This window comes from Pangasianodon hypophthalmus, chromosome 6, assembly GCF_027358585.1.
Source record: "Pangasianodon hypophthalmus isolate fPanHyp1 chromosome 6, fPanHyp1.pri, whole genome shotgun sequence".
Taxonomy (NCBI): domain Eukaryota; kingdom Metazoa; phylum Chordata; class Actinopteri; order Siluriformes; family Pangasiidae; genus Pangasianodon; species Pangasianodon hypophthalmus.
In genome coordinates, this window is record NC_069715.1 from 11,523,329 (window position 1) to 11,594,359 (window position 71,031).

General features: G+C 39.2%; 5 protein-coding genes across 10 annotated transcripts in view; 1 reads left to right on the top strand and 4 right to left on the bottom strand.

Annotated features, from left to right (window-relative positions):
• Window positions 1-6,030: 6,030 nt before the first annotated feature.
• Window positions 6,031-11,318, bottom strand: tmem263 (transmembrane protein 263). The gene is made up of 3 exons (XM_026927786.3): window positions 11,115-11,318; window positions 9,313-9,383; window positions 6,031-7,582 (listed from the first exon to the last, which is right to left on the bottom strand). Exons 2-3 carry the CDS (start codon window positions 9,374-9,376, stop codon window positions 7,284-7,286), a joined length of 363 nt encoding a protein of 120 aa, XP_026783587.1. The 5' UTR covers window positions 9,377-9,383; window positions 11,115-11,318; the 3' UTR covers window positions 6,031-7,283.
• A 4,188-nt stretch (window positions 11,319-15,506) lies between these two features.
• si:dkey-103i16.6 (SIRT1 domain-containing protein) lies at window positions 15,507-27,164 on the top strand. Of its 4 annotated transcripts, XM_053234945.1 has the most exons (9): window positions 16,178-16,660; window positions 16,765-16,799; window positions 23,058-23,253; window positions 23,334-23,507; window positions 24,143-24,375; window positions 24,464-24,564; window positions 24,660-24,821; window positions 24,955-25,167; window positions 26,065-27,164. In XM_053234945.1, exons 1-9 carry the CDS (start codon window positions 16,614-16,616, stop codon window positions 26,188-26,190), a joined length of 1,287 nt encoding a protein of 428 aa, XP_053090920.1. In that variant the 5' UTR covers window positions 16,178-16,613; the 3' UTR covers window positions 26,191-27,164. The 4 variants fall into 4 exon arrangements, with proteins under 4 accessions (XP_026783605.3, XP_026783602.3, XP_053090920.1 ...); XM_026927804.3 differs by lacking the exons at window positions 16,178-16,660; window positions 16,765-16,799 and adding an exon at window positions 15,507-15,530; XM_026927801.3 differs by lacking the exons at window positions 16,178-16,660; window positions 16,765-16,799 and adding an exon at window positions 15,900-16,162 and having other exon boundaries at window positions 26,065-27,163.
• Window positions 27,165-27,594: 430 nt separating this feature from the next.
• Window positions 27,595-42,011, bottom strand: ric8b (RIC8 guanine nucleotide exchange factor B). The gene is made up of 10 exons (XM_026927467.3): window positions 41,797-42,011; window positions 40,110-40,157; window positions 38,894-39,511; window positions 37,382-37,476; window positions 35,803-35,953; window positions 35,596-35,691; window positions 35,316-35,460; window positions 34,770-34,914; window positions 33,729-33,848; window positions 27,595-29,744 (listed from the first exon to the last, which is right to left on the bottom strand). The coding sequence occupies exons 1-10, from the start codon at window positions 41,878-41,880 to the stop codon at window positions 29,633-29,635; spliced, it is 1,614 nt and encodes a 537-aa protein (XP_026783268.1). The 5' UTR covers window positions 41,881-42,011; the 3' UTR covers window positions 27,595-29,632.
• A 5,135-nt stretch (window positions 42,012-47,146) lies between these two features.
• On the bottom strand, window positions 47,147-64,188 carry rfx4 (regulatory factor X, 4). 3 transcript variants are annotated; one of them, XM_034305557.2, is made up of 18 exons: window positions 63,826-64,188; window positions 61,008-61,094; window positions 60,702-60,762; window positions 59,103-59,226; window positions 58,037-58,098; window positions 57,622-57,835; window positions 57,017-57,094; window positions 56,650-56,813; window positions 55,745-55,845; window positions 55,608-55,666; window positions 54,967-55,111; window positions 53,961-54,055; window positions 53,234-53,351; window positions 52,037-52,156; window positions 51,428-51,580; window positions 51,131-51,296; window positions 50,906-51,044; window positions 47,147-48,404 (listed from the first exon to the last, which is right to left on the bottom strand). In XM_034305557.2, exons 1-18 carry the CDS (start codon window positions 63,866-63,868, stop codon window positions 48,135-48,137), a joined length of 2,199 nt encoding a protein of 732 aa, XP_034161448.2. In that variant the 5' UTR covers window positions 63,869-64,188; the 3' UTR covers window positions 47,147-48,134. The 3 variants fall into 3 exon arrangements, with proteins under 3 accessions (XP_034161448.2, XP_026782756.3, XP_034161449.2); XM_026926955.3 differs by having other exon boundaries at window positions 51,428-51,583; window positions 63,826-64,186; XM_034305558.2 differs by having other exon boundaries at window positions 51,131-51,257; window positions 51,428-51,583; window positions 63,826-64,185.
• A 2,077-nt stretch (window positions 64,189-66,265) lies between these two features.
• Window positions 66,266-71,031, bottom strand: part of polr3b (polymerase (RNA) III (DNA directed) polypeptide B) — a 27,144-nt gene continuing 22,378 nt past the window's right edge. Inside the window, exons 24-28 of the mRNA XM_026927504.3 lie at window positions 69,929-70,032; window positions 68,799-68,965; window positions 68,460-68,573; window positions 66,908-67,081; window positions 66,266-66,807 (exon numbers count right to left, since the gene is read on the bottom strand). Of these exons, the coding sequence (XP_026783305.1) occupies window positions 66,678-66,807; window positions 66,908-67,081; window positions 68,460-68,573; window positions 68,799-68,965; window positions 69,929-70,032 (689 nt within the window). The 3' untranslated portion in view covers window positions 66,266-66,677. The remainder of the gene's footprint in view (window positions 66,808-66,907; window positions 67,082-68,459; window positions 68,574-68,798; window positions 68,966-69,928; window positions 70,033-71,031) is intronic.

Below are 71,031 nucleotides of genomic sequence, written 5' to 3' on the forward strand. Positions count from 1 at the left end.
TGTAGACTAACAGGGGTGTGTAGACTAATAGGGGTGTGTAGAGTAACAGAGGTGTGTATACTATCAGGGGTTTGTAGAGTAACAGGGGTTTGTAGAGTAACAGGGGTGTGTATACTAACAGGGGTTTGTAGAGTAACAGGGGTGTGTATACTAACAGGGGTTTGTAGAATAATAGGGGTGTGTATACTAACAGGGGTTTGTAGACTAATAGGGGTGTGTAGAGTAATAGGGGTGTGTATACAATCAGGGGTTTGTAGAGTAATAGAGGTGTGTATAGTAACAGAGGTGTGTATAGTAACAGGGGTGTGAGACTAACAGGGGTGTGTAGAGTAATAGAGGTGTGTATACTAACACGGGTCTGTAGAGTAACAGAGATGTGTAGACTAACGGGTTTGTAGAGTAACAGGGGTGTGTATACTAACAGGGGTTTGTAGAGTAACAGGGGTGTGTATACTAACAGGGGTTTGTAGAGTAATAGGGGTGTGTATACTAACAGGGGTTTGTAGAGTAATAGGGGTGTGTAGAGTAACAGAGGTGTGTATAGTAACAGGGGTGTGAGACTAACAGGGGTGTGTAGAGTAATAGGAGTGTGTATACTAACACGGGTCTGTAGAGTAACAGGGGTGTGTAGATTAACAGGGGTGTGTATGATATGATACACTTTTCTGAGATATCAATGGTTATTGCCTGGGTGCTTTTATATACCAATCATTACAATTTATCTCCTTGATAGTCCTTTATTCTACTTGAATTTTTGCAATTGCTGAATATCAAAACAAATCTCTGACCATCTACTTTTTGATATAATTGCTTCCCTTGTACAATTAATATAAAAAATATTGTTTATACTGAAAATGTCTTCAGGTAGAGTCTATATATCACTCCAGGAGGCAGGTCGTTTCTCCACTAGATGGAGACCTTGATCAGGGTACGGCATTGATCATTTACAAGACCTCAGCACTTCTAGCTTAATATTTAGTGGATGAATGATGCCTGATGATAGTAAAAATAAAAATTACACATAAGCACTAGATACATAGGTGTAATACTAATTAATTTAATAAAATAAAAACTCAGTTGTCAGTAATCTGATAAAACTTTGATTTTCATATATTCTATATTGTTACATTAGATCTAATATTGTATTTTATCATTTTTGATGTCCCACCTGTAAAAATACAGCCTTTCCTGAAAGAGCTTTTAGATGAATAGCATATGAGAAAATGGAAGCACTAAGCGCTGGTCCCACAGCTGTCATCATTTATGCCTGAACTGCGTGACCCCACGCATGGAATATTTACCTCCTTAATAATATTCTACCATTCTGTGGCCAGGGCAGGAAATGAGAGAGTTTAATTGCATGTGTCATCTGTGTTCATATTTTCCTCGAGTTATGTCCCATAAAGCCAAAGTGTAACACTTGTTAATAATATCCAGTGTCATGTTTTTAATGAAAAGAACTATTTATACTCCCTCTTATTAACCTCATGTGCTTTTGGGTATAATGCTCTATCATTAGCTCGGGAGGGCCGAAGACATTCAGCCAGCATGAGAACAATATTCTAATACAAGAATGGACGGAGAAATGAGTTCAGTTTTCTTGAAACTGCCAATTTTGATTTTAAAAATTATCATCATTAAGCACATCAATTATTTAGAAATCAATCAATCAAGCAAATCAATTATTTAGAATTTTTTCACTAATAATATTAAATCAAAATCTGAAATAATTTTATTCTGGTGCTTTGTGCAGATATGTGTCAACAAAGTGCCCTAAGTCAGGCTGAAAGAACAATGACGGATATAACAGACACTGTATTGAATGGGATGCCGTGAACCTGCCGTGGCCCAGGTTCAATTTCTGGCCAAGGAACCAACCCCAGCCACTGGGGTTGCACAAGACAGTGTATTTCCAGTGCCCGTCCCAAGCCAGGATAAGATTGGGTAAGGTTGTGTCAGGAAGGGCATCCAGCAAAAAAACCTCTGAACTCCCAGCATTTCCTGCAAGTAACTCAAAGTAAGACCTATTGATTCTGGGTGAAGCTCTGTGACAAACCCTGTAAGTCTGGAGAGAAGCTGAAGCTCTGTTTATGCAGAAAGCTTAGGTTTTTCCTCATGGCTTCTGGATGCTTCATGAGCATGTATGGGTTCTGAATGAGCAGCTTCTGCAGCATTTCCTCCTAGTTCCAAGTAGATCTTCTGAACGGCCTGGACTATCTCCTTGTTCTGCTCAACAGGTCTTCTGAAGTTTTGCGGAGCGCTCGCCGTCAGCTTAGCAATGGCACATTTAAGGCCCAGGATCTGGAAGAACATGATGTTGACCCCGTGGTGGTCAATATGGCATGATGAGGTGAAAAAAAACCTAAAAAAAAAAAACAAACCATCACTCACTACCTATCCCCTGCTTTATTGCATCCACTTCAGCTCAGGTTAAAAGTCTTGGGGTCATGTTAGATTTGACATTGTCATTTGAATCTTATAAGAGCAAATCTCCTGCTGAGATGCTTGTTCATGCATTTGTCACACCCAGGCTTAACTAACAGTGACAAAGTAAATAACACTTGTATTAACTGATGTTTTTTAAAATAATAAAACAAATAATCGATGCTGACATTAACCACCAGTGAGTGAAATTACTCACTGACTAAAATGACACACAATAAGTAAAATTATTTAAACAATGATTACTCACAATTAGTTAAATTATTTAATCAGCAAGTACAGTTACCCATAATAGCTAACATAAACCAATACCCTAAATAAAACATTTGTGATTGTTAACTGGCAAAATTCAGAACAGAGGCTAAAGCAAGTTCCAGTTTTTACACCTGGAGACCAGAGTTCAGTAAGTTAACAACATTTGTACCAGTGAAATTTTATTTTTCTAATTTATGTGGATTCATTTTAGCCATGCACTGAATAAACATTACTCAATGCAAGTGAATTTCATTAATATTTCAACAAATGTCAATTAATACATGTATTAACTTACTTTGTTACTTTTTTAAATTAGCTTATTAATACTGAAGTCCACTAATGTAGTCAATTAATGTGAGTTATAGTAAACTCGATGTAAACTGCTATCATTACTCTATTTACTGATCATCGTGGATCTTTTCGACAAGGTGAGTGTATAGCCATGGTTCCCTGAGTGGGTGTGGCTTTTGATTAATTCTAGTCCTGACACCCATTATATACATGCTGAAAGAAGAAGCAAAGCAAAAGATTCCAGATGCAATAATAACAATATAATAGGAGGAGAACCCTGAGTGACTGAACCAGCAGGCAAAGAAATCTGCGGAGAAGTATGTGCAAAACAGGGCAACAACTTCTATATTGTTTAAATTGTATAAAATTGTTTTAAAGAGGAGAAATTTAAAATAACCTTAATATCAGTTAATATACAAATGATTTGAATATTATGGTTGTTTTTTAAAAATATAGCTTATCTCTTCTCTCAATATATCACTGAAAAACCAAGTGCAAATAGTGAGTATATAACATACTTTGGAATACATGTGCTAACTCTAAATTCAAAGGACTCATGCTAGTTTTCTGTTGACTTTTGGTAGTAAAAAGGTGTAATAAGTGTTTATATACAGTACATAGAAAATGTATAGATGTAGGCTCATAAACCAGTGAAGGAAGCATGCTCTCTAGTGTCTAAAAGTTAACCTAAGAATTTGCTGTAATTTTGTGATACACGATTGAATCCCTTCAGGGTAGATCATTTGAATGCAAAAACTCTTGCTGTCATTTTAAAGAAACAATGAGTTGCTCTCATAAAAGGTAGACTGGAGCAAATCCAGTTAGCATTTATTAAAGAGCTGGCAAACAAATCCAGATCGTGAAGCAAGAAATGTAAACAATCAACAGGCAGTATTCAGGCAATCAGCAAACCACAATGTCAGGGCAAATCCAGAATCCAAAAACCAGATATCCATCACATCAAAAACCAGAATATCAATATACAGAAAATGAACAGCTTGGTAAGGTCAGATGAATAAACAGTCTGACAGTCAGTCTGTCTGTCTGTCTGTCTGTCTGTCTGTGTGTGTGTGTGTGTGTGTGTGTGTGTGTGTGTGTGTGTGTGTGTGTGTGTGTGTGTGTGTGTGTGTGTGTGTCCTATTTATGTGTTGGGTACAATTGGCAACAGGTGTGTTTGATCAAAAGTCCGGTTACTGTGAACATGACAGAGTTCGTACATTCTTGGAAGTGTAGTCCAGGGCAGTCATGTTCATAGGCTGCAGTGCATTCTGGGAAACTGAGTTTGATAGATTGTTAGGCGTCCACATATTTTTGGCTATATAGTATATATCAGTGACTGTGTACAGTACTGTATATGTGTGGACATTGTAACAGTGAGTCAAAAGTGAAGTCAAAATGTCTGTGAAGCCATCTAGTGGCTGACTGCAGTACCATTTTTAAGCCCACCTATTCCCATGTTAGTCAGTGGGAAAGGTAGCAGACTGCAATTTTAAGTTACATCTCCAGAAGTTATTTCTGAGAATAACTATCCCCAATATTTTTCCTTACAATAAATACATTTTATAGGAGTTATTTGGTGATAAATAAGAGGATGTGGTTTATAAGGTGACAATTTTGAATCTGATAGTCAAGCCTCATAAACGTGCATGCTCTTTCCAACACACACCTGAAGCTCTTAACAGTTCTATAGCAAGGCCATGTCTTGTTCTGCTGTTCTAATAGACCCTCAGTTATGAGTGGAGCATAAAAGAGTGCACTTCTCCATTCAGATGCGCAACTTGAAAATCATGGGATCTTTTTTTCCCCTCAAAAAAATAGGTTGTGTTGAGTGCAAATTTTGACTGTTGTTTACCGGGATATTTTCATTTTGTACATTACATTAGCTACTTATTCAACTACATGCCAAAATTTACAAGCAATTCATTGTGATCAATTATACACCCATGGCAAAGATGCCTAATTAAAGGACAATCTGTACTACATGCACAGAGTATCCATCATACGCATACTCTTGTTACAGTACGGGGTTCACTGTAATGGTATTTTTGTGAGTAATTAAATCAAAGTACTTTTACTTGAGATTTTTTTTTAAATAAATATTCACATTTGCTATATTTACATTAAAACTTTGCTGTATTTACATTTATAAAAAATAATACATTTAACCTCAGAAGACTATAAGCTAATTTTAAATAATTTAGTTTCAAGACCTAATCAAAAGAAATCAGTTTCCTCTGGGTTCTCCAGTTTCCTCTCTCCTCCCAAAACCATTGTGCACCACCTTCATAAGGACAATACTTACATTCCGCAACCTCTGCACTGTTGTAAATCAAAGAAATATATCTTAGGAAAGCCACTTTAACTTGACAGAGCACTGTGTATTTCCCAAAAAAAACGTCTCAACACTTCACCTGAAGAAAAACTGTATTTTTTTAAAACTCTATCATAACTATGATTAAGCGTGCACATACAGTCTATATTCCCAGTGTCCCAGAATCTGCATAGCCATGAGTGAGGTTCTCATTAACTCACTAAAGTATCAGGGTTGTGATGAATGAGTTCTTGCCAGAGGTGACACTGTGGAAGATCCCTGTTGCTATATCCGGAACACATCTCACACAATCCGCTGAGGAGCTAAAACACTCATTCTGTAAGGTATATATGACTCAGTACCACTGCACACCACCATTTACAAAGCTGCCTCAGACACACTATATTATGGAACTCGTTTTTGCTGCTACACTTGTACTGCTACTTCACACAATAGTTTACATCCCATGTTCTATGTATCTATTGTTCTGTGTATTTATTTTCCTGTGTATTTATTGTCTTGCACTCATCTGACACTGTTGTGTATTTGGACTTTATGTAGTCTTGCGTACTGTTCTGTGCTGCACCATGGTCCTGAAGAAACAACATTTCGTTCCAATGTATACAAACTATATAGAGGAATGACAATAAAAGCTCACTTGACTTGACTTATATCGAAGTGATGCTAACACAATTACCCATCATTTATAATGAGGCAAAAGCAATGCAATGCAATGTTGAATCCTATTTCTTTATTTAATTCACATTATATATTCAAGCACAGACTTACATATTTGTGTGTAAAATGAATACACTTACATTGATAAAATCTAAAAAAAAAAAAAAAAACACAGAAAGGAAAGAAAACATATTGCGTATTACAGAGAAGACCTATACTGAATGAAAATTTTGCATTCTTTGGTTGTAGGAAAATAAAGATTTTGAACACATCATAGAGAAAATACTGTCTCTGTTCATTTATACTTTATCAGAATATAAAAATGTAATGCAGTATTGGCCTGGGAAAATGCTTCTGTTTATGAAATGGAGACAAAATTTGAATGACACTGGAAAAAAATTCCGTAGGATAAATAAAACATGTATAGTCAAACAAATTGGTCTTTATAGACAATCTTCACTGCAAGGCTAGAGTAGAAAAATGGCCCACTATTTAATGGACATTATAATCTAACCTAAACAGCTATTTCACGGAATAATATTACAAACTGTTTTGCTTAGGAATGTTTGCTACAGCATTCAGATTTTCACATGAATAACTCCTTAGCTGTTGTTGTGGTGCGCAGTAAACACATTAGTTTGTGGCTGGAGGTTCAGGGCTTCTCTGTATTGCAGGTTGAAAAGAGAGAGACTGATGAGCAAAGCTGTCTGAGAGAGCGGCATGGCTCAGCCTAGACCCCAGAGGCCGTATCTCACAAACAGAATTAATCAGAGGCATGAAGCATTACCATCAACCCACCACAGTCTCAAATTTTCTCCTGCAGTACACTGAGGGATACCCAAGTGATTTCTGTCTTAATTCAACTTATGGTTCATGGTACTAATTTTCCCTAAGGCTCTGGTACAAAGATATGTGTGTGTTCCCTAGTTTATGGTCAAAGACACAAAACCCGGTACAATGTGGCTTAGTGAAACATGAAAATGTTACAGTGATCCCTCACTAAACACCCAAGTCTCCACAACTAATACTTGAAAAATTAAAACAGTTTGCCCTTACTGGGATCACAACATTCATACCTTGTCATGTTCCAAAACATACAACTTAGGACACAAAAACACCCTCTTTTGAGAAGCATGGAAGATGGAAGCTCCTAGTACACTGAAGTCGCTCATTCATAGAACAGATCTAGCAGATAGATCTGATTCCAACAAATCATTTTGCAGAATATCAAACCAACCATCATCCCACTGAGCAGTCATATAATAAAGTCACTGATGACAGCATCTCCCCCAACAATTCAGACATTTCAATCAGACTTGTCCTTCTTCTTGGCCCCTCCGATGGGAACTTTATTAGCAACTGCTGAGCCAACTGCAGTTACTCCACCGGCCACTGCGGACACGCCCCCTTTCACCAATCCTATTCCCATGCCAGGAACAGCAGCAACAGAGGTGACAGCGGTCTTAGTGAGGTCCAAGCTCTTCCCTCCAATCCAGGCCACCCCACCAACAGTGGCCCCAACAGCCCCCTTGGTGACACTGAAGAGACCTCCTGTCACCCTGGAAAACATGCCTGGCTGAGCCTGTGGGTGGTCTTTATTCGTATCTGTAGGATGGAAAATATAACATACTTATGATCAGCAATAATTACCTATAAATTATAACAATAATAATTATCAATATTATAGCAATAACAATCAAATTGACAGCACAGTAATATAATCTATTAAGGGAGGGGTGTGTAATATCTTGTCACTTGTCTAACGTACCTCAGAAAATGGCTCCACATTGCTAAAAATTTAAAACAAAAATCTGCTGCTTCTTAAACCCTGTCAATCCTTCTGTTTGAGTCAGATTTTTAAGTTAGGTGATGCTTTTGACCATTACAATTCAATAATTTCCCATCCCTAATAAATATAGGCAACTGATGTTAACTATATACTTGTCTAATGTTAGCCAAGTCAAACACACATTGAGTGATTTTATTTGACATTCATGAACTCTCCATTTAGGTTGACAGAAAGCAAAGTCAAGCACATTAGGCAAATCTTTCAAGGGATTGCAAATGTGAGATGAGAAAAAGAGGCGGGACTAGCAGAGAGTGGCAGTTCATACTGGAGAGTTAAAACCACCTATAGAGTTGTAAATCATTCCAATGAATGTGTTCATTAGTAGGTCTGCACTCACAGAACTTCACCATGAATTTTTCTACTGAAATATACTTGGCCAACCATGCCACTGAAGATAAGATGTAATGGCTTCTTCAACTAAACGAGAGTTAGCTAATTAGGTAGATACTGTTTTTTTCCCAAATACATCTAACTAATTAAATCACAAGCTTATTTATATTTTAACTAGTTGACTGCCTCCTGTCATGGTATGCTTGTTTATATACTTATTGGTTTGTTACAGTCTAATTTTGTTCAGATTTAAAGGTACAGTCTGCAATTTTTACAACCTATGCTACCTGTGAGGCGAATGGCAATTGCAATAAAGACACAGATAAGCCTTTGCCTCCCCCCAGGCCAAATTACCCCATCCCCTCTGTGGAAGCTATACAGTCAGAGCATAGCTACTTTCCAGGGCAGAAGAGTAAACAGAAGCCTGAGACAAGGAAATGTGTGATATTTCATCACATGGCATTACTGTAAATATGATTATTATGGGTCTAGAAACACTTAAAAAAGACAAGCTGCATCTTTAGAAGATTAGAAGATCCTCTCAATTAATGTGACCAAGGAGACATCTTATTTTCAAGGATTTGAAGTGTTCAAAAGTATAGGCTTTTGAAATGCAACTGCAAATGAGTGTTTGAATGAACATTTTCTAATTAGCATTTGAATTAAGTCTGGAAAATGCTGACATAGCCTTGGATAGTCCTGAAACTAAGTGCAAATAAACAGGGGCTGGTGAATAGCGGTTGAGATATTGGACTACCATTCAGAAAGTCGTGAATTCAAATCCAAGCACCACCAGACTGCCACTGCTGGGCCCTAGAGCAAGGTCCTTAATCCTCAACTGCTCGGTTGTATAAAATGAGATAAATGTAAGTCGCTCTGGACAGCTCTGGGCAAGGGCATCTGCCAAATGCCATAAATGGAAATATAAATAGGTTTGTAACACCTATAGCAATTACCTAAGAATGTATAGCATAAGAATTTGATGCTCCATGCCTCAAGTGTACATGCAGAAGAGAAAGAGGGATTTATAGGGATCCTTTGGAAGATGGAGGACTAGATGGCACAAGAGCACCACCGTGTGAATTCACAGTGGTACTGCCTTCACATATGCCAGGTTTGATTGGCTTATTCCAAAGAAATTCAAAGAACAAATTACCTGCTGGAGGTTCATCCTTTAAGTATGCAGGCTCATCATGCTGTGGCTCATCTACTTTGCTCATTGTGGCTCTGTGGAAGGAAAATCAGAAGGTGTACATGGTTTTTAATAAACCTTTGTGAAAGGGCCCAAAGAACTAACTAAGAGATAGGGTGTGCTGCCTACATCAACACAGAACAAGGCCAACCAGTTCACAGCCAGCCAGGATTGTGTTTACTCTACACATCCAAACACTACTGTATACACATTTGTAACTACTCTGTCTTCTTTAAAGACAACGCAGATGGCACATGATTGCAACTGGTGGAGTTTCATGAAAAAGCAAGGAGAACCAGAAAAATATGCTGCTCTTTGGCACACAAGCCTGTAACAATGAAGAATTTAAAGGAAAGGTCAACCCTGAAATGTGTTTATATTGAAATATTTGTGGTATGCTTAGTGAGTTTGGTGTTTATTTGCTGTTGCGTTTGAGGTTATCGATTATGTTACGTGCTGATATCAAAGAGGGACTCTGTTAGTGCAGTTACCATGTGCAGTTTAATAGGAGAAACAAATCTAATTCATAAGGTACAGGCCTAACATTCGCTGTGAACTCCTAAAAAGAAAAGCGCACGAACTGCTTTTCTCACTCACCATGTTAGTGACGTTCAGTGTCATATTAATGAGAAATCCAATGTAAAAGTAGTGGAGACAGTAAATGTTAGAGAGAAATTACCAGAATGGCATGCAGATATAGGACACAGTTGCTCTGAGCTAAAGCAGAGGCCTGGTTAGATAGTGAGCTACGAGATGAAGAGCATGCTGCCAATCATGGCAAGATTAGCACGAAAACCCTGATCTGTTTGAGCAGAGTGTCCAGATGAGAAGGTGAAAAAGCTGGACAGACTAAAGGGCTAAAGCGCTGCTGCATCTCTCGGTTTAGATAGAGGTGAGAAGCGAGACTAATTCCCACTAGGAACACTATCAGCGTGTAGTGAAAACAGACCAACATGTAGATGAAAGAAAAAAAAAAAAAAAAAAAAGGCAACTCAGAATTTCATTCCAAAAATAAATCTTGGATGCCATTGAAGGTCACATCATAGATCATATTCAGGGTGGCTTTTTCCCTTTACTTCTCTTTAAACTGTTGTAATAATCAGGTTAAAGGCCTTCAGTGTTTCCTGTGTGTGCTGAACATGAGCCTAAAGCCCAGTGAAAAAACAAGTCAGCCACTGAGTGCAGTTACACGTAGGCATGAATGATATAGCAGTGTGCCTCTCTTCAGAGCTTTACTCCATCAATCAGGCTAAAAGTGACTGCACACTGCAAACATTACTCTTCAGTAAGGACTACTTCACTTACAATGCTCTTATTTAAGAATAAAATGGAAGAGGCTGACTTCATAAGTTTCTTACATAAAGCAGAAATCATAGCATGTTCCATGAACAAAAGCTAAAATGCTAATGAGACAGTAAAGTCTTTTATAAAGGGCTACAAACACACTGCTACTGAATGTAAATTCAAATTAGGAAAAATTGTAAAGAAAGGCCATTTTTAGGGACAGCACTTTTGTGAAAAGCCCCCAGGTAAGTTGTTATTCTGCAGCCCAAAAAATGGGCCAACATAACAACAACAACCAGTAAATAAATATATGTAAATATATAAAAATAACGAAATATTAAGCAAAACAATGCTGTTATGACACTTATGACTCTTATACAGTTATTCTAGCTAGTTAACTCCACAGCTTGGTCTAAATGTTGCCTTCCACAAAGAAAACTTTTCTGCACTGCTAGCTAACGTTAGCGACATGGTGTACTTACTTTTGGAGCTTTAGCAGGAGCTGCTTTTCCTCTCCTCTGAACTTGCACTTCTCCTTCGCTTCTCCTTATCGCCTTACAAGAACTTTTTAAACTTCACAATTTCAGAAATAATCTGCTCACAGACTCTGGGTCTGTCTGTCTCATGTACAGCACACTCAGACTCTGCGTGACGTGGACGTGGCGCTCTACTTTGCTCTTTTTTTTTTTTTTTTTTTTTTTTTTTTTTTTTACCAGTGTGGACACATTAGACAGGAAGTGACGTTTTACAGTCTCGAACTTCAGAACGTGGAGTTCCACGCGATGAGTCTCACCCTCATCAGCACTTATCATGAGCAGTGGCACAAACACAGCAGAAATTCATCTTTAAGCCACAAAACGTTCTCTGTAAGACAAACAGGTTGGATTTTTTAAACAACAGATATCACAATCTGTCTTTTCCATCTGATTGCTGATATTCTTAGTAGTTTTTTTGTACTGGATCTTTTCCACATTGTACATTTATTTATGCAAATTAAGCTTCATGTAAATAAATAGTATGTATACATTTGCATACTTAATAAAACCAAAAATTAGCTTTTGATGTTCTTTTTGATGTTCTGAAATATTTCACTTTCTACAGAAAGACTTGTACAGAATATCATTTCTTTATTGTTTAATCATGAAAATAACATGTGCTGTTATAAATATATAAATATAAAATCTTCTGTAATATCTTTTTAATTAGGGGTTAGGTTATGGTCTGTATGGATTTTGTGAGTCTGTGTCCACGTGGGTTTCCTCTGGGTTCTGCGGTTTCCTCCCATCTCGCAAAACCATGGAGGTACATTTACATCTACATTTATTCATTTAGCATTTAGCTTTTATCCAAAGTGACTTACAAATGATGAAATACAAGCAAAGCGCTATATCAGTATGAGAACAATACAAGCAATGCTACCATACAAGATTTTTAAGTGCTAGAGGAGCAAAGTGCACAGAGTAGAGGTGTAAGAGCCAGTGTATGTGCAGATTTCTTTTTTATGGATTGGTTTGGTTAAATTGGTTTGATTAAATAGGTTAAATTGCCACTAGGTGTAAAAGAGTGTGTGAATGTGTGTGTGCATGGTGTCCTGAGATGGACTGGAATCCCATCCATGGTGTATTTCCACCTTGTGCACAGTGCTCCTGGGATAGGCTCTGGATCCACGGTGACCCTGACCAGAATAAAGTGGTTACTGAATATGCATGAATGAATGAATGAATGAATGAATGTTTTTGATAAATGTTTTTAAAAATACATAAATCTTTTAAACATCTAATGTGTTTCCACTCTACTCAGTGTGGTTTATAAGATATATAAAGGAAACTGACATGTACCGAAACTGGATAGATGAAGATTGGAAAAAGACCAGGTGATTTTTTTTTTTTTCGAACCTCTCCAGTTCCTGTGAGCATGATACCCATGATACCCTCAGATTCTTGTTCTTGGCTGACAGAAGTGGAACCTGAAGTGGTCTTCTGCTGTTGTAGCTCATCCACCTCAATGTTCGATGTTTTGTGCATGCTGAGATGCTTTTCTGCTCACCACGGTTGTAAAGAGTGATTATATGAGTCACCACATCCTTCCAGGCAGTTCGAACCAGTCTAGCCATTTTCTTCTGACCTCTCTTATCAACAAGCCGTTTCCACCCACAGTATTGTTGCTCACTCAGCTATTTTTGTTTTTCACACCATTCTGTGTAAAATCTAGAGACTGTTGTGTGTGAAAAATCCCAGGAGATCAGCAGTTTATGAAATACTCAAACCAGCTCTTCTGGTACATACATTTTTTCTTCATTCTGATGTGAACATTAACTGAAGCTCTTGACCTGTATCTGCATGATTTTTTGTATTGCACTGCTGCCACATGAATGGCAGCTGTTCAGGGATGGCATGATGTGATTGTGCTTGAGTACATAAAGCCTTCAATGTTACTAAGTTTCAGATAATGCCAGAGTGGGCAAAAACAGTAAAACAGACATTTTTTTGTTGGGTTTTGATTTTTCTATACTGCGTACATAGGCTACAGACTAAAAGCATCTCAACTTTTGTCAGCTTTCATCACCACTTATACCAAACTTTAAATGATTGTTAGCATCATCCCTACTGATTTCTCCTACTTGAGAATATACTGTTATACTTTTACTATCAGCTATATGCAAATGTGTGAAATGTGGTTAAATGAGCACTTGTGAGTAGAACCATCTCTGATTTATTAGATAGGCCAAAATATTAACCACATGAAAATAGTTTAACTGCCCACTAGCCTCTGTAAGTTAATAGGATTGGGTGTACTGGGAGCATGGAAAGTGTGAATCTGTGCAAGGACCAGTATCCCAGAACCATTTTTAAGTTAAGACTGATAATGACTTTTGTGCTGTGATGTGGTAGGGCAGTAGTAGAGTTGAGAACTCCTCCTATGGAGCCAGTGAAAACAAGATTACATTACATATATGTAGCAGAGGTTTCAAGCAGGCCTGCCAGGTGTTATGCCCATGTCCAGAATAAAACAGAACCACATTCCAAATGCTGTTAAACACTTTAAATATGGCTGCTTACCACTGGGCCACTTCTGGCCCACAATACACTTGATATTGCTATTACTGGCCTAAACCAATCATATTTGGCCTGTATTTCTCTGCTTTCTGAGCAATTTGACTCTCCAGACCCCCCACTCTCCCCGCGCTGCACAGATTTTACAGTTGTTCCCTCAGTTTGGGCTGGTTTCAAATGTTTGTGCTCTTTTTCACAGCTCACTTGAGTCAGCTAATAGTACAATTTTTGTTTTGGACAGGAGCAAAGCTGAAATAGAGGTGGCTAGGGTTCCTAAGGAAGGATTGGATGACACTGTAAGAGTATTAAATGCATGTCTACATCTTAAAATTATTATCTATCTTGTTTCCTTTTTCCTAGTCACTTTGCAGTCTCAGTCAAAGGGCAGCAGATGGAACCAAGAGAGACTGGTCTTGTAATATAAAACACCCAGTTTCATCAGATATCCCTGTTTCCTCATTTGAAGGTGACCTGGAAATATTTATTGATTCATATTAAGCATTGTCCTAATATTCCCAAGGAAATTAGTGGTTGTGTTTTCAACAGATAAGTGACCCTGCTTATATTCTTTTTACTCCGATCCCTGTTAAAAGCCAGAGCAGCATTTGCAGACTGTATATTGGCCTATAAGGCATTAGAATGGGCTGGATTAGTTTCTGTATCTAACAAGGCCTGATTTGTGAATGAAAGCCATGAAAGAACTAGTCTAACAAGATATCATTTGTAAATGAAAGACGGTTGGTTTTTCTGTTGTTTTTTTTTTTTTTTTTTGGATCACATTTTGTGTCTATGTATCTCTTTTGCAAATTGTAAAGCAACCTTGGGTGAAATGCACTATATAAATTAAACTTCTTGTTGTTGTCGTTGTTGTTGTTGTTAGGTGGAGTAGGGGAAAGGAAGAGAAGGAGGAGAAAAAAGTTTTAAGGCAAATGAATGTATGGAAAAAATATCTTCTTTAAGGAAGGGCAGTCTTGGTATTTCACACTGATGCTGTGAACATGTAGGCCAATTCTTTGCCACAGAGAATGCAATAGTACTGTTTTAATAAGTCACTGCAACAGACTGCAAAGCTATTGGACATTTCTGTCCTTTCTGCCCTTCTGAGGTATCTACTAAGATAAATCATTTGGACACAAGCCTTCTGCAGTGCACTGAGGATTTTACGCTATATATCAGACTTCAACAAAATTCCCAAAACAGCTCATTATGTATTGTAGTGCACAGTATTGAATGAGTCGACACTGTGATCCAGCTCTTTTAGGTTGAGAACCGACTCACATATACAAGCCGTTTTGTAGATGTAGGAAGTGTGCTTTCTCTTAGAGTGTGATTTAATCAATATTTTATTCAGTTAAACGAAGAAGAACGATCAAATAATATAGCAAACAATGTCCGCTTTAGATTAAAAAATGGCTCGAGGCAGCCAGAAGAGTCGGCTCTTTTCTGTGAACTGAGTCAAATGATCTGACTCACTGAACAGAGCAGGAATCCCATCAGCAGTGGACAGGGCGCGGTTTCGCGAGGGAAGCATTACACAGGAAGATGGGGAACATACTGAGCTTCTGAACCTGCTGCACTCTTAAAATGACTCAGTCTAGCACACTGGGTTCTCCTTTTCTCCGGTTTCCATTTTAGACAGGGTTTAAAGTAGAATATTTTTAGAAAGTTATACCATTAACCATCATACAGAGCCTTGATGAACTTGTTTAAAGCACCATAATACTTTTCGACTTCTTAGTTTGTAGTGATGGATCACGTGGTCATCGACACATGACTTCCTGATTTACAGTTTTTTCCATACCCCATGTTTTTTATTTTTTGAAAATCTTCATTAAACATCTTCAGGTAACATACAGACATTATCATTGTTGACAACACCGATGAATAAACAAATAGTATAACAAGAAATCTGTAATACAAAAATAAATTGAGCTTAAGGGAGTAATTAAGGTCTATAAGTAATTCAGAGAGGCCTCCTCTTTTTCAGCTGTTTTAAGGATTGAAAAACTTTGAAAACTTTAACAAATCTATATTTGTTTATGTAAAATTCACGCATATTACACAAAAATTCAGCCTCTTTGTTTTGCATAACACTTCCTGATTTACGGCTTTGACCTTTTTTCTCTCAGTTATATAGTAACCAATGGGAATCTTCAAGAGTCTGCTGTTCCTCATTTCCGCTCCTCTTTGTTTGAATGCACCCGCCCTGTTTTCCCGCGCTTATTCAGAGTGACGTATTTCCTGTCCGTTTGTTGTTGTCCGGCTGCACACTGAAGCGCTGATGAACTTTGCCTTGTCGCCGTGGTGTAACGCGGTGTAATGCTGTGTGTAGCTGTCAGTGCGGTGCTTTAGGAGAGGACAGGAGAAGAGAGGAAGTACACAGAGCTGCTGCTGCTGTTGCTGTTGTTGTTTGGGCTTTAGCTGAGCTGTCCTTCTCAACCCTGCACATTTACCTCACTGCTAACCACCACCTGGAGGCAGGTTTGACCACAGAATGAATAGTTTTTATTTTTACTGCATGTATGAACGTGTATGAAGCAAACAAACCGGAAATTAACACGGTAGCATTTAGTGTACACGGCTAATTCATGGGGTGAGCTAGCTAACTGAAGCACTAGCTAACAGAAATCACAGCTGTTGAGTCACACTGAGGGAGTGGTACATGATGAGGATTCAGATTCAGAGTAGTTCAGAGCTGAAGTTTAGCTTAGGGATTTTATAGTATGAATAATGTAAGATATCTGCATGCATATATACATTAAAACTCCTCTGGAAAAGTAAAACAGGTTGCAGATCTGCAGGTTCATGCAATTCAAGTTTTAAATCATTATTTGATTTATCATATCATTAATGACACTCTGAATGTTCAGGAGGTTTTAATGCCTCTGTCATGTGTAAAATATTTGTGTAATATAGTTTAAAAGATGCATGGATAGTCTCCAGAACTCTACAGGATGCGGCAAAACAGTTTTAAGGTAGAACACTGTTCTTTCTTTCTTTCTTTTTTTTCATTTCCATGTGTATTTTTTTCTTGTGACTCAGGAGTGACATTTTAAAAGTTTTTTTTTTTTTTTTGAAGAGCACTACCTGATTTAAGCCAGCAGAGGACAGAGGGTAATGTTTTTTCATGATACTTTCCTGATCCAAATTTTGGAGGTAAAGATAACGTTGAATTACTTTTGCACATTTCCTGTGAACATACACTCACCAGTCACTTTATCAGGAACTCTACCCTAATACTAATACCCAAAAAAAAACATTCCCCACACCATTATACCATCACCATCAGCCTGAACTGTTGACACAAGGCAGGTAGGGTCCATGGATTCATGCTGTTGATGCTAAATTCGGATCTTACCATCTGCGTGCTCCCGCAGAAATCAAGATTAATCAGTCCAGACAACGTATTTTTCATTGTTCAACCATCTAGTTTCTGTGATCCTGTGCCCACTGTAGCCTCAGATTCCTGTTGTTGGCTGACAAGAGTGCAACTTGAAAATCAAGGTTCAGTGTGTTGTACATTCTGAGTTGCTTTTCTGCTAACCACAGTTGTGAAGAGTGGTTATTTAAGTTACCGTAGCCTTCCAGTCAGTTCAAACCAGTCTGCCCATTCTTCTCTGACCTCTCTCAACAAAGTGTTTCCACCCACAGAACTGCCACTGACTGCATGTTTTTGTTTTTCACACCATTCTGTGTAGACTTTACAGGCCAGCCCATCCAGCACTAACAGCCATGCTATGGTTCATACTGATCACTCCCTACCCACCCAAAAGGCCATTACAATTTCCCCACGTTGCTGTGTGTTTATGTGCACCACTAGATGTCAGTCTTCACCACATTTTCCACAATAGGACATTGACCTGTTGGATATTAATTTGATCAAGTCTTTGCTGTTATCAGTTTGAAATTAGCAATGGAGGAAAAATCATTGCACTAAGATGTCCATACAAAAACATGTTCTTATTCACTCCTCAGTAGTCTGAACATTGAACAGCGTCTTGTAAGTAGTGGATTCTGAGATTCTGCACTCCAGAGTCAAATTCACTACCAGGTCATTTTCATACTGTAACATCACATATTTCAGCACTCACTGTACAGTATGTGCTTTTCTCAGTAACTTAATTTAATCCAATTTACAGAATGCCTTAGTCGGTTCCTTGCTCTTTCTTATGTACACACTTGCACACACCCTGAACAAATAGTACATTGAGCCCAAATTAGTTGCATTGTGTCATATGAGGATTGAACAAAGAGCCAAACCAAAGTGACATGTCATTAGCGCAATGGAGAATAAAGAGGAGAGGAGACCTTTTGGTGTTGAAGTGATCACCGTGGTGACCGGCGCTGTGAGGCCAGAACTTGAATTGGGGCGGCAGATTTCGTAGAGAAGCTGCTTACAGGCGTAGCACTTCTGAGATGGAGCAGATATCAGACTAAATTAGAATGAAGTTTTCAAGTGATTTTCCAAATGGGGCTTTAGGTGCATTGGAAAGCACGAGCTCTAACGTGATACAGGGTATCATGGCAACATATGATTTCGATTACAATAATCAACCAGTGTGGAGAGATCCCACTTTATGATGAAGGTGCAGGTGATTCAGATCGTGGCCATGCATAAGTTTTGATCTTCTAAGGACAGAAAGAGAGAGAAATCAGCTGTGTTGATATAGCAGAGACACCGTAATAAGGATTGCATGAATTTCTCAGAACTGAGATTGAGAACTGCTGCCCTTGTCTCATCTATCAATGTTTTGTTATTCGTTTGTTGAATAAAAATATAGCTGGCGTACTGTTTTCTCAAACATTGTTTTGGAGTTATGTTTCTTATAGTGATTATACACTGAGTTGTCAGTTTATTAGATACAGTGCTTTGCACAAGTATTCACCCATTTGAAATTAATTGGCATTTTTACCATTTGAGTTACAACTTGATTCAAGATTGATTGATTTGTGTGGTTGTGGTCTGTCTGTTTTTGGGCATAATTCTCATCGTTCTCCTTTGGCTTCTGTGATTCACTGGTGGTTTATATAGAATGTGATTATGTATGTATTTTTGTGACTTATTGATTTTTTTTTATGCTTTCCAAGCCATTCTAGGTAAACACATGAAATGGTTGTGCCTGAAAAGCCCACGACAACAGCCGTTTGGAGGCAGATTAAACCGAAACACCTAATCGTGCTATGCTGAATCACTCGGGTGACTTGTTTTGCCAATTTCAGTGATAATTGATGGCATAAACGCTTGCCTGTCTAACTGATAACACACACTGTTGTCACGTGATGTACAGTTGTGAGTGGACAGTTGTGTGAAGCTAGGTGTGGTTTAAAATAGAATGCCCTTGTCAATCATAAAGTTAAAGACACACTTCAGTGCTTCCTCATAATGATTGTCTTAGTCATAGTGACCTCGTTATCTTAGTAAATCGTGGTGGACCATACTAAAGTGAGTATAACTAAAAAGTAACATTTTTTTGCTGCTGCTTATTACTAGTGCAGGAACATCTGCATTTTATCCTCATCTGTTTCTTTGCTTGTAAGCCCTGCTGTCAGAGATATTTGCTGCCTCCGTGCTTTCTGTCTAACTGTGTGTGTAACAGGGAGCTCGTTCCTTCCATACGTAAGCTTTGCTACTCTCTGCACAGTGCTAGCGTTATTGCTTTCACCTCTCCTCATGTGTCCATGTTTAGTAAAGTCTCCCTGAAGTAGACAGCTATGTGTGTGCCCCCTTTCTACTGCTGGCTCCATGCTGGCTAGCTAAAGAGCAGGCATAAATCTGCCATTACTTGTTAAATGCTTCGTTTATTCTACTACAATAAGCTCGAAACCTTTTGCCTGTTTCCACATAATCTTGCTAATAATTATTTGCCACATAATCTTGCTGATTTCCCATCAGTCTTTTGCTTTGAGATCTGATTGCAGTTAACCAACACCTCAGTTTATAATTCTCTTTTGAGTAACATTTGTGAAGTGCAAAAAGTGTACGAGTGAAGAGTTTCCCTGCCGCAGCATCTCATTAGATTTCATCTGTATCTTACTTCATGTCAGTGTTTTCATTCTTGGTGGTTTTCTTTTTGGGGGAGATGTACGCTCTGTGTGGTGTCGTATTAAGATCTGCTGTGATATATAGGCCCTGCTCAGCAGTGTCTCTATGGGTGGACAGGACACAATAGCAGTGATCTCTTGCCACCTGTAGTTTTTAATAGCTCCCCAGAAATGGGTATTAAAGTAATGAAGATAGGGAAGTTTTAATCTCATAAGGAGTAAGCCTGGATGCTTTTAAAAAGACTGAAGAGTAAATAAAAAAGAGGTCTAATCTGCTTTTAATTCCAGGAGCATCTGGTGTGTCACAGTAGTCAAAATCAGCATGTCAGTGGTGTGCTGTGGGTTTTTTGTTTATTGTTTTTTTTTTTTTTTTAAACTTGATAAGACTGCCAACTTTAGACACAGTTTTGTCAGATGCTCTCCCACAGCCTGTCGTAGATGGGTTTATCAGTCCAGTGGAACAGGGCTTATTGTCCCTCTGAATGTGATTATGGTGCCTCTCCAGCCTGTGATAAGTTTAACGTTCTTCAGTAAAAGGACTGACTTATCTCATTTGTTTGCCATGACGCAGGCTACATTTTATTGGATTCATTTCTTTGTCTTAAAATCGTGGTTTAAAAGAGTTCCAGATCACTGTAAACCAGTCCCCAAAATACCAGCACAAGGTCACAACATTTTTACCCTTTTTGTGGTAGGGTAATTAAACCTGGCAAAGCAGTAGCGTTGCCACCTAACATCTCCAGGGTCCCCAGTTTGATCCTGAGCTCAGGTTACTGTCTGTGTGGGATTTCATATGTTATCTCTCTGTCCTCCGCATTATCCGATATCCTCCCACACCTCAAAAAAATGTCAGTTGGTGGATTGGCTGTACACCAAGTGTGTGTGCAAGCTTACGTTGCCCTGCAATGGATCAGTGTCCCATGCAGGGTGTGTCCCTGACCTCTCACCCAGTGTTCCTTTGATAGACTCCGGATCCACCGCAGCCCTGACCAGGATAAAGTGCTTACTGAAGAGCCAGCTGCTTAAATTATTGACACTTTTTGTAGGCATCTGTGTTACAAGGTGCTGCATTGTTTTAATCACTATTTGTAAGTAAAAATACAATTTAAGTAATTATTAAAATTAAGCAATTAAAATTAAAACATTTTAGAGTTTGGTACAATGTTATATCTTCAAGTGCAAACATCTTTATTTGTTCCCGTGATGCGGCATCTTGTGAAATGTGTTTTGTTTCTTCCTTTTCATACAGGTAAAAGATTCAAAGCTTTGTCGCTTTTAAAATGGAGAGCACAGTGCCATCTGATTTTTGCTGAAATTATAGCAGCCATAAACTCAAGGCTGGAAAGGAATAACGTACAATAACGAGCTGATTTCATAAGTTGAATCGTGTGCATTAAAATCCAGGAGTGGAAAAATCCTGGCAAATCAGGATCCTGGCAAATCAGAAAAATCCTGGCAAATCTGATTTTTCTGCTCCATATCAAATAGACGACTTGTGTCTTCACTGGTTAGCCCCAAATCTTTCAAAGCAGTTAAACACCTTTCTGTGTTTGAGTGTTGTTTAAAGCTTCAAGTGTCATCACTTGTGGTAATGTGATACGAGCCTTCAGCAGACTGTCGACACTTGTACTCATTTGGCTGAATATTTTGCTTGTTTTGGCAACACACTCCCACATCTCTGTAGCCTCCTCTGTACTCTCTTTATTGAAATTTACCCCTGAATCATCTATCTCCGTTCACTCTCCCTCCTATTGCGGTATTCAAGGGGCCTTCTAAAGGGCTTCCTCCTTTCTGTTCCAGCTGGGTTTGTTGACACACGGTCAGTCCTGGACCCCCAAGGGCCCCCCCCCCCCCCCCTTTTTTTTTAACACCCCTCCTTCCACCTTCTCTGGGCAGTAAAGCTGCCACAGCTGTGAGCTGTATTAGCATAGCTGCCCAACAGAGGGGGAACACTAAATATATTACAGCCATTAGCTTTTGTTTGTGAGGTGACAGTTTTAAAACATTGAAGCTTTTCACTATCCAAAGGGGGAGAAGACAAAAGAGCCGCACTGTGATTTGGGTTTAACTGCTGTTTAAATATAACCTCAGAAGCTTCTGGATCCGAGATAGTACAGAGACAGACTGAAGGACCTGTTGCTCAAATCAAGAAAAGGAATAAATAGCCGAAAACCACCTTGATAAGCTTTTTAAGCATAAAAACATACATTAAATGGAGTTAAGATGCCACTTGGTAATCTGTGGCCTTTTTAGTTGGTTGGGAAAAAGATCTTTCAGTCTTTCTCTGGCATCTTGCAGCTGATTTAATTCTACATGTAAAATCTGTTTTTGAAGCAGCTTATGGTCACTTGAGGGATGAAAAGAAGCAGATTAGGTGCAAATCTTTTCATCAGTGAGATTTAATTCATTTGGTTTTGACCATTTAATTTTATCTTGTAATGTCAATTTACATGCATGTGGAACACTGTTTCCACACAAAAGCAGTATTTGGGCCCATCACGTTGGTCAGTTAGTCATTCTTGTATTTAATAGGTTAAGTGCTCGGTGCACTTGTTTTAATTGAATATAAATTTAAATTTGTTTGCCCTCAGTTGGTTTAGCACCCAAACTGTTATCTTCTACTATAGCAATTTGTTAATGATTACCGATTTTTTATTTTTTAAGAGCTTCACATTATATGTTTTTTAATTATTTATAGTTCCATTTAATTTTTAATTTAACTTAATGTTGTGGAACCTCTGTGAAACTAGTTAGTTCATTTTATAACTTACATTATAACAGCTAAAAACAGTCATCCCCTCACTAGCACTTTTTTTTTTTTTTTTTTTTTTTTCTCTCTCACAGTTAATAGGACAAAAAAAATTGCAGGTAACTGTTACTTAGAAACCGTAACTCCTTTGTACTAAAAACTCGGAGAAACAGCTTCACCTCTGCTTTACCTCTGACTGTTACAAAGCACTGACACTGGAAACTCCTTCCGTAAATGTTACATAAATGTCCCCTTACAGAAAGTTTGACAGTATCAACAATTACATGTTTTTTTTTTTTTTAATCTGTTTTAATCTTGGATTATATGAAGCGTCTGCCTTACAAGTCCCCGTGAATGAGCTGTTACTATAGAAAAGGAACTGTATTAGAATGAGCGTATTAATATAAGCCTGTGATGTGCTTTACAGTCTGCACTATTGTCAGAGCTGCTGTTCTAAAAAAAATAAAATAAAATAAAATAAAATAAATAAATAATAAACATTTTTTGGCCAATCAGATGTGAGAATTCAACAGTCCTGTGGTATAATGCAATGTAACAATGTACCACGTACGCTTCTGCAGGTGCAGGCATGAGCAAAGCGAAGATGAGCAGGGACAGACGGAGCAACCAGCCTGGATTCGGTAGAGTGACACGCAGCTCCATCACCTCTCAGGAATCCGCTTCATCCTCCTCCCAGCAGAGCAAACCCTCAGACTCTGTCCTACTTGATGACCTGAGCCTCATGAGAGTGAGCGAACTGCAGGCCTCATTAGCACGGTGAGATACTGTGGTGGCTTTCTTAATTGCCCTAATTACTGTGAATTGTGCAGTGACTTCAGTTCTACTTATCATTTCAGGAAAGGGAAGCCATCAAAAACAGGCACTGACGTCAGTAAGAGCACATCAGGTCGCTCAGTCCCACGGGGAGCTCTTGAGACTGTGGGCCGACTGATGAAGCTGGGTCGCTTGCGTAATGTGGTAGTGGTGGCTGGAGCTGGAATCAGCACAGCCAGTGGCATACCAGACTTTAGGTGAGTTCCTCTTTGTCCTTAGCACTGCACTTTTTTTCTACACTTCCATTTTTAAGGTCATTTTTGGTTCTTCTTTTCACTATTTGTTAATGCTTTACTTTAGACAACAGTTCTGCTGAATTCTCTAATCTGATTGGTCAGAAAGTATTGACTGATTTTGTAGAACAGCCCGACTTTGGCGTAGTGTTAGCTGCAAGACTGGCCTCGTGTCAGCTAGAACAGGGACTTGTATGGTAGACATTCACATAATTTAAGCCTAACAATAAGTGTATTTTATAAATATTTAATAGTGAATAACATATATATGTTCTGTGGTCAGGCTTTGTGTAAGGAGATGTTTATGAAAGAAGAAACATTTTTGAACAACATTAAAGAAGCGTTTATAATTACATTTAATTTTGACACAGTTGTAATTGTTGGCAAATTACCTGGGTATCAGAGATATAAACCACTTTTGGGACATGATGTTAAATAATAAAATCAAATTCAGTGTGGCATCATGCCCACCCATCGTGTTTTATTCCTTAATTAAATACAACTTTATTCTCATTTACTGTTCCAAATTGTTTTCCTCTTATTTATTCTGACCAGTATTTTCTGCCACTGCCATTCCTTCGTGTTCTTTTTTCCATTAGAACGCCAGGCACAGGCTTATACGCCAACCTGGAAAAGTACAACGTTCCCTACCCTGAAGCCGTCTTCAATATCGACTACTTCTCTGATGACCCTCGTCCTTTCTTCTCACTGGCTAAAGAGCTGTACCCTGGCAGACATCGACCCAATTACATCCATTACTTTATCCGCATGCTGCACCAGAAAGGTCTGCTGCTCCGCATGTACACCCAGAACATCGACGGCTTGGAGAAAAGTATGCTGAATGAAATTTTAATATTTACAGTCATATTTTCTTTTTAAAAAAACAGCAATGAAAATTTTGTCTTCTGTGGTGTTCTTAGTGTGTGGTATTCCTGATGATAAACTGGTGGAAGCTCACGGAAGTTTTGCAACCGCCTCCTGTCACTTGTGCTATACACCGTTTCCTGCTGACGAAGCCAAGGTGAAGAGCAACAGTGTCAAATTACAACTGCTCTATAAGGACTTTTATCATAGTGATCAACTATATTTTATATCCTTTTTCATTTTTCATTTCAGAAAGCCATCATGAGTGACAGCGTCCCCACATGCACGTTCTGTTCCGCCACAGTCAAACCGAATGTTGTGTTTTTCGGTGAGGACCTACCTGAAAAATATTTCCAACATGAAACAGACTTCCCCAAAGCGGACCTGCTCATCATCATGGGCACTTCTCTAAAGGTCAGAGTCATACATCATCATCATCATCATCACCATCATCACAAACCTGCAGGAAGAATCTGAATTGATGTCTCAGCCTTTTCACTTTACACACAAGGCTAATTTAAAGTTGAGCTCTTTTTTTTTGTGGTAGATTGAGCCCTTTGCCAGCCTGGTGAACACGGTTAAGCCCAGAGTTCCACGTCTGCTGCTGAACCGACACGCAGTGGGGCCGTTTGAGCGTAAACCCCTGAGAAGAGGAGACTATGTGGAGCTGGGAGACCTGGTGGACTTGGTCAGAAGACTCGCTGAGATTCTGGGCTGGCACGCAGAGATTCAACACCTGATGAACAGCAGTGAGAATGGGGTATGTAGTGGTGTTTAGCTAGTATAATTTCATTTATAGTTTCAGGTCCATGTGATATGTTAAATAAAGTTTTATATAACAGCCATAGAAAATGCTAATTTTTGATTGGTTTAATTCCTTATAACTGGGCACCTATAACTGGCCAAAAATGTAATTACAGTTTTAAATCAGTACTACTCATACTAAAGCAGTATTTAAATTTAAGCATAAATAGCCAAGTATATGCTCTGCTCATTTTATTACAGATCAGTCCTGATCTCAGGTTACTGTCTGTGTTGGTTTCCTCATTTTCACATAGGAGATGTGATGACCTTTAGAGGGCTACAAACTTAGCTAAATAAAACATGTTCACTATTTTTCACATTAAAGGCAAAACTTAAATTTTGGTTTTCAAAGCTGGAAAGTAGCCATGGTCCTGCTATCGGAAAATAACTAAACTTGCATCAGTAAATGTGGCGATTCACTTCTTTAACAGTACCACTTTAACAGTAAGGTGTGATTTAAATGATATTGTAGTCAATCAATCACAGATTTTTCCCAGAGCCTGCTGCAGACCTGTGAGCATATCCACTAATTTCCACAAAAACTCAAACTTTAAAGGTGCACTGACACCCGTGACTATATCTTGCTCTGAAAAGCTCATTGTGTCTGTGTTTTTTTTTTCCCCAAAGATTTTTTTTTCTCCCTCTGACACAGAAGTGCGGAGGGATTGCAACCTTCAATATTCGGACTCTTGTGGCCAAAATAATGTACAATAAGTGAGCTGTAGATGGCGCTTCTGAGGCTAAGATTAGAAAATATCAAATTTGGAGGAGGACACACCTCTCCCGTGTGTTGCATTGTTCTGTGCTCTGACTCTGGAGTTAAGTTTTACATATTCAGTTTAATTTCCTTTAGGATTTGCAAACCATCCCCATGGTGATATCTGGTCCTCACTCAGACAGCGGACAGCAGCACAGAGCCTGCTCCTGCAGCAACAGTGAAGAGAGTGACTCGTCAGAGACGGACAGCAAGAGCACTTGAGTTATTGAGTAACTACAGTCACGTGCTGTCCCAGACCTCTAATATCCACGTGAGGAAATACACTTACTATTCTGATCCTGACCACGTTATCCTTCTTTTTTTTTTTTTTTTTTTTTTTTTTTTTTTTTTTTTTTTTATTTTATTTTAGGTAATATCATTATGTGTGTCTTTCTTGACATGTCAAAGGCACTTTCTTACCTCTGTGAACATTTTAATAGGATATTAAAAGACTAATTATTAATATAAAATATTTAATTATCTACATATGAGGAACTTTTCTGCCCTCCATCTGTTTTAGGGTTTTAAACTTGATGCAATTACAAGACAGAAAGTAGGATTTGGATGGACATAACCAATGGCTTAGGCATGTACGTGTATGTGCGTTGGGTCAAAGTGTACTCTGTGGAACTTGGAGCAGGTCCAGCTCCGAGAGGACAGTGCTAAATTAGCATGGGAGGCGTGACCTCCTGAGTGTGTAGTGTCCCGCTGTGTGTGTTTTCACAGGCACTGCGGTCTCCGAGCTGGGGCCTCCCTCCAAAACTCTAATAAATGTCTCTGCTTGGCAACAAAGAACCAATATCCTGCTGCTGTGTGTGTATGTGTGTTTGTGTGAGAATGTGTATTTGCTTCTTTGTGTCAGTGTGAGTAAATGGCTGTCAATAGGGATGTGTGTGAGAGAATGGTAATTTTGCTTGCCCGTGTATAATTGAGAGAAAGCAATTATTACATTTTGCACAGTTGATTAAATAATGATCACGAAATCCTGATCGTATCTGCTCACATCTGTTTTTGGTTCATATTTCAAGGTACTCACATAAGAAGTCAGTATCTGTTTTAAAACTTATGTTGGATTTGTTCTAGAGTTAATAAGTAAAGATGGCGTACTTATTAACTCTAGAGCTGAACAGTTTGGGAAAAAGTTGTATTCTGGATTCCCAGATGCTGCTGGGTTTTTTTTTTTTTTTTTTTTTTTTTTTTTTTAAAACATTAAATGCGTTGTACGTCTTTCTATATTTGTTGATTTATTAAAAGTATTTAAGTTTTTCCTGCCTGTTCATTTTTCTGAAAACAGTGCTGGCAGCCCCTATTTTGCCTCTTTTGTAGTATCTTTTATGATGCATATTGGAAAAGAGGCCATATTCATATTGTTTATATATTTTTTTTAGGAATTGCCAAATCAGAGATGATAAAGCTTGTGTTAGTTTATGCAGTTGAGTGTGTTTTTATCAGCATTTAGCTACATATCAACCTAATTTAGTACTTCACCATTTCCTTCCCGGACCCATAAGAGATGTTTAACATGGTGCTTATGTCAGCACTTAAACTAAACTCAGGTATATAAAAGCACTAAAAACAAACAATAATGCAACAAGATATTGATCAGAAAACAGACTGACAAATTCCTCATTTAAACAGTGTTTAGTACAGTATAAAAAATGATAGATTACACACATTGTGTATATTTATCATACAGGTGCTAAGGAAATTTTTACAAAAGCGCACAAATATTCAAAATACTAATCTGTTCTTAGAATTCCAGAAAAGTGTCAGGAATATGTTGTGACTGAATGTGGGGACATACCATCAGATGGCCTGCAAAATTATTAATGATGGTGAGGAAACAAAAGTATTAAAATGTGGAAACAATTCTTAAACCATAGGTAATGTTTTGCTTAATTTACATGCACTTTACATTTATCACCATACAGGCTGTTTTATAATAAATAAATAAAACAGTGATGATTCCTAAGGCAAACCAGCTTTTAAAATATGAGTCACTTGAATCTGTAGTTCTAGCATTTATGTTCCCAGCACTTTATAACACAACTAGAAAGCCATGATTCCCCAGTTTACAGAATAATAAGCAAACTTACAGAAAGTCCGTGTTCTGAGAATTCTGAGAAGAAGTGGATGCGTAAACATAAATATTCAGTGAACCGTCTAAAATGAAAATGACTTCATTTCGCTAAATATTTTTTTTTTTGATAAATGTGAACCATTTTGAACTATTATTAATCTAAAAAAAATCTTGAAATAAATTTTACCAGAAAAACAGATACCAGAAAATCCTAAAATCTAAATTTAGTTGGAAATGTGATGTTCCAGGAGCTGAACGAGGGACTTTAATACAAACAGATTTCACTGTAAGGCCAGAGAAATGTAAATACACTTTTTTTTAACAGCTTTTTACAGATTTCTGTTTTTCAGCACAAAGGAAAGAGGCTCATGGATGCCCACTCAAGAGAAATAAGGCTTTTGTTCAAAAAGAAATGAAAAGCTAAATGTTCAAACATCAGTGAATGTCTCTACAGATCAGATTTATGCAGCAGTGTTATAGACATTATACTGTACATAGTGACAGTTAATCTTTTTTTTGTTTGTTTTTTTTACACACTTTTACCACTACTTCAAGTTATGGATTTAAAAAAAAAGTTTTTCCTACTTCCATGTGATTCCAGCATTCTCTTTAGCATTATTAACAAATTCACTTTAGTTAATAATACTAATCTATTAAACAATATTCGCATGGACCGAGTATTCATTTAAATCTTCAAAAAAAAAAATCTTATACAAAAAAAATTATTAATAAGATTGTCCAAATGTAATATTGAAGCAGTGAAGTCACACTAAAATTATAAAGACTAGCCTGGTGTGTATGTACCTGTCTTTAAAGCCACACTAGTGATACGAGACATTCAGTGATTCCCCACGATTACCTTTAGTCTTTTATATATAACTACAATATGCTTAGTGATATATGTTACTGCTCTCCCTCCTTCTATAAAGACCTACGCCAGAGTGGCAAGAGCAGCCCATGCTAACTGTGCTATTTACACTTACAAGATAATATTAACAGTCTAATGTCCTACATTTTCTCCATCCCTGTTAGGTGTAAATGCCTGTTAACAGTTCAGTGTACCTAGAGTAAGGTAAGGAATGATTACCAAAGTAGCAAGTTTAAGTAAAATTCCAAACTGATCTCCCAGAAAAAACAAAAAATGTTCTTTCTGCTTCCGAGTGGGACAGTGGGATCGTTATGGTCCGAGACTGATGTGGATTCCATCAGATTCTTTCCCTAGCCTTGCCCTGAGCATCAGTGAGGAACTCAAGAATGCGGCACAACACTGAAAAGAAATGCAATCAAATGTTTCATTTGGTTTCTGAGATAAAATGGCTATTTGTCCATTGTAAATTTATGGTCGAGAGTAACGTCACAGAGCATTAAACCTCAACATCTGACCACCTCACTGTGACTCACTCTTGGTCATGAATTTGCACTGACATATAACACATCATGTCTCACAAATCAAAGAGGCACAAACTATATTGTTTCTAATACAAACACAAAAACTAATGACAAGTTTTATATCATTTCTTTTCATATGGAGCGCTGACTTCGTGGCAATTCAGCAAGTGAGTGAGTGAGTAACGTTGGCGTGTCTTAATCCGAGTCTGAGTCACTGCTGTCTGGAATCTTGCATGTGTGTAGCGCCTCCTCTAGGGGAGCTAGTGAGCCATCCTTCCTCACTCCCATTGGCCTGATCAGTTGCTGCCTGCAGGGAGAGAAGAGTGCAGTCAGTAATTTACTTAGAAGATGAATTGTAAATGATCATGTACAAATGAGTTCTAATGACCAATGGTTTATGCCCAACATTCACAAACAAATGCATGAAAAACATGCAAAATGCACAGTGCAGTCCAATTACGTGTATATAAATGTGTATATATTTTCCAGCTACACTTCCTGTATACACTTTTACTATGCAAAATGGAGCAAATCATTGAATACCATACAATCGCTAAGACAATAAAAACTAGCTTGAGGGTAATCATTTGATGCAGTTGTTGTGCTCACATCTCATGAATGTAGTTTTTTAGGCCACCAATTTGTCACTACAATCCACCTGCGCTTTGAAAGCAACCCATTGTGTTGGCCATTGTAATACCATTGAGGTCCTTCCTCTAAAGAGGCCTGTTGATGTGTAGGACATCTTTCTTTTCCTTCACATCCGGCTACATAAGAGCCCTTGGAATCACGGCCCCAAAGACAGCCCTTCAAACACACACCCTGAACCTAGCCCTTTAGCTGTGCACGCCCTACCTTCCCCCCGCTTTGCAGTTTAATTACAGGATCAGTACTCATTCTAATCTCTTCAAAGCCGCGGCTGCTCCTTCACGCTAATCCAATTATATCTGCACTATGTGTCACTAGCACAGCCTAAGATGATTCATCAGAGCATTATCCAATCAAAGCAAAACCTAAGATTATCACAACATTATCCAATCAAACCTTGAAAAAAACAGCTCAATTACATTCATTTCTGGGATATGGAGCAAATAAATGATGGACTAATTAATTTCCAGGTTATTCAGTGATTTGTGGTTATGTCAAGGGCAAATAAAGCTGAATGCATTAAATACAACTTCATGAAACTTTGCACTTTTCTGAACTGCAGCTCTGCTGATGTATACACAAACTTAAGAAACAGCTTTAAAACACTGACTGATTTTTAAAAAAAGATGTTCAAAGCAAGTTATGCCCTTAGTGTGTGGATGCAATGCCCTATGCACTCATCAATACATGTCTGAAATGCATGGATTTTTATTCAGGTTACATGCACTGCTTATTCTATAGTCTGCTTGCCAGGAAGAACAAAGATGCCTCCCCTGTCCATAAAAATCACACCCACTAATTAGTTCCACAGATGATGAAGTAGTGAGCAGAAGTATGAGTATGAGTAAGTGTGTTGGGGGTGGGCCTGAGTCAGTGCTAATTGGAGCGAGTCAAGCAGTAGGAGGGTGGGGGAACATTCTTGTAGGGCGCTGAGCTGTCTCCTGAGCAGCCGTACTGGGGGAACTGGTGACTGTCCCTCTGCCCTCGCCACATCACCTCCTTTCTCCTCATTGAAGAGAATAGGTGAGGAGAAAGAAGAAAGAAGGATCCTTTCGAGGAAGGAATCTGCTTCTCTTGGGCACACGCTGCTCATTATGGCTTAACCACCCTATAGATGGACAACAACAATGATGTCCTCTTGTGTTTGCAAACTTATTCAACACCCCACATATCTCTCTCTCTCTCTCTCTCTCTCTCTCTCTCTCTCTCGTGCGAGCACACACACACACACACACACACACACACGTTTCTCTATCCTTGTGAGGACCTTAATCTCAGGTGATCAGAAGAAAATGTTCTGCCTCTTATAAGCCAGCTTCTTGCTGTCTCACACAAAATCACACACCCTAAAAGAATTCTTTGGCTTTGAGTTGAGACTGATGGTCTTAGAAGGAATAATGTCATGACAGTGAGCCAATTTAGTACCATTGTGACCAAAGACAGCAGATGACTGACTGTTTTTGGCAATAAAATCTCAGAGTGACCGCTGATATGATCCTTGTTTAAAAGCCACCGATAGGAGAACGGCATAGGATTACATGAAACTCATAGGACGGCTATAAATACATTAGTGGCAATGACAATATGTACAAACATCTCAGGCTCACAAGAATGTTTCTGTTTACAAGATCACTTTTTTTTTTTTTTTTTTTGCATGAGCCCAGATTGCACTGATTGATGACAAATAGAACGTAGTAATTTTCTTCAAATCGCGGGCGGAAAATTGATAGAGGATCTTCATCGCATATGCTGACGTGAAGAACACACTAATGCACAGTCGGCTTTAGTTTTTAAAAATAAAATGTGTAAAAACTGTTTTTTTTTTTTTTTTTTGTGAGGACTAGGTGATTGTGAAGACATTTGACACCATCTTGTCAATGTGAGGGCATTTGGCTCTTTTTGGTCCTCATAAACAGTTAAATACATGTACACACACACACAAACACACACAGCAAAACCCCCCTAATTAAGCCAGTGCCCTCGTTCATTTCTTATTTTGCGATAATGTTTGACACGTCTGTTGAATACAGACAGCCGTGTATAAAAGAGACACGTATATGTACTTAAAGGAAAAAAAAAAAAAATCTGAATGTGGAGCGCAAAGGACCAAAAGCTCACTGTGTGTGCCAATTAGCTGGTAATTAATGCAGCAGGACTGATGTGGCGGCCGGTGTGACAGCAGCTTGCATTGACTCCTGCTGAATGCTGCGGTCTAGAGGAAGGCCAGCTGTAAATGAGGCAGAAGGAAGCAGCGAGAGATTCTTGCCTTAATGAAACGGTTGGTAAGGAACGTGCTCAGAGCAACGCAACAGCTCCTCATACTGGAGCCTCACTAGCCTTTGCTGCCAGTTGTTGACAGAAAGGTCAATATGGAGGCAGTCTGCTCTTACCAAAGTCTCTAATGAGAGAGTTAGAGTAGAAGAAATATGATGCACTTGCCCAGTTTACAAATGTTCTCATTTGCAAGGATTTGGAATGGTTAGACAAATACAGAATACATTATAATAAATAAATAATGAATTGCATCAGTGGATGTAAAACACATTTAAGGGATGAATCAGCATGATCAACTAATCGATTGGTTGTCTAAAAGCTAATTGTTTTGATACATTTTTGTTTTTAATATTTATAATGATTATCAGTTTCAGTGAACAATCATTTTGGATATCTTACAAAATGACATACAATATAACGGAGAATAAAATACTATTTTTTAACTGTATAATGTAAATTATAATCCCAATGTCTGGTGTCACCCAGAAGACGGGTTCCATTTTTGACTCCCTTAATTTGTCTCAAGATTTCTTCCTCATGTGAATTTTTCTGATATTCCTGTAAAGCTGCTTTGTGATACTGGCTACGTTTACATGCACCTCAGTATTCCGTTATTAATCAGAGTTTGTTAATATTCTAATTAGTACCGAGTCCTGTAAACGCCGCAATCCGATTGCCCGATTCAGATTAAGACAATATTCTGATTCCCAAAATTCTGATTCCTGGAATATTCCTGTAATATTCCTGTTTTAATTGGAAATTTGTTGCATGTAAACACCTTATTCAGAAAATCCACTGAAAGGAGATATATGCGCATGCGCAGTCCGTGTAGGCTAGGTATTTAGGAATGGCAACTCAGGCACACTTACAACAGCCATGTATACAGGAATATTCTGACGCCTGTAAGCATATGAACATCGTATTTGGAATATGGCTGCAACCCGAATATAAACCTTAAACAGAATTGATGTGATGTAAACGCAGCCAATGTCTTGTTAAAAGCACGATACAAGTCAAAATGAACTGAACTGAAGAGAGATGTGCGTTATTATTTTAGTTTTGCTCCTTGTAATGATTTAAAGTAGACACCAAATCGTCATCTGCTTTAAAAAGCAGTTCCTTCTTTCCTAAGTTCCCCCAAATTTTAGTGCAGAAACAAATTCTTGCTCTGAATAAAGATCAGGCAGATCGTAAGAGAGAGCTTTATGTGCAACACTGCAGCTAGTTCTCCATCTAGCTCATCCACAATCACCTCCCTTCCTTGGGATGTATTTGAAAGAACAAGAGTGAACTGCCTAAAACTAAAATAATCTGAACTAAATCAGCATTTACAACAGTGCTTATGGGGTTTTAACTTTTTAATTCCCACCTTGACAACTCGCCGATCATGTTTGCAAGTTTCTGAGCTTCGTATTCCTTCTGTTCCTCTGTCATGTCCTCAATAGGGTTTGGCATTGGCTCCTCTATGTGGCCTGTAATGGGGTTAATGCTGAAAGATACAAGTGGGGGTAGGGGCGATTCATGAGACCAGACTCGATTTTTTTTTCTTTAATGAATATAACAAAGATACACTATCTGGCCAATCATTTGTGGACACCTGACCATAACACCTATATGTGCTTTTTCAACATCCCATTCCAGACGCAGTTCCCCTTTTCTGTTATGATAACCTCTATCTTTCTGGGAATGCGTTCCACTAAATTATGGAGCATGGTTCGGGGATTTGTGTTCATTCAGCAACAAGAGCATTAGTGAGGTGAGGCACTGATATCGGGGCGAGGAGGCCTGGGGTGCAGTTGGTGTTCCAGTTCAACCCAAAGGTGTTCAGTGGGTTTGGGGTCAGGGCTCTGTGCAGGACACTCGAGTTCTTCCACTACAACCTTGGCAAACCATGTCTTCATGGACCTCACTTTGCGCGCAGGGGCACTGTCATGCTGGAACAGGTTTGAGCCCCTTTGTTCCAGTGAAGAGAAATTGTAATGCCACAACATACAAAGATACTCCATATATTTAGGTTCTTCCAACCCAGTGGCAACAGTTTGGGGAAGGCCAACATACTGTATGGGAGTGATGGTCAGGTGTCCACAAACTTTTAGCCACTTAGTGTATTATCAGGAAACCATACTATATAACATTACGAATCCTGAAAGACTTGTCATTGTGTCTACAACTAAATACAACGGGGCTGAATGTTTTTCTATTGGCAAAATAATTTATAATTTCTATTAAATAATAATAATAACAATAATAATAATAATATGTAATGCCATTACATACATAATTATAACAACGTTATGCCTTATGAATGCATAATAACATGTAACATGGCCTTAAGTGCCATTTTAACACATTTAAATAATATATATATATTTTTTGCCATTGGTAGGGGATGAAGGTTTTGATAACTTACAATGGTTTTGCTGATTTGTACTCTTCGGTGTCTGAATCCTCATCAGGAGAGTACTCAGTGTCTCCTCTGCCCCCTGCCAGCAGCCCCCGAGCCACCAGCAGCCCTGCAGCATTGCCATAGCCAGTATACTTCAACAGGTTGTCCACTGCAGGATGATAAGAAAACAAAAAAAACAAACAAAAAAAAAAAACAAAAAGAAAAAAAAAAAAAAGAAAAAAAAAAGAAAAAAAAAAGAAAGACTCAGCACAGAATCATGGGAAGGATCATAAACCTGCTCTCTAACCAGCTTTCAAATGATTTAATCAGTACTAAATTAGAAACACTCCCACTTATATAGAGATTAAAATCATTTACAGGATCACAAATTTCTTTTTAAAAACTTGCTGCTTTTTCTATACATATTCATGTAATAAGCGATCATTAATATTCAGCATAGCAAATAGCATCTAGTCTGGAGCAGGAAATAAAAATGTTCCTAGAACTAGAACCGTAATATCATCCTGGTTCCTCACGTGGAACCCTGCCTTAAGACACACCAACACTCACCGCTTTCCTTGCAGAGGACAAAAAGGAACTCCGCAGCCCCCTGTTTCACCCCCATGTCTATGTGAGTCATGAGGCGGACCAGTTTGTTGCGCACAGTGCTGCCCACTTCTGGTCTCACTTTCACATCTTTTAGAGGTGGCAAAACCTGAGCATTAAACACTTTTCGTTAGAACAGACCTAAAAGGTGCTTGATAACAACAAAAACTGGGTACAAATGTGATCTAGTGGACTATTACTTAATAGACAGCAGGGTTTTTACACAGGAGTGTGCAGACTATACCTTAGCTTTGAGGTATCTGCGAATCTCCCTGTGGTATCTGGAACTTTCCGTCATTAGGCTCAGCACTGGAGTCAGGCCTTCTTTGTAATTTGACCCCTGAGAAGGCAGAAAAATACAAGCTCTGTATATTCTACATACACATGGTGGAAAAGGCACGGAGACAGCTCGCTATCAGAGCCTTATATCAAAGCCTTTCCGTTTCAGTACCTTGTCTATTCTTTTCTCCATGAAGTCCAGAAGCACCTGCAGAGCATTCACGTTCTTTCCACCATATTCCTCAAGTCCTCCCTGTACAGGCACGTCGATCAGGACATCCAAGCAGGACACAGGAAGGTTGCTCAGAAGATTTATGGCATGACTACAAGAGATTAATGGACAGGATAATGGATGATTACTATTATAGTATTATAGAAGTGATTATACTGCAAGCATTTTTACAGTCAGTTCCAGAATTATTGGCACCCTTCAAGAGAATGGGCAACAACAACCATGGGGAAAGCCAAGTACTTATAATCATAAAAGAAACTGATTGGTGATTGCTGATCCGCACAACTCATAGAACAATATTGTTGAAAGCCTAAGGTCTGAATTTAAAGAAAAGTCTGCATGCACCAACCAAGGAATACAAAGAATGTTGAAATTTTGTGCTTGTAGGAGTGGTCCAAGATCCCTCTACAAGTCTTCTCCAGCATTGCTTGTCATTAGAGGAACAGGCTCTGTGCTGTTATTGTCTCCAGAATATTCACTACAGGGGTGACAATAATTCTGCAACTAAATTATTACTCTTTTTTATTAAGGGGTCTCAGTTTGAAGTTGACCGCACATTATCTACGAGGGTGGATTTCTTTCCGAGTTTCAAAGTTTGTAATTCATCCTCACCCTCTAATAACAATTTAAACTTCATCCTCACCCTCTAATAACAATTTATATTTATAAAATATAACAGGTTATGAATACAGTTTATTTGACATTTGCCTTAATGATCTGTCCTTTTCTGGCTCATGGTCATCTCTTTATTATTCATCTGTACTGAGTCACAATAAACTGCACCAGTTCAGAAGAACAGTACCAGTAAATGTTTGCCAACCTCTTTACAAAGTGTCTACACTGATGCGAAGCCATCTGACAGACACTAACATGTCATGCTAACAGTGCTGTCTAACATGTACATGTCTGGGCATTTTGCAAAGCTAGAAAAGGGGGCGGGGGAACGAAGTCAGTTCCCGAGCCTATTTGAATAACAAAAGCCCAGCTACTAGTGCCCAAGTCTGCTTCAGCACATTCAATCTGCTTTAAAAAGGCGCAGAATATAGTCAGCGAGGCCAGAGTGCTAGAATGCATTGTGTTTGTGTCAAGAAAGCAAGACATTCCAGAGGTGTGAAAAGGCTGGCGACTGAGCTATGGGGCGCACAATGAGTCAAACCCACACAAACGGGGTGTGGGGGATTCAGAATGCACTGGCTTCTCTCTGCAGGGCAAAGAGGGACGCCATTAATCACTTAAAATTGACACTCCTTCACTCACACTTACTGTTCACTGCTGCGGCATTCAGAGGTACTCCTTAAGCAAACTGAAATTCATGCATGTAAATATATACACACTGATTTTGCTAAGGATTTCAATATAGCATTACTAACCCTACGTAAAACATACACATTCAGTAACCAGACGTTAACCAAAGTGAAACATCAGTTAAGTCCGATTAGAGGCATGACTCAAGTCATACAAATTTGCAAACTCAGGAACATCCATGTGTGTGAGAGGTGAGGACTTCATGAGCACCTACCTGTGAACTTCCTCCGTTTTCTCCTCTGTCTGAACCCTCAGCATTAGAATATGCCTCATTATGGCTGCTATACGCCTCAGTTGGTGATCATTATGCTGTTGAAATAAAGACACAAGAACAGTGAGATAACTCAAGTTAAATATAACGGATTATAAGTACAAAACTGGTTCCAAAGTAATGCGTGGTATTGTACACTGAGGACGGGAAAATGTATTCAAACGCATATCCACATTTGCTATAGAAAAATGCATCTGCTGCTGATGTGTTTTCTATAATTATACACAGGGAATGTAACGCTGCTGAACAAATGCAGATATGTATATATGCAAAGCAGATTTCACCTTTTTAGACTGAAAATGATTAACGGTTTAACAGTAAATTGGATACAGATTCTGATATCATGTTACAAAAAATTTTGCACAAGAGCATTACCTGGAATTCGGCTTTGACCTCGTTCACACAATTTACTTCAATGTATTACTGCTTTATACCTACAGGAAACATTAATTTAGGCAGAATGTGGTCACTACATTTGTTAGCCAAAAGACTACCAGAGAGGCGCAGTGTAATCAAGTGTGTGTGACTGAAAAAGGGCCAGAAAATCTCACTTCACCTCCGCACAGCAACCTACTGAGTAATGTGTAGACAGAGTTCAATTACCAACAGTGCTATGCTTTGCTTTGAGGTACACAATATTCTCCTGTCATCCCTTTTAAAAAGGAATGAATGAATATTTCAACAAATAAATTAGTCATGGGCATAAAAGCTTGCAGATACAGGTCAAGAGCTTCAGTTAATGTTCATGTGGTCTCCTGCGGATGTAGCCCATCCACCTCAAGTTCTGATTTATTGTGTTTTCTGAGATGCTTTTCTGTGCACTACAAACGTAAACAGTGGTTGAGTTACAATTCCCTTCCTGTCATCATCAAATTTGTCATTCTCCTTCTCTCATCAACATGGCTTTTCTGCCTGTAGCGCTGCTGTTTACTGGAAGTTTTTTGTTTATCACTCCATTCTGTGTAAAAATTGCTGAAATACATAAACCAGCCCGTCTGGCACCTACAATCACACCATGGTCAAAGTCTCTGAGATCACATTTTCTCCCCATTCCATGGCTTGCAGATTTACAGGTGTTCCTATTAAAGAGGCCGGTGAGTGTTTATGGCTGCTACCTTTTCATATCAGAACTTAAAAGCCATACAGTGCCTGGCCACAAGACACAAGGTAAATTTACTAAATTTACAAGCAGACTGTTTGATTTTGTCTGGAGAAAGTATGACTCACAAAGACAGTGTGGATTTAGAGAGAGACCATTTACGCACTGACCCTCCTAACGCTGATGAAACACAGAGAGTTCTTACTCTAATTCTCGCAGTGCAAAACTGGGGCACTGTCTTGTAATGATTTATTTTTAAATAAATAAAACATTTAAACTGAAAAGCACTGTAAGCAAAAAAAAAAAAAAATTCACAGGGTAGCTGGAAAAGGCGTTCCTAACTTCAGGCTTCTCACCTGATCATTGGAGTCAGCCATGGTGATGTTGAACAGAGCTTTGAGTGACTCCATTGCCCGCTCGTTCCTCTCTAGAGGAATGGGTGGGGCCTGTGAGTCAGGACACGTGACTTCGTACGGCCCCGCCCAGCGCACATCCAAGGTGCGCTCGAGTACACCAGTGAGCAGCTCCACAGCATCTGAGTCCTGGCGCAGTCCTCTCCGGATGTCTGGCCTCAGGGCCGAAAGCAGGAAGAGCAAACGGAGAGAGAAGAGCTCCACGTCATGGTTGGCGGAGCTGGCCATGCGCAGACAGGCACACAAACCCAGTCCTAGCTGCACGTCTGCACCCACCTGCTGCGCTGCCACGCTGTTAAACATCACGTTACACAGGCACTTGAGCGCCTCCACCACTACCCTCTCCTCAGCTGCTGACTCTGTTTTCTCTAGACGCTCCACATCGACATCAGGCAGCGGGATGCGCGCCAGCCGGGCAAGAGTGACTATGCCGTCGTGGGTGGCTACAGGCCCAAGGACACGCTTATCACGAGACAGGATGCGCATGGTCTCCAGACAGGTGCTCTGACATTGGGGCCGCACAGGCTGTCTGAGCACTGTGAGTATTCCCTGACACAGCTTCTGCAGAGGAGAAACACAGAGAAGCAGCGGAATCGTGAAATATACATGACTATATTACTTAAAACATGATTATTTGGGCTTTGATTTTGATCACTCTAGAGGCAATTGTTGAAAGAAAAAAAACCTACTGGCATGTTTTTTGGGAGGTGGAAGGAAACCAGAGGACCATGAGGAAACCCACACAGATACAGAGAAAACATGCTAAACTCTGCAAAAATATTAACCCGAGCCCAGGATCAAACCTCAGAGCTGCTGTGAGGTGGCAACACTACCTGCTGCATCACCATGCCACCTGTGCTGCATACAGTTCGCACAAATACTGATTTTTAAATGAGTAATGTTTAATTATTAATAAATCATTAGCCTCCATGCTCAGTTGAGTTCTGTCATTTATTGGTGCTTGCAATTTTTGTTGTCATATTTAAGAAAAGACTTTTCAACCCTCAACAAGTGTGACATGGTTTTGTGGTCCGCTTAAATCTGTCAGGTGTAAAACCCAATAAATTTCACTCAGCAATCTGAACATGACACAATGTCCTTATTTTCATGAGATTCCTAAGCAGGTTACCTAAAGCCAAAATGTCAAGTATATACTCACTATTCGAGCCTCCTCTTGTTTGCAGTCAAAGGCAAAAGTCCTACAGTTCTGAAAGAAAAAATGAACAGTGACGGGCAATATGAAATACTAGAGTATAGATTCTCATCTAACCTGCATCATTTACAGTTGAATCACATGGCTGAGAAACACACTGAAGCTGTGTACTTCATGATCAGGATGTGGTGACTATTCAGTAGGAGAAAAGATGCACAATGTTTGGTGGACACAGCATTGCATAAAAAGCATAAATAAGTAAATTAATAATAAATAATAACATACAGTACATTGTCTACATCTACACTCGGTGAACGCTTTATCAGGTAAACTGAGAATATGTCATGTTTATGTCATGTTTAAAAAAAAAAAAAAAAAAAACACTGACTCTTGCCCATCTGCCAGGTACATTTTCGCTCTGTTATTATTCAAGTGGTGCACCAGTTACAGCACTGACATGATATGTGTGGTATGCGTAAGAGTGTATCAGGTGGCACAGTATTACTGGGTTTTTAAAGATGTCATTCGAGTCAGGAACTGAACAATGAGTAAAGGGTCTGAGGTGTAACTGCATACAAAGTGGACTGGCAAGGTTAGAAAAGGACCACTCCTTTTCTATTGATTGAGAGATGGCAGCCAGTAACTCTATACCTGTATACATCTTTATACAACATGCACCAAGGTGTCGATGATTCATTTATTTTACTCTATACCACACTGACAACACAGCAACACATTAATAAGCCCTTTATTAGAGTTTGGGATTGTTCCTGCACTTACAAATAGGTACAAAGTGGAAAGGATGGACAGGAAACTACATGGAACAAACTGGAAAATAAAATGATGACCTGTCATTTCTAACTTAAGATTAGCTTTACACAACAAAATAACATAAAAGAGGGACACAAGCAGAGTGAATCCACTACTAAGCTGCACTGCACTATTTAAATGAACCTTTTCTACAATGTAGTCTAACTTATTTTCTGACTGTAGGGCAAAACCAATTCCAGTTAACAAGATCAGGGTTTCTTGCAGTTTTTTAGCCAGGGATCCCTTTAACCTCAGTCCAGATTCATTTCATGAACATTATTTAAATGCATACAGTATTTTTTTTTTCCTCTTTATTAAAGCCATATAGCTTTCCACTGACAAAACACCTTAGGTTCAAGCTGACATTATCTACAGGATACTTGGTGGGTTTGTTTATTTGTTTGTTTGTTGTTGGGGACTTGAGTTTTAAGTAAACTCATAATAATACCAATAATAATAATAAGAAGAAGAAGAAGAAGAAGAAGGAGAACAATAACAACTACTACTACTACTACTACTACTTTGATAATGGTGAGCTGTTATTTCCAGCACTGTAAAAAAATGTAAATAAAATTAGGGACCCCACTTTGGAAACCACTGAGCCAAATAGCAAACAGCTAATGTAAACAGATTGATAACAGCTATCAAGCTAACCTGATAAAGCTAGAAGTATCTAGAAACGCTTCATTACCGCTTCAAATACTTCATGGTCGTATATTTCGTCTGAGGTTAGTACAGAGGTGAAAGAACACATCTGCACTGATGACTACTGTGTTTACTAACACTGCTAGTCCACTGCTGTCATTCAGCTAGCTAGCAGCCCAGTGCAGTGTACTCAGCCATTACTGAGCTAGCAAGCTACTAGCATGCTCCAGAAACCTACCTCTGCGTTGTATTCCTGCAAACGCTTTTCAATTTCCTCATCGTTCCCGTTTTCAATCTGCAGCAGAATTCCACTCAGATCCATGGCTGGAGACTGACCACCCTAACTAACAGAACAGTGACTGAAGTCTTACACAAGTAGCAGCAGATGTTTTGGTTCCGCCTCACCGAAAACCTCTCTTTTCAACTTTTCCCTGAGAAACGTCACGTCATAGAGAGTCACATGACCACCGACTTCCGGCCTACCACTATGTATACTAGCGTACTAACTAGGGTACTATTTAGTATGTCAAGTTATTGTGGAGTTTGTTAGTCAGAATAAAGTCAAAACCTTGACCATAAACGCATTTAAGTGAAAATATCCCTTTATTCCTAATCCTTCGAATGTTAGCTAGCATGCAAACTGACTATACAGACTAGCTAAATGCTATAGCTAGCTGTCACAGTGACTGCTGTGATGAATAGAGTGTGCACAGCAACAGAGTCTGGTCTACCAAACCACAGCTCAAACTGGTAGACCACCTTTGTCAAGTGGTAAATTATTTTCCAGCTTCCTAACTGACTGATGAATAAATGTTTGAGATTTTCTAATTGCCTTACTGTTGTGTTATTTGCTTAAAAACACCCTATTTGTGTTGTTGCACAAGTAGCAGTAATTAAGAAACTGTTTCATACCAGCAAGGTCTACCAGTCTGACCAGCTTGCCTTGTGGTTTTTCACCTAGTAGCTTGTCAGACCAAGCTGGATTTTCCAGCAGGGAGGTATTAGGTCTCATTCTCCTTGTTGTCATATACAGTATATATATGTATGTATGTATGTATGTATGTATATATATATATATATATATATATATATATATATATATATATATATATATATATATACATATATATATACACACACACACACACATATATATATATATATACATATATATATATATATATATATATATATATATATATATATATATATATATATATATATATATAAAGTTTTGGGACACCCCTCCAAATCATTGAATTCAGGTGTTCCAATCACTTCCATGGCCACAGGTGTATAAAATCAAGCACCTAGGCATGTAGACTGCTTCTCCAAACATTTGTGAAAGAATGGATCGCTCTCCGGAGCTCAGTGAATTCAAGCGTGGTACCGTGATAGGTTGCCACCTGTGCAATAAGTCCATTCGTGGGTCAGCGCATGCTGAGGCGTACAGTGCACAGAAGTCGCCAACTTTCTGCACAGTCAATAGCTACAGACCTCCAAACTTCGTGTGGCCTTCAGATTAGCTCAAGAACAGTGTGTAGAGAGCTTCATGGAATGGGTTTCCATGGCCGAGAAGCTGCATCCAAGCCTTACATCACCAAGTGCAATGCAAAGTGTTGGATGCAGTGGTGTAAAGCACGCCACCACTGGACTCTAGAGCAGTGGAGACGTGTTCTCTGGAGTGACGAATCACGCTTCTCTGTCGGGCAATCCGATGGACGAGTCTGGGTTTGGCGGTTGCCAGGAGAACGGTACTTGCCTGACTGCACTGTGCCAAGTGTAAAGTTTGGTGGAGGGGTATTATGGTGTGGGGTTGTTTTTCAGGGGTTGGGCTTGGCCCCTTAGTTCCAGTGAAAGGAACTCTTAATGCATTCAGCATGCCAAGACATTTTGGACAATTTCATGCTCCCAACTTTGTGGGAACAGTTTGGGGATGGCCCCTTCCTGTTCCTACATGACTGTGCACCACTGCACAAAGCAAGGTCCATAAAGATATGAATGAGCGAGTTTGGTGTGGAGGAACTTGACTGGTCTGCACAGAGTCCTGACCTCAACCTGATAGAACACCTTTGGGATTAATTAGAGCGGAGACTGCGAGCCAGGCCTTCTCGTCCAACATCAGTGCCTGACCTCACAAATGCACTTCTAGAAGAATGGTCAAAAATTCCCATAAATACACTCATAAACCTTGTGGAAAGCCTTCCCAGAAGAGTTGAAGCTGTTATAGCTGCAAAGGTGGGTCAACTCCATATTAAACCCTACGGATTAAAAATGGGATGTCATTAAAGTTCATGTTCATGTAAAGGCAGACGTCCCAAAACTTTAGGCAATATAGTGTGTGTGTGTGTGTGTGTGTGTGTGTGTGTGTATATATATATATATCAGGGTTTGAAATTAACTTTTTCACTCACCAGCCAATTTGGCTACTAAATTTTTAAGTTACCAGCCATTCAAAACTTTTACTAGCCAAAAAAAAAGAAAGAAAGAAAATAACCTGATTAACTATGTCACATCTTTATTTATAAAAATGTATCATATATTTTATTATTATTTATTATAAAATCTGAATTTCACTTAAACAAATGCTCAGATGTCCTCAGAGCTCTCATCCTCAGAGTCAACTGTGTCACTAAGGAAGTGCTGTTTTTCAGCTCGGTCTTTGCGTGTGAACTCTGGTCTGCGGGAGCGCAAACTCTCTGCATGCCATATCTCAATGGCGTTGGTGGGATCAAAGTGCACGATATCAGGAGAGTTCAGCTGGACAGTAAGAAGCCTTCAGTCTTGCACGCCAGTCAGTTTTCACCAACTTCATTAAACTAAAACCTCGTTCACAGTCACCAGAAGATGATGGGATGGCAAGTGGTCAAAAAGTTGAAGAATATCAGGACACTCATGGCCCAGCATCCTGTTCACAGCAGGCCAGGTTATCTTCTCTAAGGGCCCCATTTGCTGTTACAGTCGTGACTTTAGTACAGTCCACTGATCCGGGATCAAGTCAACATCCACTCCAGCTGACAAGAGAAGAGGCTTGCAATGATGTGTGAGCTCTTCCACGTCAGTGTCGCCAAAGTCTAAAATACATAATATTTATGAAATATGTTGTTTTCCATAATACTGTCAAGTTATCTTCCCTATTAAAAGGTGTTGGTTAAGGTTTATACATTTAATTACTATTCTGTACTCATGTCTTCATCTGGCCAGCACTGGAAACTGATCAGTCACATAGCCTTCAGGACACCACTGCTTACATCCCCAAGTCTTCATGCCCAGTTTGCCACTTGGTGTATATATACTAACAGGTGTTGTCAGTAACAAGGGTGGGATATATTAGGTAGCAAGTGAAGAGTCAGTTCTCGAAGTTGATGTGTTGGAAGCAGGAAAAATGGGCAAGCGTAAGGATCTGAGCGACTTTGACAAGGCCCAAATTATGATGGCTAGACGACTGGGTCAGCACATCTGCAAAACGGCAGGTCTTGTGGGGTATTCCAGGTGTGAAGTGGTTAGTACCTATCAAAAATAGTCCAAGGAAGGACAACCGGTGAACCAGCGACAGGGTCATGGGCGCTCAAGGCTCACTGATGTGTGTGGGGATCGAAGCCTAGCCCGTCTGGTCTGAGCCCACAGAAGAGCTACTGTAGCAAACATTGCTGATAAAATTAATGCTGGCTATGATAGAAAGGTGTCAGAACACACAGTGCATCACAGCTTGCTGTGTATGGGGCTGCGTAGCACTTACAATGGGCATGTGAGCAATTTGTCAAAGTACAGCAAAGAATAGATTTGGAACTTCAGATAATTTAGAATTCTTTGAAGTTGTCTGATGCTAGAAAGTGATCATGAATCACTGGCCACTTTATTAGGAGCATCTCTACACCTTCTCATTCATGCAGTCATCTAGCAGCAGCGCAATACATAAAATCATGCAGGCTACAGTGGGCATAGGCTGAAGACCAGGTGACATTTTTCCAAGCTCCACTGTCCAGTGCTGGTGAACCTGAACCTTCAGATTCTTGTTCTTGGCTGACAGGCGTGGAACCCAATGTGGTCTTCTGTTGTTGTAGCCCATCCTCCTCAAGGTTTGATGCGTTGTGTTTTCTGAGATGCTTTTCTGCTTGACACGGTTGTAAAAAATGGCTATTTGAGTTAACATAGTCTTCCTGTCGGCTATAACTAATCTGGCCATTCTCCTGTGACCACTCTCATTAACAGATTTTTTTTTAACACGATTCTGGGGAACCTTTGGAGACCATTGTCTGACACACCCACGCAAAGTCACAGAAATTACGTATATCAGCATGATTTTCTACATTGAGTTTGCTGCCACATGATTGGCTGATTGCATAATTGCATGAATGTGCAGGTGTTCCTAATAAATTAGACAGTGAGTGTATATGCTTATAGGGAATTGTAGTGATGTAGTGTTTGAAAATGTAGTGAGTATAAAGTAGAGACTTTAACAGTAATTGTAATTTGTTACTTCCCACCTCTGGGTTTTGACCACAGCCACAGTCTCTGGAAAGTGATGGTGTTCAAGTAAGGCAGACTATTGACAAAGATTAGAGAATAATTTTTATTTATTTCAGTTTTCCCTTCTTCACATACAGTAAATTATTATGTAATGATTTATTTTAACCTTGTGCTATCTGTGCACTTACATTGCTTTTAATGTCTTGACCTATGTGTCCATAAAGGAAAGACAAGATTGACAAGACAATGAGTTTCCTACCTGAAGCAGGATAAACTGCATATATGATAAGATAATGGGATGATCACATTACTAAGCTATGTATATGATCATCTCATTATCTTATCACATATGCAATTTAACCAACTTCAGGTATAGATTTACTAATGTAAAGTGCAAACAGATGTGTACGCTTATGCATATGTTGTCCAAAAATATGTTGTATGCTTTAGTAAAATTTAAATAAAATTAAAATAAATAGTTGGGTGACTGCAGTAAAAAGTGCATTAAGTATTTTATTTTGTTGCATCTTTACAATGTGTACCATTAATGATAAAGTGTTCTTCAGTTTGTACTTTTGGGGGAACCCTCTATGTAGAACTTGACAGGAGTGGGTTTTGAGTCTAGATAACATTCCAAGTAGAACTCCTTTAGAACGCTAGAATGCCTATGAGTATAGTTTGCTATACTACATATTGACTTAATGTTAATCTGCAGTACTACTAACCCCTAAACAATCAAGTAAGCTTCTTGTTACTTTCTTCATGTTCCACAATCTGGCTGTATTCTCTGTTCAGAGAATTTGAAAAGGTCAAGGACTTTTCTCATCAGAAACATGCAATAGAAGAGACAAACAGGAGGTCTGCCAAATGACGTACCAGCATGACTCATGGCAAGCTACACACAAATCATTTTACACACTGGGGAGAAATATAGCCTGTTGAGGTTAAAAGAGACAGTCCTCTGGAAAAATGCCAGTTAAATCACAATGAAAAGAACAAAATCAAAAGTCTATGTGAAATACAAGTTGGATAACACTGATCGTTGAAATAGGCAAATAATCACACTTGATATTGGGTTTTAAAAATTGTTTATGTGGCAACAAATAATTCCACATATATCATTTACATGGTAACAGCTGTCACCACAGAAGTTATTGAGTGCTTTTATTTACAAGAGAAAGTGGCTAAAGATAAATGTTACATTTTGATATTCTTTTCTTTTTTATTTCTACCCATAGGGTAATAGGTCCACTGTACCTTTGAGTGCATTTAAAAACACACAAATCTAAGTTAACACTTTTCTAAAAATAAAAAAAAATGCAATTTACAATACAAACATATATAACCAAAGCCAAAGGACACCGTGTTACTAAGGAAAATGTTTAGAGTTAAGCTCTCCCACAGTGACAGCAACAGGGCCTGTAACACAAAGAACAGCGCAAAACTGCTGACGTACAGCATTCAAAACATTTCACTGTGAAATCGTCAGCACCCCATATTCACATATACAATCAGTAATAAGATAATAGATGTAATTCAATTCAGCAATAAACTCCCTTGCTTTGACGTCCATATCATGGCACTGGGCCAAGAGGCCTCTGATGGAGTTTTATGCTGGCTGGTTTGTTTACTGCAAAGCATGAGTCAGGAAATGCAGGAAAGCAGTCAGCACAAAGGCAGATACACAGTGAGATAATGAAATCTTTAGTGTTGTTAAAGAGCTGCTTTGACGTCAAGCAGCAGGGCAGAGGCATGTTAGATGCATACTTTCAGAATAAAACTAGGCCACAATCCAAGATTGTTCGGAGAAGGAATGAAAATCAGGAGTTTAAAGATAATTAAAAGGCACACTTAGGCTAGACCTGCACTGTCATCACGTCACAATGATTCTGCTTGGTGAGAAAGAGTCAGTTTGGCAGCTCTCACAGGAGACACCCTTTGACACACACGTGCTTTCTGAAATCCCCCTCAATCCTCCACTGACACTTATGTTGGGAGGATGACGCTGGGGGTTCCTTGGCCTTGCTGGAGTTCGTCCTTTCTTTACGCACATGCTGACACACTCCCCATGTCTCTGGTGATACTTGTGAATGGACAAAGATTTGGCTATTTGGCCCAACCTGTAGTAGCTTCTCCACTAATATAGGCAAAGCCAGGAAAGTGTTGTGCATGCTCATATTCAGAGTTCCTGCGTGGTGTCAAAGAGGAGTACATGTCCCCTGTAGAGGCATAGCGTGTTGAGTGCATAGGAGTGCTGGAATAGCTGTTGGCTGAGGCAACATCTGGCCAGCGAGGTGTCATTGGGGTCGCATGCAGCCGAGGAGTGCCACCCATCAGACATGGCTCCATGCGGGACATCGGGCTGTTCAATGAATACTGAAGAAGTGAAGGGGAAAAAAGCAGTCAGGGTGTGTGCGTGTGTGTGTGTGTGTGCATACTGCAGTCATGCATTTTCCATAACTGCATTTTAAAAAGATTACAAAAAAGTCTCAAAATTCAAAGACACACGATTACTGTCTAACCATCATGCTTATCAGTGTCTGTTATATATCTGTAATATACGTGTAATAATATATAATAATTGGAAGCATTTTTCTGTTACTGAAAACAACTGTATTTTAAGATATACGTTAGACAAAGTAACATTTCATCTGTAATATCATTTTACAGATAGTAATAAGATAGATAGTCACAACCAAGACTCACCAAATGGTCAGTTTATTAAATTATTATTACTTTTTATATAATTTATATAAATTATATATTATTTAATTATTATTAAAAATTAAATTAGTTTGAGAAATAAAGAGGTATTTAGGAGATATTAAAACCTATATAAAATACATAAGAGTTACTTTAATTGAATGCTCGATTATGACTGGTCAGGAGGTGTCAAATAATTGTTTATAACAGTAGCTCAGACAGCATGTTTGGCTTATATTATTAATATGCTTGTTTTTATATGTTATTGTTTCTATAGTAACAACCTACACATGGAACTGTATGGCAGACACTCCACATAAACAGATTTTGTTAATGTGTGTAATCATTGATATGGTGATGTTTTATGAGAAAATATTTAGGTAGCATTGTTGGAAGGAGTCTCCCATGTCAGCACTTCAGCCAGAGGTAATGCTATAACTTGTCTGACATGGGAAAGTCTTCAGGACAGAGCGCTTTGCAGTTTCTCTTATCTTATTAAATTCAAGAGAGAGAATCTCAAAGAGAAGCTGTGAGGGAATAACTGTTTATAGATGCTATATGTGATAACAGGAACTAACTTGTTTTGCAAATGTTCTACAATGTTAAATGTAACTACTGTATATACAAATGAAAAGAACGTAATTGCTGACAAATCGCTGTTGTTTAAGAGGAATAAACAACTTCAGGACTTACTGTTAGTAGAAAATAATCAACAGGGTGTTTAAATATTTTTGCAACAACAGTATATCCTGAAGTGTTTTATTCCTTACATATTACACATCATGTCTAGTTCCAAAAACAGTACAATTAAGCAATTTATACAGTTGAGTTTAAGGAAATATTGTTTAAGCAAAGACACTGTTTAAGGGCTCTACATCAAATCTTCGTTGCCATGGGTAACTCAAGTGATCCTAAAGAAAATCAAATAATACATATCAACATATGTGCTTCTCAAACATCCTTTCTGTCTTCAAATAGGAAATCAGCATAGTGTTCCATTTGTGTCATCGAAATCACTTCCTACAGAGTGCATCCACTCAGACAAAGATCAGACATTGTGCCTGTTTTAAACACACGGAGGAAAAGTGGAAATAAAAATCTCTCTCCTCTCTAAATAGAAACAGTCCACAGTCAATACCATTATGAAGTACTGCAGCATGGAAAAAGAAAGTCAGCCGGGGTCAGAGACCAAGATATGAGGCTTAGTGACCTCTTGTTCGTGCAGAGAAAAGAGGCCATTGAATAACAATATTTTAATAAAGGCATGCTCGGTCTGGTTTGCCGCTTGCTGGCTGGGGCTCTGTGAGGCAGCTATTGAGTGTTGGGTAGAGGGGTGTTGAGTGGGGGGCTGTCAGAGCTGTGACCAGGCCACCTGTCAGTGTCTGCATCCGCTGGAGAGAGAGCGATTCACCCCCGCCTGCTTCGGCAGCACTGAGGCTGGGTCAAAGATCTCTTGACAGGAAATTACTATTACTATTATGTCTGCTTTGGCTTACAATATACGATGCCACCAACCTAGCAGCCTCTTTCCTTTCCATGTACAGTTAAATTTAACACTGCTAGCCACTTTCAGTTCGCTATGCACTTTCTGCATATGCTCTGTAGTTTGTAGCCAGTTTCTGCATGAAGTAATACACAAAATACAGAGCATTTATAATTTATTTACTTTACTTTTATGTACTAATTAAGGGTGGTGGAGAATGCATAGAATTCTTTTTTAGTACCACCAAATCAAAACTTTATTTCTAATTGTTTGCGCAGAAACATTCCTGAAAAAAGACCATACATTAACTTTGCCTGAAATGGCAGCGAGTTCACACACAGGCTAAGTGGTCCATTACTACGGACCTCTCTGCATTACACACAGTTCAACATTTTACATGCTAATGACCACAGTGTGTCATTCTTATTCATATTAGCATTCCTGTCTGAGTTACAGGCCTTGTAAGATGCTATTAAACAGGCAGGAGTGGAATACACTTCCATTACCATTTCCATTTCAATGAATGGGAATACACAACTATTATGCAACTATTATGAAACAGTGGAAGTCATTACAGTTGAATAAAGACGTATATTGGACTGAACAAAGCCGGAACTCGACAGAACTTTAACATTGTTGGTGTATCTGAGCTGATTTAGAGTAAAGGAGTGAGTCCTGGTGGACAGCTGACCTGTGCAGAGGAACGGTGGTAAGAGGAATAGTGCAGCGGGGTGGGGAGGCCTGCGTCATGGGGCAGACTCGGATACTGGGTCTGGATGGCATGATGATGCTGATTCGTGTAGCTGCTGTAGTTGTAGCTGCCCGTGTAGCTGAGGGAAAGAGCATGAAAAAAACATTAGCCCATAAAATTAGGATTACTGGAACCATTCTGCTGTATCTCTTGTGATGGGCTCACCCATGCTCGTCTCTGTAGGGGTAGACTTGCATCCGGTGTGCAGACGAGGTAGGGTGCACTGGGGCGCTGCTACGCATGCAGGACAGCTGGGATCCTCCATCGGGCGGATTGCCTCCTGACGTGGTCACTGTGTATGTAAGGGACCATGTATATGACTGAAGAGCTCCTAGTATAATACACACATATACAAACACACGTTTCTCCCTTGGGCCTCGTTTAAATTACATAAATGATAGAGGAAACCTTTCATATTGCCATGACTATATATTAATTGAATGTTTTTGAACTCCTACACACCTGAGGTAACAGACACACTGCTGTATTCTGGGGACTGGGCTGAAGTTGGGGTGCTGGTGGCTACTGCTCCCACTGAGGGCACCGACTTTGCAGGAGAGTAGGGCTCAGGGGACACGGAGGTGCTCTCAGTTAGCATCACATCCTCACTACTGTCTGCTGTAAGAAAACAACAGCGGAAATCTCAATAAATAACCTACACTTACCCACCACTTTATTAGGAAGGACTGTATACCTGGTCATTCATGCAATTATCCAATCAGCCAATCATGTGGCAGTAGTGCAATGAATAAAATCATGCAGATACAGGTCAAAACAGCTTTGCCAGTGGCATTAATGTTGGTTCCAGACAGTATTTCTGAAACTTATGATCTCCTGGGATTTTCATGCACAACATTCGGTAGAATTTACACAGAATGGTGTGAAAAACAAAACAAAAAAAAAATCCATTAAGCGTCAGTTCTATGGGTGGAAATGCTTTTATTAATGAGAGAGGACAGAGGAGAAAGGCAGAATGGTTTGAGCTGACAGGAAGGCTACGGTAACTCGAATAACCACTCTTTACAACTTCATTGAGCAGAAAATGTGGTGAGCCCATATCCTTTGACTCACCTGTAGTTCCCTCTCCCTTCATGGCCCTCATCAGCTCATTGGCTCTTTCCTGGCAGTGCAGTGACTCCAGCAGGTACAGCACATAGTCATCAAACATCAGGTGAATCAGGTGAAATGAGCCTGCACATACAGGACAAAGAAATATACACTTAATCACAGTGTACCATATTCTGTGCTTATACACAGGTTAGGTAAAAGTTTAAAGAAATTTACACATGGTTAGGTTTTTGTTAGGCCCTGTGATGAATAAAGATTACGAACTATGATTATAGATTAGGCATAAATCACACACAACATTTTAGAGTTGTTGGTGCAAATATAATGTAAAATCCGTCACTCAAAACAAAAGGGGGAGGAAAATTTTAAAAGAGCATTACACAATCCTCACATTGTATAAGTAAGTCCAGTCAGTGTGTGCGTTATAAACCCCATGGCTATTCAGAGCACCAGGCGCAAATACTGCCCACTCATAAAATGGGAAGCAGGAGGAAACACTTGCGGAGGGGGGTTAGCCTTTGTTAATTAGCTGTTTTGTACCGAGAGCTGCATTATCAAAACACTGCAACCAGCTGTGTCTTTGATATTCACAGACAGAGCTGAAGAGGAGGGGGTCTTCGCCTCTTCTTATAGTCTTTCTTACAGCTACTTTGCTATAGACACGGAACTGCTGTTAGCCAAGAGTTAGCATGGCAGCCATGTTGGTGTGAAGCTTTGGGAGTTGGATTGTGAAAAATCTCTTGAGAATAAATACAGAGAAATAGACCTCAGGTTGTACTGGACTAGAGATGAGTGCTAAGTGAAACAGTGCAAAAAGTGAACCAGCAATTTAAAACCACATGAAAAATAAAAATTTCATATTCTAGTTCTGGATGTAGACATAAATTTCAATTTAATGAAAAAAAACAGAGGAGACAGTGACAAGAAAAATTCCCTCAAATGAAATCGAGAAAAATCTGAGACATAAAAAAGAGCTATTCTATTCTCCATGACACCAGATAGTGGGATTATAAATTACAGCATACACCTATAGAAGAGTACTGGCAAGCAGCATTAATTGTGCTGACAGATTCAGTATGAGTATATTGCAAATATGAGTCCTGAGATGAGCACATGACATTCTGCCATTCAAATATCTATCACATAGGGGTCGCACCCTAATGTGAGTGTAATAGGATATCATGGCTGTTGCAGACTCACCAAAGCTGGGGGCACTGTGCAGTGTCATGTCCCGGATCACTCTTGTCCCAAAACAGGACCACATGAGAAGAAACTGCTGAGCAACCTTCTTCAGGGATCCGGGTCTCTTCCCTGCCACCTAAGGGAATATTACCATGAGAAAGGCTTTGGGGGAGGAGCACAAGGGCCTTAACCTTAGCATCCACGCTGGGGTCTAACCCCACAGGAACGAAAAACATGTCAACAAGTCAACTATTTGATTTTCCCCTGGGGACACGCCTTCCCATTCAACTATTGTCTACTGGGTAGTGGACGTTCCCAAGGCGACCACATTTTTACAACCCTGTATCTGCAATATAATGGGTGCAAAAGGGGCCATGAAGACATCATTAAGTTGAGGAATTGCAGCAAAAATGGCCCAGCGTAAGCATGTCATAATGGGGTTGGCATTTAGACGGATGCTTCACATTTCAGGAGCACTGCTGTTAATATGGACACCTGAAGTATATTTAGGAAAGGCTTAAAAACCATTTCAAAGGAAATTCACATTCATGTGAAAGTACTTAGAAACAGAGGGAAAAAAAGCAGAAAAAAAGGCTGAATTTTTAATAATATGTTGTTGCTATTTTTCTCAATAACTTATTAAGCATGCAGAATAATTGTTTATCTCGGTGTGATTTGTGAATAGGTGCTCTTGTTTATCAGCTGATGTTCCTGCCAACAGAAAAGACATAAAAGCTGAACTGACCCGCACAACGCATCTATCCACCATAGAGTCCAGCCACTCGATGTACGCTTCAATGGGGGACTGATCCTCCAGCAGCCGGTCAAACTCCTGATACACTGAGTGAGGAAAAAACAGGACGAGACAGACTAAACGTAAGAAAAATTCAAATTTCTGACTTACGCCTGCTCTGTTAATGCTAATTATCCATTGACAGTGATTCATGGTCCAAAGCTGTGCTTCAACAAGCATAGCAGTTTACAGCATGTCCTTCCTAAATCACAAAAACTCAAAAACAAAAAACAAAAAAAAAAAACAAAAAAAAAACGGATTTTCCAAAAATGAAGAACTGAAGATCAAGTTTTTTTTACATCCATATCAATAGGTAAACATATTCAAACTCTGTTGGCATGAACTTGCCATGAATGAATACATTATGCCCCTTAATACAATTCTGAACACTGATGCAGTGGCAAGAGCCAATTTCTGAACTTTGATCTTATCAGTCATTTGTGGCTTGCCACCGAAATGAGTCTGAAATTCTCCCTGGGTGTTAAAGTGTGAGGGTAAGCTCGGTTAACCTCTCAGTGGCTGTAATTAAAGACTGCCTCTCATGACCGTGGGAATGAGTCAGCTCTGGGTACCTACTACAGCTACTGAGTGACATCAGACTGACATCAAACATCAAAATGTAAATCTTGCCAGGGAGCACAATACGTCCTATACAGATACTAGCAATTCACTGTTAATCACTACTTATAAATTCACATCAACTTCAGTTTCTAGCAAAGTGTTACATGGGTAGCAGTGATGACGCATTTGTTAAGCCGTAAAAAGATCTACATTAGGTTAAGACCAGTGAGTCCCGAGCCTTTGCATTTAGTTTTATATTACTGCACTGCTCTTTTATACTGCATACTTTATTTTTAAAACTCTACTGAAAAAAACAAGCTGTTTCTTCAATTAAAGACTGGCTTTTCCCCATCCTTTCCTCACCTCTAATCTATGAGTTGTTTAGTCAGTCACTCACATTGGATTATGAGTCGTCTCTGGTCCTCCCGCGAGTCCTCCATCGTGTAAAGTGTCTGCTTAGTGATGCTGTTCAGATCTACATTTCTCCAGTCCTCCAGCATCTGAAAGGTGATGTCTGCACTGTGGATCACGGTCCGTGACGCCTACAGGTACACAAGTGTGAAAAAAATTCAGTTCAGTGAATTTGGACACCTTTAGTCAAAAATAAAGAACACAAAGAATGATATTTATACCAACAAATCTTTTACTGGGCTGGTTTTTACACATGTTCCTTTATTATTAAAAGTAAAAAAATGTTAAAACAGTGTATGTTAGGATATTGACAGTTTAAAAAAATCTAAATGATATCCATTCAAATGTTTGCATCTTCTTATCTGAATGTGATGTAAATATTCACTAATAATTTTCCCTATCCTTCAGCTTTGATAACTGCCTCTTCCATATCCTCTGATCATCAGCATTTGGATCCTCTCAGTAAAATTTAAGCCCCACCACTCACTCACTCACACCCATCCAATTCTTCCTGGAATTCTTCCAATTCATCATGGAATTCATTTTTCTGTAACTAACTGACTAAGTGTAACTGTACATGTGGTAAGACACATCATTATTTCTTGATGCAAAGGAATTTTGTCTCACCTGACAAAGATGATTTAATGACGTTTGTCGCTTGAGGATCTGGGAGAATCTTCTTGACACTGAAAAATTCAAAGTTGAACATTTCTTTCACACTACTTTCAGATACCTCAACAGTCCATATAAAAGACGAGACTCACGCTCAAACTTGATGTTGCGCAGGTTCTCGGGCAGATCGTGCAGAGCCACCCTCAACCACTCATCAAGCTGCTTAGCAAATTTCCTGATGACCTGAGTCAGGCTGCATGGACCAATAAAACAATGATTTAAAAAATTAAACACTTGTACAACTAACTATTAAGAAGACATTAAGACATGTAAATAAATACGGTGATGTCATTACATTTAGAAAGTCAGTAATAACAATAGAAAAAAGGAAAAAAGAAAATGAGATCAAGGTGTCTTGGTAAACATACTGTTTGTGATGATGAAAAATATGTGTGAAGACTCTTCACGTGGACATTTTCTACTCTATATAGTGAACCAAAATTTGCTTCCTTTCTGTGCATATCTCAATCACAAGTACAGTATTAGCATTTTAAATTCTGGTTACTCCTAAAAGTGAAAACTGAGAAAACCACATTTAAAGTTTTCATTCCTACAATCTGATGCCCCGCCTACCTCTTCAGTTATGACCAATGAATTTATGGAGAACAATTATACTGACAAATTTCAAAGAATTATAAAGTTACTCTTCAAGAAGTATTTAAACATGAGCCTCATTGTTGTCTCTTCTCTTGACTGATCTCTATGCACTCTTACATCGCTGGGGAAATAATCGCTGATTAATGAAAATATATGAACATATATAAATATGTTATAGCAAAATGTTATACCATACACACGTTATACCATTTTTGCTTCATTAATTCCACATCAGGATAACGTTTTCTGTCAAAGAACAAAACTCTGAACTTCAGAAGAGTTAGAGTAGTTAAGAAATTAGCATCTCCTATAAAGAGATAACAAAGGAGAATAGTAATAGGGCCTAATGCAATTTTTTTTTTTTTTTTCTACCAGCAGGACAGGGAAAGCAAACACTCACCTATCAGGCAATGCCTGCAGGACTGTGGGCATGAGGACTCCTGAAATGGCTTTGTATAAGATGGAGTCACACACCCCTACGATGTTTACTACAGTGGATGAGCCCAATACAGGCAGCATGTGTGGAGGCATGCCTTGCCAAAAATGCAACAGGAAGCTCTGGACCTACACACACACACACACACACACACACACACACACAGTAGGGGAATTATTAATACCTGATCTACACTGTGGGAACACATCTTAAACAATTAAAGGCTGTAGTGGGTTGTGATAACAAACCACAGGTGTCAATAAGTTTTATAAGCCAGACATATTCAGTTCAACTAATGAAAAAGAAAAAGAAATTCAAGAGACACACAAACCTCATCGAAATTGGCTCGTATAACGGTGTCTAGTATTCTCTGGCAGTGAGTTCTGTACATCATGATAAACGTCGAAACCTGGGAATAAAGGAGGTCATTTAAATGAGACTTACTGACAAGGAAATGAAAAAAAAAATGTTTTCATTCTCCATTTATGAGCATTCACACATCAATATGACCTCTCATTCCTCCTTAACACTGCTGTAAAGGTTATAACAAAATTAATGAATTACAAAATAAATGACACATAAAATACTTGCGCCAGTAATGCTGGCCACAAATTTTAGTCAAATGCGGTGTATAAAAAGTGTCTTTGGAGATCAGCAAGCCGTAAACCATTTCAAATTACAGCTCCCTTTTTAAAGCAAGACAGCTAGAGTCTGTACTTTGTTGTGTGTGAGATCTTATTATCTACTTGAAAGATTAAGAGTTCGCTAGGACCCAGCATATAAATCCTCCAGGCCCTTGTTTAAATCCAGACCCAGAAAAGGTGCAGGGGCAGATGAAAGGGGAAGCAGGAGGGGTGGATGTATGAGAAGAGATGGGGGTGGGTCGGCTGGCTAAAGAAGAAGATAGTCACTGGGTTTTTTTAGTGCTCTATTTACCTTCTGTTCTGGCAGAATGGCAGGCAGATTTAGGTCTTTGACATTTGGAAATTCTGGCAGCAGAGTACCCAGTTTGGAGCGGGGTGAATACGCCACTGTCTGCTTGGTAACCTCTTTCTTGCCTGTCTCGTTTACCCAGGCGCCACCCTTCTTGGAGTACATCACATCGTAGTACTGTGAGCTCTCCTTCACTGCTAGGCCATAGTAGTGGTACCTGAGAGAGATAGAGAGAGAGCAAGAGAGAACCGAGGTAGTTTTGCAGACACAGGTTAAATAAAGTAAATTAAATTATCTCCAAGGTTCTCCATAATAAATGTACTGATACAACAGTGGAATTATTCATTTGTCACTTTAGACAAGTAACCAGAATTATCACAAAGAAAAGCACAGACAGTGTGAGACTGCTTACACTTACTTTGATTGGCCCCTGGTTCCCAGCCTTCGTGTCGTTAACTGAGGGAACTGCTGTCTTATAATCTATATAGGACAGGGCACAAGAAAGCATTTGCTGCAGATCGCACATTGTTCTTCCTTCACATTTGCAAACTGCTTACAAGTTAGACAGTTTACTTAAATCTACTGGACATGTCCAACATGAAAGGAGGAGAAGTTGCAGTGTATGAAAGACGGCTCTCCGTTTGACCACTGAAGTTCTTGCCAGTTGTCACATTCAGAAAATTCATATCCAACAGCTCTTCTTTCCATCTTTTTTTCCCTTTTCCTATGTCTCTCTCTGAGCGTCTGTCTCTCTCTGTTCTGTTTTTGTCCATGAGATTGGCTCCTTGGTCCAGCTCCCGGTGCAGAAACTTTAGCAAACAGTGGAGCTCTCCATTGTGTGGGATGAAAAAAGGGGCCAAGCTGTGAAGTTTCTGTCAGGCTCGGCTTGATAAATGAGCAGACAGGGAGGCAGCCCCAGCTCTCTCTCTCTTTTTTGTCCCGAATCAATGAAGCCTTCCTAAAGGACACCCCACGCTGCTTCAGCCACTGATCTAACATTCCGCAACATCTCACCCTTCCAAATTTCCTTTAATTACACATTAATCCAGGCCCCCTCTCTTTTTCAATATCCTCGGACAGGAGCTGGGGAATGGGGCAGGGATGTCAGGTGGTGCCGACGTAAGGAGGTGCTTGGTCAGATTGTGGGAACAAGGGGAAGCATGTCTATAGGTTTCGACTGTTAGTTTGCAAGAAACAAAATAGTGACAGTGATATTCTACTATTCTACTGAAGGGTAGTGGTGTTGCACAAATGTCTAGAATGGCTTGATCAAGGCCCTTAACTCTCACCTGTTCAGTTACATGCATATTATATGCTTCACCCTCACCTTGTAATACATTTGTACCGTTATAAATGTATTAAAGTCATCAAAATGCATTTAGCATCTGAAACTGATGCAAGTATTGTATGTGTCTTAGAAATAATCGCATGACACACACTCATTCAGCTATGATGCTCAGAATAACTGGTTTGTGAGAGCTTACCTTCCCAAAACTGGCAGCATTGACAGGCTGAGTGCCATGCTTCTCACAGAAGTCTAGATAGTGCATATAAAGTGCACTGCGAGGGACACACACCCCCTCAGCAATCTCATAGTTCTCCTCCAACCTGGCGAAAAACATCTTATCAACATAGAGCATTTTATAATATTATATAACATTTCTGAGGAACTTTTCAAAAATACTGACACTGGAGCAATAAAAGCTAAATTTGTCTTGACTGAAGTCGGTAAGCACAATCTAGAGGACTGGACTCTGCTTCTAATCATTTTGGCACAAGTTTCAATTTTGATTGACTAGTAATTCAATCTTGATTAACTACTTTACAACTTTTGCTTCCACAGAAGATTTACGCCTGAAGGTAGTTCTAGCTTTGTATAGTAAAACATCCCTGACTATAAAACAGATGAAAAATCTTTAAAAATTGCAAAAAAAATCAAAACAATAAATAAAATAATGGCATATAGTAGGCCGTTGTTTTAACACAACAGCAACTTTGTATTCTTTGTAAGCCATATAGATTTGTTATTTAAAATATCATTAACTCAAATTATTTATTCTTTTATGTTGTATTAAACAGTGTGTAAAATACAGAACTCATCACTCATCAGCCAGGTTGAGCGGTTGCATTTGCTTAATTAATTATTATTATTATTTAAAAAAAAAAAAAACATCACGTATCAGTTTTTTGTAACCAAATAACAGTCAGATTTAATTAAATCTTTTTAATTTCTGTCTTGAACCACACAAAGTCATATAATAAATGCTTTTGATTAATGTGTAGAAATTCACAAAAATGAATATTTATTAACCATGATATTATTGACATGATATTACTTATTAAGATAACATGAATTAATCAGTTATTCAGCTTCAAGAGTCGGAAACCCAATTCAGTTCTCAATAAGGGTTTTCTAACAAATAAAATTTCAGTTATACTCTGTAACATAATTCTGGATTTTTATGTCACATATACGCCACCTATATCTTATGACGTTCGCACACCTGTAACACACCTTCATTAAGAAAATAATAATATTACAAGCAGCTAAGTGTGAACAAAGCATGGTGGGTGGATGGACAGTATACCAAGAGCTTTTGATTTGATTTACAGCCATTAATAGGGTGGGTGTGCCACAGTGTTTTATTATTTTAAAAAAACTCAGAGCGCTTTTAAAAGCCAACACCCAACATCTTGGCAGAAAAGAGTTGACGTTATACCGAACTCCAATTCTGAGCAAAACCCGATAAATACTGCAGGGATTGTTATTTTTTAAAATAGTCACTGGTACAGCTATGTCTACCTTTGGAGCAGAATGTAAATAAAATAAATCCTGTGCATACAGCAAAATCCCCAGAGTCAGATTAAGAGCTACAGTGCTGCAGGACACTGTTACAGTGTCCATGTATGTCCAGCTGTGCTTATGAAATCAACACTGGGCTTTTTGGTGTGAATGAAGCTCTCTCTGTCTCATGAAGTGTCACGATTAATGTTAAACCAGCCATGTTTTAATAGTCCAGTACATGAAACTGATATAATAGAAATGCATAGTTTTGAATAAGACTGAGTAGCTGTGAACTCACCACTGTAAAGTTGCAGGTGTCGAATGACGTTTAGATGCCCGGTTATTTTCCTTCTCTTCATCTTTGACAGATTATAAAAACAAAACAATTCAGGAATTAAAAATATGATTTTAAATTTGGTTAAATTATGATTTTAAAGTTAAAATCCATCCATTTAAACCATAAAATGTCTTCACATGTCACCTTTTAAAAATGTCTTTTTCTTGTGAGAAAACTGAAAAAAAACAACTAAAACCTGAGAGTACAATAAGTGACAGATTGTAAACAGGCTATCAGCAGTTTGTGTGTTGAAGTGGCATGGCTTACTTTCATCCGTGGACATGTTCCCCAGGGACGCGTGGCTGGAATAGGGTTTGCTCTCGCTTTCATTCAGGCACCTTTCAATCCAGCTCTCTGTAAAAGTGCACAAGTGGAAATGTTCTTTTCACTTTATACACAACTGATTTTCATCAAAGAGAAAGAAACTTTTTTCCATTTTTATACAAGGCCGGATTTTTTTCACTGTCTTATACAAGACTGAGCAAAGCAACAGGTGTAAACTGGGTTGGATGAAAAAAGAGTTGGATGTAAAACACAATAGTTACTTTTTTTTTTCTAGTTTGTGAAATTGTGAAATTCTGTGGGAAAACAAGGATTATTTGTTATAGACAGATTCATGCAAAGCATGATGCTCTCTCTGAATAGCCCTGGAGGATTAAGCTGAAATGCAAGTTTATTGGAAAACCAGGAGCATCCAACCTGCTTAATTTTTAACAACATGAACAACAACAACAAAGTGGGGATTAATCAGAGAGAGGAGAGGCTTTCTTCCATGGACACTGCTTGTCACATAAATGCCTGTCCTGCTTCATCAAACTATCCTGGCCTAGTGAGCATTTATAGGTAAAACAATATCACAAGTAATTTGTGTTATTCTGTCTATTTTTTACTGACTTTACCAGAAAAAAAAAACTTCCAGCAGGAAACTATAGGCAGCATATTCTGAACATGTAGGCTAAATTGTCTAGTGAAAATACTACCAGCATTAAACTATTGGCAGCACATGCTGACAGGGTACCTTATGCTCAGAAACTATCTCCAGCATTAAAATATATGAAGAAATATGAATTTATGGGCGTGCAACAGTGAAGTGCGCATGCGCAGAAGCTCTTACTTGGATTGTGTGGATTTTGGGGCAGCTGTTTATGTTCTGCATGTTGAGTGGCTTCATTGTTTTTGGACAGAATTAAGCGCGCGCACAGTTGCACCTCAGCTGAGGCCGCGCGCTCAGCGTCACCGCGCTGCACAGTTCCGCTTCCGCTTAGATGGTGCGACTCGAGCGAAACACGCGCTCCACGATAACACACTAGTATCTCTGTCAAAACTGTGCATGTACAACTGCTCAGTACGGCAACGGGCTCGGTCCTGGACATAGCCCTAGCCCTGTACTGTTTCCGGCACGGGACGTGACTACTATCACCATAGCAGCGGTTGCCAAGGATGCGCGTCGGCAAGGCCTCTAGTTCCGACACGTCAGAAGGAGTTAAAGCTGGAGAAACTTTCTCTCAACTTTCAGTGGAAGTGCAATTATTTAACTAACATGCAATTCACAATCACTTAGAATGACAAGGAGGCTGCGGAGAATGGCACACTCCCACTTTCCATTTCAGAAAAACAGTCTGCAGCAGTATAAGCCTATTAAAATGAAGAAAAAATTATCTAGATATAATAATTGTATAGAATAAAAATAAAATATAGAATATATAGAATAAAAAAGAATAAAAATAATTGATACATAATAAAATAAATGACATTTTTTTAATAATATATATTTTTTAATGATTATATATATATATATATATATATATATATATATATATATATATATATATATATATATATATATATACACATACACACACACACACACACACACACACAAACACACTTTTTTTTTTTTTAAATAAAAAAAACCGGTCAATTTCGGAGCCGGAAATTAAAGTAAGTAGTGAAGGTTTGAAAATGTTAATATGCACAAAACATTAAAAAAAAATAAATCAAGCGTTTTAATGTTAATCCCTATAAGATTTTTGCGACGTTGCCGACAAGCAGTTGGGCCTAATGTGTTGTTAATTAGGCCAGAGTGAAATACGGCTTGTCCTTTATCATACACTATACCCGCTCCTAATTTACCCGCTTCTGAGCAGAAACGCTAACTGTCACAAGTTGTCCTGATATTAAAGTTATCCCAGAGCTAGGTTGTTCTAACTGAATGGTTTGTTTTGTCGCAGCTTGAGCAGGTCTAAATAATTGGATTAAATCCAATCTAAAGGCGAGACGGATCAAAGATCGTTTCTTGTGTGGCGCTGAATATCATCAGGAACATCCACACGAGATGGCTAGATGCTTTAATAAGAGATTAGCTCTGATAAAACTGTTAGATTGTTATTCTGATGAATACGCAGTTAGATAATACTGAACCTAGGAGAAGGCTAAGAGGATTGGGTGTAGCCTAAAAAACCCAAAACTTTAGGCCTAATCACAGCCGAGATGTGCTCGGAATAGACCTGATCTTCACTTTAAATTAAAGTAGTAGTAAACATGGTCAGCTTACATTTATAAGCAATAAACAGCCTACCGTTTCCTGTAACACATACAATAGCACTATTTAAAACACACACTTCTGTAACAATGCTTTTCACCTTAGGCTACTTTTAAATCAGTGCAGTGCATGTAGCAGGTGCAGCTCTGGGCCTCATTCAGAGCAAAAATGACTCCAAAGCGCTTGAAAAAAACTAGAAACAAGACCCAAAAATCTCGAATTTAAATTCCAAGTGACTCAAATGCCACTCAAAAGTTCACTATGATGCGAAGGTTGGACATGAAATTGTTTGCATGAGAAGAGCATGCATCCTTTGAAGCAATGAAAAAGATGAAAAATAGCCCTCCAGCTGTTTATCTCTAATAAGTTAAGGCCACCAAGCTGTCCTGCTGAAGGATAAAAGTACTAAATGTTTAAAAAAAAAAAAAAAAAAAAAACTTTCTCTACAGTAAGGTTGAGGTCACACATTTCCAAGTCTTGAGTCCCAAAACTGCCCAGGCTCCCAAGCATCCCGAAAGCCAGGGGCATGCGGCAAGAACCAACCTGTGGATTCCATATCAGGCTCCTCGAGCAGCCCACAGTGCATCCTCTTCCCATCCAGTGTCCCCAGGGCTCCTCTGAGAAAATGGCTTCGAGCAGGATTCCCCCTCCTCAGCTCCCTGCGACTCTCCGAGAGCACTGCCTGTCACTGAGACGCATACGATGTGCTGGCTACAGAGAGAGAGAGAGAGAGTAAGAGAGAGAGAAGATGGTGGTGGTGGTGGTGGTGGTGATAGTGGAGGAGAGGTGGCGGGGGTGAGGGTTGAAGCGGTGGGGGGGTGTGAGGGTCAGAGACTCCAGAAATCCAGAGGGGGGAAAAGCCAGAGCCGTCAAAATGTTTGCTGATGTTTCATGGGAAAGGGGCTGATTTTATAGGAGCCCTGATGGGGGACATGTCATTGATAGGCTCGGCAGGCTGATGAATGGCTTCGAGTCAGATGGGGATGTGGCAAGGCTCACTGGAAGTCTTTTGTGGGGCTGTTTTGAATAAGAAAAGCTCCCTCCCCAGAAAAAAAGAGGCTTAGATCTACGCAATCCCAGCACTGTGGCCTCCCCGTCTCCCATTATAGCATTTAATACGTTTTCATACCCCCTCCCTACACACATACACACACTGCCCCCACTGCCTCCGTTTTAAAGTTCTCCATCCAAGGGCCACTTTTTGGCCCATTACAGAACTTTCTTGATGTCTGCGTCTTCTTCTGTAAACCCAAGACGTATTTCATGAAGCAAGCTAACAAACTGCTAAGCCCAATGACAAAGTAACATTTTATTTATGCATAACTTAAAATTTTTTTTAATTTATTTAAGTTTGAATTTTTCTTGCCACTTTTCTAATCTAGCACTGCTTGTATTGCACTATTAAAAGAAACATAGAACAGCACCAAACCTTGAAATGGGGGGAAAAAAGAGAAAGTTTAAGAATTTGGTCAAATCCGCTCTTGCGCAAACAGCACTGGTTGACCCCCTCCCCTTCTGTCTCTCTCACTCTCTCCTTGTACCAACCTTATTTTAGTGTGCTGGGAGGAGAGCGTTGGCCACAAAAGGGGGAAGTAAAAGTGTAGAGCCTGAGGCAGGGAGGCTCTGATGGAGTGCCTGCAAACTGCAGAGGGGAAAGCTGTGATTAGAATATGAATGGAACCACGGGGGAGAGATAGGAGGAGAGAGAGAGAGTGAGCAAGAGAAAGGGGGATTATGGCTGAACTGCTCCCCACATGGTGGATAGAGGAGGAAGACTCTCCAGCACTCCGTGCGCTCAAGTATGGTTTACTGGGGTTGCCTTATAACTGTGTGGCTACTTGTTGCTCCTTAAAAAGCAAAAGAGTGTGCAGGGCAGGTATTAAACAAATCCTTCTAAATCCTTCTACTCCTTCGCAGGCTGCCAGACCTTAGAACATGGCATGCAGATGAGAGATCGAATACGAGCTGAATGCATCAGACATGAGGATCAGGACTCGTGAGTGCCTCATTAATTCCAGTTTTCAAGGTGTACACAGTCAAAGATGGTAAGATGTTAGGAGGAGCTTCTGTCCCCCTCCTCAAAAGACATCGTCTTTCTGTTTTATTACTCAGTCTCTCATTAAGCCCTCATTAGTTAGGACAGGTGCAGTCGCCTAAAAGAGACAACAGCACACCCCACCTCCCTCCAACCTTTATCAGTGAGTCACTGTCAGTGCCCTTTCTGCAGCATTCTCCCAATCAAAAGCTTCCAGAACGGCTTAGTGGGTGGCGGCAAGCTTTGAATGGCGAACGTTTTATTAGTGTAAAAAGCATCAGAGGAGGAAGGTGGCCAACACAACAAGCACTTTTCCCCTGTCAGTGTTGTCACATTAGCACTTAATCAAGGACACACAATACTTTCACCTCTGTCCCTGCCATCAGGCCAGTTGGGATAAACACTTCCTGTTTCATTGACCCTTAATCACTGGCAGAGGTTAAACTGGGTGGGTGTGCAGGGGAGTACCGCTCCGGGACCACTGGTTTACACAAACAGCAAGCGGATCTGATCTCTGGTACTATAATTTGATGAAAATGTCAGTCATAGCATGGCATAATGGGTGGTGATGATAATGTGAGTTTTATATAGCTAATTTATTCCTTTTTTATTTAATGCAGCTTTTGATCATTAAAGCAAAATGTGTTCATTTTGCAAGTTTAGAGCACTGCACATCTTTGTCAGAAAGGGTTTAGAAAATATTTTGATATAATTCTAATGCCAAATCTGACAAGAAATTCTGAAAACATGATTTGGCCACCCAGTTGCCGTGAACTTTTTATTACTTCATATGTTCTTGTATAAACATATTTCCATTATATCAGTGTTATGATAGTCACATTACATGAATTAGGTTATGGCATCCATTTCCACATTACTCTCTGATCACTGGATTACTGATAAAGCAGCGACAGCAATAAATTTAAGTAACATCACTACATTTGTAAATAATTTAAAGAATGATTTATTACTTACATATTTATACAGAAAATACAACAATTTCCAAAAGCAAACAAGAATAAACCAGGCAATCAATGAATATTTTTTCATTGAAAGAAAAAAAACTTAAAGTAGGCACTTTTTCCACATGCAAACTAAATTTGCCAACATTCGGGAATATTGTGATATCCTAGTAATATTACAACCTCTGTATTTTAATGCAGAGATTTTCAAATAATGTGTCAAACCTCTTAATTAGGCTCAATGTAACCACTGATGGTTTACAAAACTTCGACATGCACACAAACCACTGCAACAGCATGTCAGATACGCAGACTGAGACATGAATCTGCACCAGGAGTGCAGCTTTCACAGTACAGCGTTTTCTTGCCTTGAGCATTAGCAGCGTCAGTGAGCTAGCTCACTCGTTGTAGCGAGCCAGTTTCAGGCGAGGTATGATGTTCATGGACTGGAGCTCTTGGAAGAGCAGCTTGCAGGCATAGGGAATGCGCAGAGATGATACATGGCATGAGGACTTACAGTAGTGGCACCTGCAGCGCACAAACACACAGAAAAACAACAGGATTGAAAACAAAACCCATAATCAGGATATTCTGTACACAACAAAACATAATAAGATTTAGTACTGACCATCCAGAGTATCCCAGCAGCCCACACTGGCCACACACGTCCACTTCAAAAGCATCACTGGAGATCATGAGGCGCTCTAGCAGCAGCATGCTGGCCCCGTAGCCAATCAGACAGTCCCTCTCCATCTCCCCCAGACGCAGACCTCCGTCCCGGGAACGACCTTCCGTAGGCTGTCTGTGTAACAATGCACACACATGCACTTGTATAAATTGTGCCTACTATAAGACATTATAGGACAACTACTATAAGACCGTAATAATCATTCACAATTAGCATTTTTCCCACTGGTTACTACTCTGACTCCAGAACTATCCATACACCGATGCCCATTTCCCATCTTAAAATGGTACTAAAAGTAAGAAGAGTTCTCTACAGGTTCTCCTTTCATACAACACAACTGTTAATAGTAAACATCAACACTAACCCTTTTTTAATTCTTTCATGGTACCACTTGGCTGACCAATGGAACCCTGTTTCAGGAAATGCTAAGAAATTAATCTGTAGAAAGCTCCAAAGTGGCACAACAGAAAAGCATTCACCCTATCACCCAGAGATTGTGATGATGCCACAGCCATCTGTAGCCAGGAGCAAAACTGACTGTGCTCTCTGGGTGGGAGGGATGGTGGACTCTCTCTCCCCTCTCTCAGCACTACTAGCCAATTGTCAGCATCTGTGAGCTCATGTATGCGGATGAAGGGATACAGCACTTTCCTCCAAATGTGTTATGTTGTCCTGTGATTTAGCATGACTAGCAGTTCAAAAAGATATGATTGGCTGACTTTGTGTGTCTTGGAGAGAGCATGTGTTAGCCTTCACCTTGCCTGGCTGGTAGTTGTCCTATGACAGGGGAGAGCTGGCTGGTGGGTGAGAATTGGCAGGTGACCCAATTAGGGAGAAAAATGGGGGGGAAAAAAAGAAATTAATTTGTAGACTTTACATCTAACTGGATCTCCTCCACTAACAGAACACTGATGAGGCCTTTCACATTGGCAGTGGACCTGCAGACACAGTCTATCCCTACTGTGTATGAGGACTGAATACACCCTCAATGGGATGTCGGTCCATCACAGGACACCATGCACACACACAATCACAGTCATTAACACCAAGGGGCAATTTAGTGTAGCCAAATCTGCCTACTGGCATTTTTTGGGTGGCAGGAGGAAACCAAAGCACCCAGATGAATCCACATGAACACATGGAGAATATGGAAAACTCCATGCAGACAATAACCTGAGATAGGAGAGAACCAGGACCCCTGTAGCTGTGAGATGGCAATGATACCCACTCCTGTAATGTCTCTAGCTAGACTTTTTTTTTTTCTTTAACTGACTTGAGTGATAAGTTGTGAATACTGATCTGCACTATTTATAGCTCCAGCAAAACCCCCCTGTTCAATTCTCTTGGTACTCTGGCAAGAAGGGCCACTAATTTAATTGAGTGTCACTTGGCAATGGAGATCACAAAAATTTCTATATCATACCCTCTAGTGGAAAAGGTTCAATGCCTTAAACTGAATTTAGTAAACATCCTAAAGCACTTATGATTATACCTGGTGAGCACTGCTCGGGGGCCACGTGCTCTTGCGTGCATCTTATCTAACACCATGTGCTTCAGTTTCTGGTAGTACACTGGACCAAAGTAGATGTAGGCTTCCAGAGGTTCACTGTGTAAACACAGAGTTTAGGGCTAGCCATATTAGCAGGACAAATAAAAAAAGAGGACAAATACAAACAAAAGGTTTGATTATAGAAAAGCACATACATTTAGAGAAAAGCACATAGCAAGAATAATCTACATAATAAATACATTATGTATTTGTCCAAGGCTCTTAGAATGGATAATTCTGAAAAGATGATAAAGCAATTTGAAACCTAAATGACTTTATTACCCTGTAATTCCAGATGTGACGAAATCTTTGCCCTGGTAGTTGTATCCATAGCGAATAAGATCCTCACACACATCCTTCACTTTACTGCCTCCAAAAGCCGTGCCATAATGAAAACGCCCGTCCAGCACGCCTGCTTTTCCAGCCAATAGCTCAATCAGCTTCCCGACCTAGCACAATAAACATGATGCAAATAATGGAAATACCCTCACTCGTATATATTATTTCTAAAGCATGACAGCGGTAATTATTCTCTTCCAGTTATGCTGTGAATTTAAACACGTAAAATAAACTGTGTATGACGTCAGTGCTTTTGCAGCTGGAGAATGTGACATCATGGACACGGTCGCGGTCCACTGCACCACAGTGGCTTTGCACAAAAAAGGCCTGAATGGCCTTTGACCTCCTGATGCTGAAAGGGTGAATCCTTTTCTTCTACTTACACCAGTTTCCATCTGAGAGCCTGCTGGGTGCACCCAAACACACACTTCAGATTGGGTGTAGAACCAAAACACACTTGTGTTAAATGACTTTTAAACTCAATTACTTTGAAAAATTGTACTTCACTCAAATTAGGAAAAAGAAATCTAAAAATGTAATGCACTAAAGGCAAGTTTTTACTGCATGGCAATTCAAACTATAGTGCAAAAAAATATCTGAGGTTGAAAAAATTTCAGTCGGTTTATGGTTTATGAATGGTCCATGCTAAATCAGTATCTGCATACAACAAAAACAATGTAACCTGAACAGAATACCAAACAATACTTTTATGAATATGTTAGGAGTAATTCTGTGTAACACATGAACAGATTCCGAAATGCAATTACAAGTAGCATTAGTGCGTTTTTTGCAAAAATGAGTTTTGTTTTGGAACATATGTGGCTCCTATGTGATGGGTAACACGTGGACTGGTCCCTTTGTAGTTAAGGCTTAGGGCTTATATGTTCAAATCTTACGGCCGAGTCCTCCCGAGCTGCCTTTGGTCGGGTTCTTGGGTGAGGCTCATAATTTGAACTGCTCAATTGTATTTTCTCTCAAGCATCGACCAAATGAATAGATATCAGCTTTACCTCCAGTGGCATTCAATTAACAATTATAAGAAAAATGATTCATTTCCACTGGGCGGGGCTTACAGTCATTCTGGAGGGGTATCCATGTGGGTTCATGATGATGTCTGGGCAGATCCCCGAGTCGCAGAACGGCATGTCCTCCTGAGGGACGATCAGTCCACACACACCTGTAGCAGGAGAAACGTACAGCATTAAAAACATTAACACTCAAATCTAAATTATGCAATTTGGTTAAACACTGATCAAAGGCTCCTGCTATTGTGGAAACTGTATCTGGGGTTCACTTTTGTGATTATTTCAATTGATCTATTATATAGGACATATTTTTTCATATGTAATATTTGTCAGTACTAAACCAATGCAAATATAAAATGAGTGTCATTCAGGAATTTCTTCATGTTTCATCATTTTCCTTTTGACCTACAGTGCTAGCTTTTTGGTTTGTCAGTACAAAATCTTTATAAAACTTGACAAATTTACAAGTATTTTAGGTACAAATTTACATTTATACCATTATATTATTCTCAAATCTGATTATTAAGATGATGTTTGATTAATATTTTATAACAGCGCAGCTCGGTACAGTTGAGGCTGAAAGGCAAATCACAGGTTTATATTAATGCACTTATTCTATTATGTTAGTGTTTATATACAGGTAATTTTATGACAGATGCTACACAAACGTGTGGAGATTAAAAAAAACGGGTAATTGTTGATATGGTGAAGTTTTCTGTTTGGAGATGTTTATGTAGCATTTTTGAAGGAGTCTCCAATGTCAGCACATTGTAAGGTAAAGAGGTAAAGCTGTAACTAAGTTATTTGACATGGGAATGTCTTCAGGATGGGGGATTTGTGGTTTCTTAGTAACGTGACAAGCTGCATTTTTTTTTTCTTCGAGAGAGAGAGAAAAAAAGAGAGCCTGGTGAGGGAATGACATAATATAATACAAATGATAACTAAATTGTTTCACAGATGTTCCGCAACATTAAATGCGTTAACATTAAATAGTATAAACTGATATGATGGGCTATTTTTTTAATAAAAAAAAAAAAATTGTTTGCACTGGCATATTGCTGTATATGAGTAATAAAATAGCATAATTCTTTTCCCCCTCAAATGCAGTCCCATACACAACAACATAAGGACCCTGAGTTACACCATCTGCA

Bases quoted from the DNA above. Each gene is read 5' to 3' on its own strand.
- tmem263 (XM_026927786.3), bottom strand. From the start codon at position 9,376: ATGAGCAAAGTAGATGAGCCACAGCATGATGAGCCTGCATACTTAAAG. The intron at 7,583-9,312 runs GTAATTTGTTCT...TCCATCCTACAG, and splicing joins AAAGGATGAACCTCCAGCAG to ATACGAATAAAGACCACCCA.
- si:dkey-103i16.6 (XM_053234945.1), top strand. From the start codon at position 16,614: ATGGATAGTCTCCAGAACTCTACAGGATGCGGCAAAACAGTTTTAAG. The intron at 24,822-24,954 runs GTCAGAGTCATA...TTTTTGTGGTAG, and splicing joins TCATGGGCACTTCTCTAAAG to ATTGAGCCCTTTGCCAGCCT. The intron at 25,168-26,064 runs GTATGTAGTGGT...AATTTCCTTTAG, and splicing joins TGAACAGCAGTGAGAATGGG to GATTTGCAAACCATCCCCAT.
- ric8b (XM_026927467.3), bottom strand. From the start codon at position 41,880: ATGGATCTGAGTGGAATTCTGCTGCAGATTGAAAACGGGAACGATGAG. The intron at 37,477-38,893 runs GTGAGAAGCCTG...TTATTTCAACAG, and splicing joins TGGCTGACTCCAATGATCAG to CATAATGATCACCAACTGAG. The intron at 33,849-34,769 runs GTAAGTTATCAA...TGTATCTTTCAG, and splicing joins TACAAATCAGCAAAACCATT to CATTAACCCCATTACAGGCC.
- rfx4 (XM_026926955.3), bottom strand. From the start codon at position 63,868: ATGCACTGTGGGCTGCTCGAGGAGCCTGATATGGAATCCACAG. The intron at 61,095-63,825 runs GTTGGTTCTTGC...GCACTTTTACAG, and splicing joins GCCTGATATGGAATCCACAG to AGAGCTGGATTGAAAGGTGC. The intron at 56,814-57,016 runs GTTTGTGTGTCT...GTGTGTGTGTAG, and splicing joins TACGAGCCAATTTCGATGAG to GTCCAGAGCTTCCTGTTGCA.